Below are 72,089 nucleotides of genomic sequence, written 5' to 3' on the forward strand. Positions count from 1 at the left end.
TTGTGTCTATGTTTGTTTGGATCTATGACTCATGGTTGTTGGAATCGGAATTCGCTTCTGTTGTTTGGTTCCTGTTTTATCATAGTGTTCCCGGGATGATTTTGTTTTACAGGACCATACAGTGTTGTTTGTGTCGTGACAGATTGATTTGTCAGGTTATTGACGCTTTAGTTTATCTGTCCTTGGTGTCTGAAGTCAAATTCCACCTTATGTTAAATGAGTCAAGTTAGTGTTTTTTTTTTCTTTCTTTTTCAACACAAAAAGGGAAGAAGGGAGTTTTGTGAAGTTTATTTTCCGTGATGTGTCCATTTTTCGGACAAGAGAAATATTTGAGTTTTGTTGAGTAATTCTCCTTTGTGTTGAAGTGTTGCAATACCTTTTTTTTTTTACGATACCTTATTTGAGTGGGCACGTTTTGCCCAGCTATTTTTGGATAATAGCAGTCTTGAAAGATGCATATTTTACCCTAGAATTTCTGCTTTTGATTTAGCCCTGAAGATTTAGGAGGTACTAGATTTACCCACTATGCGATACAAAATATCAGTTTTCATGCTTATTTAGACATTTGTTTTTTTTAGATACTTCTGGCTTTTTGCTCCTGTTTTTTAGCAGTGAGAGCGGAAGAAACCTTCTCACTCCGTGACACCGCCTGGGTTGTTGTCCACGTGCTCGAGATATCTTTATTATCTATTGGAATTCTCTTACTTTATAAACTATACAAGCGGCATTCTAATGACCGATTCCGTCAAAATACTAGTGATAAGCAATGTCTACCCTTATCTACAGTGACATCTGTTTCGGAATCTCGCCCTATGATCAACGACACACGAGATTCTACAAAAACTCATTTCTTACGTAATTATCTCACTTATTTGTAGTTTTGCCGCTAGTTGCCTACCAATTTTTTTTTGGATAGAATTTGGATAGAATCCAATTTTTTTTTGGATTTGGTTACGTTTCATCAATTTAAGTAAACTTCTACTGGGATCACAATTATTTTGATTCTGAGTATACCTACCACCCTCAACAATGAAACCTAGCGTACGTACATTTCAAACATACAATTGGTTTATTACATTAATTTTTCTTTCTTCGGTCCCCCTTTTGTGCCCCCGACCCCCCCCATGTTACTGGAATAATCATAATATTATTTTTTTTTTTAGCCGAGTGCTAGGCGGCATAACCTGGCCCCGTTCCTGTTTTTGAGAAGATTAGCTGAAACAGGAAATGGTTTCAGCCTTATGATTATTCTGGTCCCACCCTCATACACCCTCCCTCCCTCCAAGATTGCCTTGTGTTGATTTTGTGTTGTATGGTATTATTTGGTCATTGGGCACCAATTACAAATCATATTAATGCTTAATTTTTGTTTCTTTTTTAATTTTGTCTTGTTCTTCCTCTATTTCTCTTCCCCCGTACGTTTACTTTTCGTTTTTCTACTGTACTAAGATTAGCCTTGCACTTACGTTCCACCTACTTAAAACTTTTTATATTTTTTTTACCGCATCTACATTTTTGTAACCTTTTTTTTACTTTTCCTCCCACATTCTCATTCTACTCAGTCTCAGTTCTCTCTAGTCAATTCTATGCTATTTTAATTTCATACCTAAAACCTGTTTCTTTCTCCCTCCCATGCCTTCATTAAGCAGCGAATGAAGAAGAGGTTGCCGTCCATCGTAGACCTTCAAGAGGCCACCGCCCCCCCCCCCCCAGGAATGCTACATCGAGTACATATGGATTGATTGTGGATCACTGTTTTACTTTTCCAGCAAGATGCAGCGCTTTTTTTGTATTAATAAAAGCTTCGGATGGACCGTTACAAGGATAGCGTCTACCGACGCCATATTGGATTTTCATCAGAAACTCATCTGTGTGCCTGTGTTTTCTACCCGTAATCTTCTATTATTCACCTTTTTTCCTCCCTTTTACCTTTGGAGATTATAACTCTATTTTCTATATCACACAATTCTGCCGTGAAACCCTGTCACACTTCAGTAGTTACATGACCCCTCCCTTCCCTCCTTAATTCACATTGTTTATTTTTTTCCTCCCCGTTCTAACTAACCCATAGCTTATTTTCTCAACCCTTTTCATAACTACTTTACCTTATTTATTCTACCTAGAGTTCCTCTTCGATACTCATCAGTTGAATTTTTTTTTTCTTGAATACGAACTAATACAAATAATTATAATACCCGTCTTCGTTCCGTTACACTGCATCATTCTACGATCTGTGCTTCGTATCTGTTCAGACTACAGCGCCGTCCTAGTGGAAGCTTTTTGAACTACGGCCAGCCAGGCCATCTTCTTGGAAGTGCTATCGTCAAAGACTACTGACCGATATATTTTCAAGGGCTCCGAGTCAGCAAATTTTTCTTAAGGTCTTACGTAGTTATAAACAATTCCACGTGCTTTTGTGTTTACATGGACATGTGCTTCAATGAACGCTTCTTTATACGTCAAGTGAACGTTTATTGTGTTTACAAATATATATATGGATATGTGTGCTTTTGTCCCTTTTTTTTAACGCAAAAGACAAAGAAAGAAAAGTGCAGTAATATGAAGAAGACTGGAACTTCTAACCTAAATATCGAATTATTAACATTTTTTTTCTGTGTTGTTTTCATTTTATTTTGGTGTTTTTTTTCTTCGGTGATAAGTATATATACACATGATTATCAATTTAGTGGTGCATATTATTCAATGAACGATGATATAAAATAAACTTGTTTTTTTATATATATCTTCAGTTCCAGACGGGGGAGTGTAAAGGAATCAATGTGTCTTTGCTTGAATTCACAAAGACTGTTATTAATAATGCATTGAGTTATGCAGACAATGATGTTGGTGACAGGTTTCTATTAATTTTATTTGTGTTTTGTGGAGTTTCTGTGTAGAGTGCTTGCGTCCTGAACTGTCAACAGTCAACTGGTTGTTGTTTTGCTACATCAGCAATTTATGAATGTTATGTATTTATTGTAATAAAGTTACGAGAGACACCTTCCTGACTCCTCCCAACACCTACAACCACACCTCCTATGACGTCTGGGACTCGCTTTCGATATCAACCAGAATAGTCACCGAGCCTGGGGGCCCTCCTTAAATAGCCCCGGTTACTTCCGTCTCGAGGAGTAGCGATATAGATTTGAAGCCGGGAGTAACGGTGCGGAGTGGAAGCTAATCTCGGACTTCTCCTACGATCTGGCGGATGCCCGCGATATCCCGCCAATAGTCCAGGACCAGATCCATAGCAAGATACCAGGAGACCAGAGAGGGAACAACGCACGCCCGGACGTCATGAAGGTACACCTTCCCTAACCGATAAACCTAACCCTAACCCTGTCTCTCTTCTTTCATAGAATTTCTTCGTTATTAACTCTAATATCCCAATGATCTTTTACTTTAAAGGACAGCCGTCCGAATCCAGTGCCTGTGAACTGAGCTAAATTCCCCACTTTAGTTCTTCTGACGGCTTGTGTGTAGGTGGAGTTTCCTTTCGTTTTTCCTCCCCCACACACCCTTTATAGTACTTATCGTAGCTATATTGTATACTAGAAATATGGTAACTTAGCAGTATTACTATTTCTTTATATGAGCTCAAATAGAAGTTCTAATTTTTAGCCATTATGAAATAGTCAACCTTTTACATACACGTAATAACAACATTAGATTACAAGTAGCAAATATTTGCTTCCAAAAAAACTTAAAATTACGATCCCTTTGCCTTTTCTTTTGCATTTGTTAAGGTAAGTGTACGAAACATTTTTCACAAACAACTCTGCTGTGCTCAGAACACACATTTGACTTGCATTTGGTACAGAAGGTTCTTGTCTTGCGATCCCGTTTTAATGGGCAGATCACGCATCGAGCTTTCTTTTTGGATGACTCTTTTTCCGTGAGCTGATCTGTTTCTGTGTGTGTTCTCTTCTGTGCAAAGTCTTCTCCAATATGGGAAAATTGTTTGCCGAGGGAAATCAGGAAGTTACGGCATTTCAATCTCTGCCTCTTGTCTTTTTTCTGTAGTGACAAGAATATAAGCTTTGAGTGCGCTTATATCAATCATGTTGAAGAATACTATCAGAGGTCATCTCCTTGTTATTCGTGCTGTAACAGCGGGTCATCTGGTCCATAGTGTCCACGCCAGACTTTGTTTTGTTATAGTGAAGGATTAATTCTGCGTTTTTCTCTGCTGTAGAAGTGTCAACTTCAGGATAGTTATGCATTGTACTCAGAAGAGTAACAGTTTTGTACTTTTTTAGACAGTACGAAACTATCATGGCATCCTGTTGGAATCCAAACAAACTGCTTCCATCAGCCCTACTTTTATCCGCTTTGGTAAATGAAGTTGGGAGTTCTGGCTTACTTTTCCGTATAGTTCCGACGTAAATGAGTTTCCGTTCCTTCAATTTACGTGCGAGAGAAAGTCTTTTAAAAAGTTATCCCCAGTAATATTTCTACCACTTCTAGCAATTTCTTCTGTCAGTTGAAGAACGACTATTTACCCTTGATTGACTTCTATTCCCTGTTCTGGACTTTTTGTGCTATATAGTTGCATCTTCCACAGCAGTTTCTGGTGCTATCACAAATAATCCAGAACTTTATTCCATATTTACCCGGTTTACTTGGTACGTATTGCCGAAAGGGACAACGTCCACGAAAAGTCACAAGTTGTTCGTCCATGTTATCTCCGGGAATATAAGCGTCCTGTAGAGTTTTAACCCAGTCTTCAAACACTGCGCAAATTGAGAATAGTTTATCATCAAGTCTTCTTTGGCGCCTGAGGTCTGCATCATCAAAACATAGAGCGGAATTGATTTGTTGAAAACGATTCCTGCTCATAATGAAATTGAAGATTGGTCGAACGTTTTTCTTACTCCAGAACTGCCTAGTTTCTTCATTCTTTGATTTGTATACCTCAATAAATATGAGCACGCCGATATATTTCTGAAGTTCCTCAACACTAACAGGTTTCCACTCACGAGGAAATTTTATGCTACCTTCCTTGGTAGTCCACTTGCAAATTGTTTCCAGAATGTTCCTACGAAAAAATAGACAAAAAGCAGATTTCTCACCATCAACTTCCCTGTTAGCATACCGTGTAGGACCACGGTCCTTTCTAGTTACATTGGCAGCACCAGCACCAGCACGCCCGCGACTGGTAGTGAAGAGTACTAAATTCCAATGTTTTAGACACTTCTAGAGCGGAAAATTGCTTCATCTTGCACATCGCTATCATTATCATCAGAAATATCACTCTCACTTGCAGATAACAAATAATTCACAGTCCACTTCTGCCAACAGACATTGGCATAGGTAGTTATCGAAAAGTCTGCCAGGTACCATTACCCTCACACACTAAATCCAATGACTGAAGTGAAACGTGCAGTGGCTGGTTTAGAAGATATTATAGGTAGAAATTTATAATATGCTCCTGAGAAGTATTGTCAGGGAGAAAATACCATAAACTAGTAAACATTACGTGCAAAAGGAATAATTAGTTAGGAATACTTACTAAAACTGCATTAAGCTCCTTTATAAGTAAAACATAATACTGATAACAAAGAATAAAGAATAAGACATTTCTCATTTTGAGGTTTAAAAATAATAATATAGAAGTACACAGTTAACAGATCAACTCTAAGTTTCTAGAACAATATAGCAGAGTGAAAACATTTTTAAATAGAACTAACAACACGTTTGTAGGTAACGCGGACGAATTTAGAAAAGTGAAAACAAAAACAATTCCAGTTCCGTGAAATGAAAGTATTATAAAAACCGTAGACAATTCAGTCTAGGTGTGCAGAAGAATCTATCAACCTCCTAGTTACCACTCTTGCTTCGTAGAAAAGTGACATTGGGAAGGAGTAGTTCTGTTACTGATAGCAATGGACGTAAAGACACCGTAAGTACGCTCACAAAGAGCTCTGTTAGTGACTCTGGTGAAAAATACACATAGACAGTCCTGACATGTAAAACGAGAATGTGAACCCTTCAATTATCTTGTAAATATCATTCATTTAATAAGCTCTTTTGGTAATGGTTTATCTTATATGCTCTTTGTTATATATTGTTGTAATAAATTAGTTTTCTTCATGTAATGCCTATAAAAGTGAATTTCTAATTCTATACTACCTGCCCTATGGCATTCAATCAATCATATTTTTTAAATATTTGTTATGGCTCCCCCCGAGGAATTTAAGCTCTCGTTGTTAAGACTGTCTTGTGTACATTTCACATACTTGTAAGGCAAGACTTTTATTTTCATATTTCATTATACTTATATTTTCTGTTATGATATGCCTATAACTCGTAGACAAGCATCTTTCATACCTCTCACCATGAATTCCACTTCAGACAACAATATCAATAATACTTCTGTTACAGTTTCTATCATTCCCGACATATATGATCCAAGTACGCACCCATCCGCGGAATTATTTTTAAAGAATTTTCTCAAAATCACATTAGTGAATAATTGGTCAGACTCAAAATGTGTGCAAATTTTTGAGAAATCCTTAGCTGGACCCGCTCATTTCTGGTTTTCCACCCAGACCCTTTCATCCCAACCTTGGGCAACCATCCAATCAAAATTCTTACGTCAGTTTGGTAAAGATCACGTCCCCCGTTCCCGTATTCACCAATACCGCTCACGCGTTCAGCTCCCCAACGAACCCCTCTCTCATTATGTCTTTTCCAAAAAGCATTTAGCAGACCAAGCTTATACCCAGCTAGACTTTCAGGAATTTTTGTTAGAATGTGTTTCTAATATGTTACCTGAATATATTCGTTGGTTTGGAACGCGCACAATTTCAGATTATCCCACCCTCTTAGATGAAGTAACCTTGCTGGAATGGACCAACCACCTTGTTCACAAACGGGAAACCGAAACAAAGACACATTCCACAACCGCGACCGATACTACAGCGCAGGCTATTTCCGAACTAACAGATCAAATATCTCAACTCCGTCTCCATGTTAATACTCTTTCAAATTACCAATCCGCTTCTGTCCATTTTGCTCCCTCCTGTTCCCGTTCTCCAAGTCCTCATAACCGCTTCTACTCCTCCAAACCATCTCGACCTTCTTCCCCGAACCCAACTCACTCACCTTCCTCTTCCTTCCTCCCACATTCCCATTCCACCAATTCTCTCACAACCTATCAACACCATTCTTCGCCACCTTTTCATTCCACTGCTTCCACCTCTACCTCATGTGCACCTTGCACTACGCACTCCGCTCCCCTCCCACATTCCCATCCCACCAATTCTCTCACAACCTCCTATCAACACTGCTTTTCACCGACTCCTCCACATTTTCATTCCACTGCTTCCACCTCTACCTCATGTGCAGCTTGCGCTATGCACTCCATTTCCCTCCCACATTCCCATACCACCAATCCCAGTACACCCTCCTGCACTAACTGTATCACACAGCAACATCAATGTTGCCATCACGTTTCTTCAACCCCTTCCCATCCTTCTCATAACTTCACAAACGAACCTTCATCTACAAACAATACCAAACGAAAGAACTCCAAGAAACAGTGGCGTTCCAGTCAGAACAAACAACCTCCATCCCAGAATGTTTTTTCCACACAATCTACCCAAATACCTATTCCTCCCTAACCATTTTATTATCCTTTTTTCCAGTATCCCCCACCTCCGTTCCCTCCTTCTGCCCCTGGGACCACACTAAACACACCTAAGAATTCAAAAAACGGCCAAAATTAGCGCGGGAGTCACCTCACCGCGCGTTAACCACCCAATCTTCGCTCCCCCCTTCCTCTTCATCTCCCACAGCGACTAGCCAGGACTACCATACCCTTCCCTTGCAATTTAAAGGAAATTCTCCGTATATACAGGGCACGTACGCAAACAAAAAATTACTTTTCTGCCTCGATAGTGGTGCAGACGTAGGATTATTTCCATTTGAATTATTGGAACCGAATGCGCATACTTTCCATCTTCCGTCCCTTCTTCACGGTTTGTCAGACAAACCCGTCCAATTAAATCGCGCTACCATTCTCAAAATTAACTTTAATGGTCGTAATTACTCCATTCTTTTTCGGTTAGTTCCCTTCAAAAATTTCCCACCCCTTCTTTCATCACGTTTTTTGCAAGATCACCAATCAATTTTGGATTACTCACAAGGCACTTTGTCCTTGAAACATTTTGGAAAAATGCCACATACTGTAAAGGATAAAAACCCAGTTAGTATTAACATCTCGCATTTCTTTCAAAAACACTCCAAACCTCAGGTTGTATTTTTTGCGCGGCGCACTACCGTTATTCCCCCTCATTCTGTTAGATTCATACCACTGGCTACTAATGGTTATTTCCCTGATGCACAGTTTCGCCTACATACACCGATTTCTCGGAATTTAAGTAAATGTTATATGGCACATACTGTAGTCTCCACACAAAACCTTGTTCTCCCGTTAGCTAATCTCACAAACAAAAAGCAAACGATTCAGGCTCATAATCCGGTAGTTATAGGTTCTCTCTTTTCCCAACAAGACAATGACCACAATATCCTGACTGTTAGGCAAATATATTTTCCTACAGACGAAGATGCGGCACGCAACAAAGAAAAGCGTCTTAAAGAAATTGGTCATCTCATAGATATTAGTAAATTTAAGCTGTCTCCAGACATGAATGAGGAACAACAAGCTCAAATGCGGGAATTACTCTCCGAATATGCCTTTTTGTTTCAATGGGCAAGTGACCATTTTACCAAGATAGATTCTTTTGTGGCAACATTAGATTTAGAAGACAAAACTCCATTTCAGTGTAACTCTTTTGTCATTCCGCACAAATTACGTCCCAAAGCGAGAGTTAGTTATACAACTTTTGAACCAAGGGATTTTTGAAAAGTCGGATTCCCCCTATAAAAACAACATCCTATTTGTTTTAAAACCGAATTCTGAATCTCTTAGAGCCGTATTTGATTTGAGGGTTTTTTAAATGGGAAATGCCGGACTTTAGCTTCTCCATTAGAGGACACACAGGACGTTATAGATTCGCTTAGTGATTCCAACTTTTTCTCGAGTTTCGATCTCCATTCCTCTTTTCATCAGTTATCCTTTCATCCTGATGATCGCCCTGCAACAGCCTTTAGTTTAAAGGGCCTCTCTTTGCCCTTCAATCATATGCAACTCACTTCAATTCCACAGGGTTTCAAAAATTCATCTATTTTATTACAACAGGTACTGCAAACTATCTTTCGGGATTTATATACCAATAACATCACTTCGTTCGTAGATGACATGTATATTCATGCTGATTCTTTTGATCACATGATGACAGTTTTACGCGCATTTTTTCATACAGCTGCAAAACATTCTTTGCTGTTCAATATCAACAAATCAGTATTTGGCGCTAGACGGATTAAATGCTTAGGTCATATTGTGGAAAATCATACAGTCAAACCTGATCCCGAGAAAACCGCTGTCCTCGCCAATGCACCCAAACCGACCGCCATCAAAGGGTTAAAAAGTTGGTTGGCTTCGGCTAATTACTTTAGGATATTTTTCCATCACATTTCTCTCATATTAGCCCCACTTTATGAAGCTATTTCGAATGGAAATCGCAAATTGATATGGACACCTGAAAGAGACCGTGCCTTCGACCAGATGAAGCACCTCCTCACTTCCCCACCAGTGCTTGCTTTGTACTCAACAAAGAACACAGAGCATATTTTAATGTGCGATTCCTCAGCCCTAGGCGTTGGCGCCGTATTGTTACAAAAACACCTTAGCTCTAATGTCATTCAGCCCGTCTGTTATGTTTCTTCCAGGCATCCAAAAACTGTCAACCCACTCCCGATTTTTCATCAGGAATTATATGCAATTTTCTTTTCGCTTAAGAAATTAGAAAAATTCCTTCTGGGAAAACATTTTACTTTGATCACTGATAACATTTCCCTTCTCGCTATTAGGAAAACTGTTATTCCAAACGCAAAAATTCTCCGGTGGATCACTTATATCAACACTTTCACTTTTACAATCAAACACGTAAAAAGTCAGTCAAACGCAGTTGCCGACCTACTTAGCCGTTTTCCTCTGGACGTCTCACCAGACGCCATTGCCTTAGAACAGGATGACACTCCTGATGCCGTCCTCTTTACTAATACGACCGATACTGACCAGACCCACCCATCCTTGGAGGACACTAGTCCTACTGTTCTAACTACAATAGGTGACAACACTGACCTACCAAATCTCCAGCTTCAGGACCGTTTTTTTGGCAAAATTATTATGACTCTAAATACCAAAAATGAATCAGACCCGGCCTTTCAACGTCTCATGAAACAGTACGTTCTTAAGAACAACATCTTGTACAGAAAAATGTATCGTGCCTCGCAAACCCGTTTGCTTGTCTGTATTCCGGACGCGCTAAAACCTGCTTTATTTCAGGAATACCACGGTGAACTTACTCATGTAGGCTTTAACAAACTTTACTGGATGATACGTTATAAATATTACGTACCACGCTTGAAATCTTGGTTAGCGAGTGAACTCACATCTTGCAAACAGTGTGCAATTTTCAAACGCAATTATTTGCCAACAACCCAAACATACAACGTTTTCCCCAAGCTCCCCTATTTTCGGTTTATAGCTTGGACTTAGCAGGGAAATTCATAGCCAGGGACCCAGAGAAATACCAATATTTCTATGCCGCAACCGAACATTGCACAGGCTTTACCATTACACAACCCATCACTACCCCAAATACAGACAATTTCATTTCCTTCCTTACCAATCAAATAATCATTCCCTTTGGCGTTCCTTCTTGTATTTATACTGACCGTCAGTCAAGCCACACTTCCACTTTATCCCTGAGCTTTCTCAAATCACTCAACATTACAGTTAAATATGGATTACCATATCAGCATTTCACACTAGGAAAAGTTGAACAACGTCTGGGCACATTGCAAACCAGACTTAAATTTCTGTCAATCTAACCAAAAACTCTGGCCAAAATATTTGCCTCACGCCACTTCCGCACTTAACAAGACTCCATTAACATCTTTAGGTGTCTCATCTCATGAATTGTTATATGGAGTACCTCCTCGCCTACCCATAGATAACTTGCTGCATGTTGAGAAAGAACATCTAGATTTACAGGACCGCCTTTTGGCACTAAGAGACATGAGGGATTTAGTTGAATATAGGAAGCACCAAGCATTTCTTGACTTCAAGAAAAAAGTCGAATCAAGCAAACCGCCCACAGAGTTCCTACCGGACTCTCAAGTTATGATTTTGGACATATCTTCTCAGCCTGGTACTTGTAAACCACTGTCCAGTATTTATAAAGGACCTTATAGGCTCATATCAACTGTTTCTCCAAACGAAGTCCTCGTTGACATAGAGGGTAAACCCACCCTTATAGGTGTTTGAAACATTACGTACCACCAACAACACCTAATTCAGAGTTCGAAATGAAATATAAGCGTTTTTTGAAATCACCTAATTAAAGTTTAAGCTGGCAAAACTTCCGACTTTGTCTCTCGTTCTGCCATGACTCATATTTCAAAAGGAACTTTATTTTCAAATTCCCTGTTAGGTAGGCAACACACTTCACACAAATCTTTCTCCCGTGCAATCATTTTCGGCCATACAATGCATTCATATCTCACCTCCCAAATCCTGATTTCATATTGAGGCATTGGTTCACTGCCCGACATACCACCTTAACCTCTTATCCCTTTTCCCCTTCCTTCCCTTCACGTACGTAACACGCCACTTAAACAATAGCGACACTGAATGTTCTAAACACACCCTTTCCTAAGCATGCAAGGAAAAGTACTTGTTTATATTCACGTATTTCCCTCCTGTATCTTAATCTTGAACAGCTGGTTCTGTTCAAAAACTTGAGCGCTCTAAGGATACATGAACGAAATCTGTTGAATACTTCATACAACTCACGCTCAATAGACATTGTTTATATCAGAATAGACACACCCACCCTTTACCATTTTCATAACATCTTAATACAAAGCGACTAAAATCCGTTTCAAATATACGGTTACGTCGTGACCCACCCCCACGAAATACTACTCCGCCACTATGTCCTTTCCTTTCCTACGACCCCTTTGCCTTCGATACATCTGATCACTCACTAATTCAGCGTAACATACTGTTTATCTTTAAACTTAGGTGTTTACTTTATTTCCACAACAACAACAACAAAATAAATAAATAAAAATAAAAAGAGAATTTCTAGGTAATACGTACCAAATTTCTTCTTCCGGACGGTCATAATAACATCCTGTTTATGTCCTACTCACATAAACATTAAACTTTCACCCTTGAACCTTCCTTCTACTCGCACACAATTACGGTACAAATCACCAAGAAAACACTTTCGCACAGGTCATTTACCCTGAATTCTCTATGATGCAGTATGACCTACTTATGCTAGTGGACAAAACCGCCTCTCCATACCGTTACTCTTCTACCAAAATATTTTGTTTCTGTTGAGGACCACAACAAAAGAACTACACCAGATTATAGGGACTACCATAATAATAATAATAATAATAATAATAATAATAATAATAATAATAATAATAATAATAATAATAATAATAATAATTCACTCCTACTTCCATCCCTTTTCCTCCTTGCAGTTTATTGTGTTGTCCCTCGTTCCACAAATTCCTGCCTTCGACTCCCGATTAGCTCCAATACTTGCAATAATTATTGCCTCCTACAAACATCTTGCACTATTTTCTGTCTGTCGCCGATTACATTTTTTTTTCACCCGTGACCTTTGTCAACAGTAATTTTGTGGTGCATACATGGTATCAGACATGTCTTCTCATTATTTTTCTTTTCACCTTTCTTTCCATTTTTTCTCTTCTTTTCATATACTGAAATTTGATTATAAACAGACTTGCCTACAACCTAACAGAGATACTCGTACACAGGCGTACTTTCATTTTTTTGATCCACGTACTTTTTTTGAGTTCCTTTCATTCACGTAATATTTCCTGGACCCGTGCTCCACCCGCCCTGGGACAGCCATTTCCAGAACCCAGAGGGATGCAGCCAGCAATGTCTCCAGAGATTTCCTGTTCCTGAGAGATGAAAACAGCCCTGTTCCTGAGAAATGCAGCCAGCAATGTCTCCAGAGATTTCCTGTTCCTGAGAGATGCAAACAGTCTTGTTCCTGAGAAATGCAGCCAGCAATGTCTCCAGAGATTTCCTGTTCCTGAGAGATGCAAACAGCCCTGTTCCTGAGAAATGCAGCCAGCAATGTCTCCAGAGAATTCCTGTTCCTGAGAGATCCAAACAGCCTTGTCTCCAGAGACTTCTAGCTCCAGAGCGACGCAGCCAGCCCTGCTCCCATTGCTCCGGTACGATATGCAACCAGCACTTCTCCACGGCATTCCAGTTTGCAGCCTTCTGCATTTTCACATGGACCTTCTTCGCATGTCAGTGTTTTTTTTTTTCATCCCATGTGTTCACACCCTTTAGTGTTTTATTTTGAGGTTTAAAAGTCACTAGTTCATAAGAACAGATGACAGACATTTTTTTTGAGCCGAGGATTAAGACATTCCTGATTTTGAGGTTTAAAAATAATAATATAGAAGTACACAGTTAACAGATCAACTCTAAGTTTCTAAAACAATATAGCAGAGTGAAAACATTTTTAAATAGAACTAACAACACGTTTGTAGGTAACGCGGACGAATTTAGAAAAGTGAAAACAAATACAATTCCAGTTCCGTGAAATGAAAGTATTATAAAAACCGTAGACAATTCAGTCTAGGTGTGCAGAAGAATCTATCAACCTCCTAGTTACCACTCTTGCTTCGTAGAAAAGTGACATTGGGAAGGAGTAGTTCTGTTACTGATGGCAATGGACGTAAAGACACCGTAAGTACGCTCGCAAAGAGCTCTGTTAGTGACTCTGGTGAAAAATACACATAGACAGTCCTGACATGTAAAACGAGAATGTGAACCCTTCAATTATCTTGTAAATATCATTCATTTAATAAGCTCTTTTGGTAATGGTTTATCTTATATGCTCTTTGTTATATATTGTTGTAATAAATTAGTTTTCTTCATGTAATGCCTATAAAAGTGAATTTCTAATTCTATACTACCTGCCCTATGGCATTCAATCAATCATATTTTTTTAAGATTTGTTAAGAACATGCTGACGTTAATTCTGCCACCTATGATCCACAATGTAAATCAAAACCAAAGCTAAACCAGTATTCCTATTTAAAGTATACAGTGGGTCCACTGGACCCACCTGGTACACAATGCTATAATTTTAATATATACCACCTGACTTAAAGGAACAAAGTATTTCTGAGAGAACATGAGAGAGGATAACCATAAAGAAAAAGTCACAGAATATTAGCGACCACTCACGAAAACTTACTTTGTAATTAATAAACAAAAAGTCATACGGGTCCAATGGACTCGTTTGGGACTCCCAGGGTTAATTCTGTTTCTTTACGCGAAATTTCTGTACATATTAGAAATCTGTTCTAGACCTAGTTGTAATTCTGTTGATTCAGTTTCTATGGATATAATTACGCAAAATTTTCTGTACATATTACAAATCTGTTGTAGACCTATTTGTTATTCTGTTTATTTATTAATTTTTTTTAGAGGACTTCAATGAATTCTATTATACAAACCTAAATACTAGCATTATTCATCACCACACTTCCCAATCTCCCATCTCATCACACAAAACTGCAAACTTTTTGTCTAATAAAAAAATCGAATAAATTACTTACTGTCTGTATTCACTTGATTTATTACCTAATGATTTCTTTATGTTTTCGCACATGATGAATAAGATTCGTAGTGAGAGATTTGTGTCCCATAAACCAACTGTTGATGCATCTCAAACAAGCGGTTTCTCAGGTAGCAACCTCAGACTGGAAAATATGGTTTCAAAATTAGTTTGAATGTATGAAAAAGTGCATCGATCTTAAAAATGTATCGATGTTCTTATACAGAACAATAAAATCATTTCCAGACCTTCACATGTGTTTTTTATATTAATTATAGAAACGTTTTCAGTAATTCTTCTGTGTTTGTGCAGTAAGAATTGTGTTTTGTGATTTCAATATCCTTAACTTTACATGATTATTATATATTTTCATATCTATTTCAATACTCCTGGAGCCAGAACCCCATTTATAGCATTTGATGATCGATTAGTATACGGGAAATGGTTCTATTATATTAGTCATGTAAGGTTTTTCGTACGGAGCAATTCAGAGGCTGACTTTTTTTAAACAGGATACAGAATGACGCTCCAGTGGTTAGCTAACATCAAGGTTATTTAACGGAAGCAAAAATAAGTAACTACATGAATTACCATAGTTAAGAAGAATAAAAGTGAGGCATTCACAAGCGAAACCGATTAACTCCATTTTTTTTGTTTGTTTTTTAGTTTTACACATTTTTGATTTGGAAAAGATATATTTTTTTTTTCCAGAGGCAAAATCGAATAACTCCATAGTGTAATAATTTGCCTCTAGAATACGTAAACGTTCTGATCACTCTCATGTAAATACATTGTATGTAAGTTAGGAAGATGTTCACTCTCGTTTCATGGAGTTAATCGGTTTGGTATCTGAACGGTTCAAATAGTCTCTTAAAAGTAAATTTATTTCTGCACTCATGAAAAAATTAAAACGTTGTGCATAATTTTATACAATTTTAAATAGTACGAAACATTTAAGACAGATTTTTGTTCACATCTGATAAAGTATCTCGGGTAAGTTAATTAATGGTTATATTTATTGCCTACTATTCAACAAACTTTTATATAAGTTTTGAATATTTTGATAATTAATTCCACACAGGGTAAGCAAGAATTTAAATCTATCAATAAATAAAAGACTGATTTTATTCATGATTTTATAAAAGCATACTAAATGATATTTTTCAGTATAAAGAAACTAGTTACTTTCATCAGGCGTGTACTCTGCTTCAAGCTCATTATTCTAACTTATTGTTTAAAGCTGAAATAGATCAAGTCTATACAATGTAATTTCACAGAAAGAAAAACGTATCTTTTATTTAAAATGGAATAGTACGTATTTTTCTTGAAACATATTGGTTATGTGATATTTCTTTTCAGATCTCTGAACTAACTTTATTATATATTTGCGGTTGAAGCGAATTATTAAACGATAACATAGTTTTACGATCCTTTAAAAGTTTCATAATATTTCTTATGTAATTACCTTTGTTATTCCAAAAGAAGGCTAAATTGCTTCGTAGAAATTGTTCCGAAATTTTTTTTTTTTTTTTTTTGATGAAGCACTACGTATGTTTAATTTCATACTTAATATTTATCTGCATTGCTTGTGGTTGAAAGCAATCTGGAGTGTGAGAGAGTGGTTTTCTCTTCAACTTTGAAAGATCCTATAGTATCATATGCCTTCATTGTGTTTGCATTGCTAATGTTAATAATGTTGTGTATTTATGTGGCATTGCATAAAAGAAAATATTTCACATACGTTTTGACACGGTGAATGTTTGCAGAAAATATAATTAGTAGGGCCCAAAATTTGAGGAAAATCTTTTTTTTTTTTTCGAGTGACGGAAGACAAGGCTTAATATACTTTCATTTCGGATCATTGTAGTCCAGAAAATGGCGGATTTTATTTATCCTGTTTAGCTTTTTCGGCGTTTTGTTGTTTATTGCTCTTTTTTAAGCTTCTCAAAGGTCTTAACGTCTTCCTTTGCACTTTGTCTTTCGATATTAAATTTATTGGCCATTAACTCAAATCACCACCACCTCTTAAACATCGTTTCTATAGTAAAGAAAATTCAAAAGATAAGACATTCTTCAATGACTGGACTGATAAAACCATATCTGCAACAATCACAAGTCAGATAAAGAAGCGTAACAATGTCCTTCAGCAGGGTGAGGTAAGAGCGGGGTAGTTTTCTTATTTTAGTTTGTACTTCAGTTTGTGGAAAAAGGACAGACAGTAAACATACCAGAAGCTTGTATTTCTTGAGCATTATATTCTTTAAATATGTCATTCTAATTAAATTAGGTCTTATTTCTACGTCCTTTTTTCCAGTTTTAGGTACCTTTTTTAACGATATTTTTAAGTCTTTTTATAGGTCTTTTTGGTACTGTAATTTTGAGGTCATTTTGTGGGTCCTTTCTGATTTTTAGATCTTCAACTTCCAAGCCCTAGTAATTAGCAAGAGAAAATTTTACAGAACGCTTAAAAGAAAAGTGAATTTATTTCTTGACTGCAAGCAATTCAATTTCACATTTTTTTTATGAACTTCCATTACAACTTTTATCTTGTAGGCAACCCAAATTTCCAGACTAAACTATCATGTCAACCATCAATTTCAAGCTTCAAACCTCAAACAAGAATTAAAATTCAAGCTGGAAGCTGTCTTTCTTATGCTTCTACTTGAGAATTGTAATCATGTCTAACCCAAGATTGCTACTTCTTGGCAAAAATAAATCGCATCACACCTACCAAGCTTGTGTACATCATTCATATTATTACACCCAAATTTGAATCTAAAACAATTTGTTAAGAATAATAGATAGAACTGCATATATTTGTGAATGAAGATTGCAATGAAAGTTTCAACGAGAAACAGATACCTCGTATTGTCAGCGTGTAAGTGGTTAGTTGAACGAAAGCAATGAAATATCGAAACACTACAAACATGAATAAAATCACGCACTGTGCTTTCATTGCTTAGAGCCCAAAATAAAAATGAGCTATAAATTTATATCGACATTTAGATAGTAATAGACACATATTGTGAGTAGAAATTTAAAAATATCAGTATCATAGTAGATGTTTTGAATAATTTGGCTTTCCATCATATAATTCGTTCCTCCTAGACATAAATCGAGAAGATCGAAGGTATCTGAAAATTCAGAACGGTTCACCTAACTCCGACAGATGGTGTTAATAGTCCAAAAAATGGATGATGAGATTAATGCTTAGCATACTCATGTTCTCAAAGTCGGTTCCTCTCCCCTTGTATCACATCATCATATAGTAATAAAATTCAGCAAATAAACATTTATTCAATGGAAAAAATCCAATTTATAACATATAATACAAGTTACTATATTATTATACAATTACAATGTTCTTTGAAAGTAAAATACAATTTTATAAGATCTAAAGATTTTGTATCTTGACTTCAAAATAAGATACATTTTTCTAAATTTATTGACGTTAACGATAAACTATAAATAGCAATGTAAGTTCATTTAAAAAAACAGATAAACTGCTCTGCAAAGTGGATGAGTAGTGTGGTAATCTTGTAACTTACGGACTAAACGGCCAATCGTAGACATGCAGTGGGCGTGCAGAGTTGTCTGTGGGGAAGATTATAGGTAATATACTTTGTATAGTGCACAATGTATAAAATGTATCTTTAGTTACATGCTACGTATTACAAAAAACTTAGTACGAGCTGGGATCGAACTAAACACCCCACATACTCTTACTACCACTTACCTATTTTCTTACTTTCATTTGGAAAAGCGTTAACAAGCTGCTATTGCATCACATTTCATATATTCAGTACACGGAATTTGTAAAAATAAGCCAAATATTTTCGTTCTAGATTAACAGATAATAGATGAGAAGCATTTATAGGGAAGGCAATATTTCTGTTTCCGCACAGACAGTCTTCATTATTTAATACAGTGTTTAACCAGTTAAAAATGTTATAGTGTTATTTTTCATCATCGGATAAAATCGATATTGTGGGGGAAATTTCATAATTTCAATGAAACGTATTAGCCTGCAGGCGAAAAATGACATCATGTTTTCTAATGAGCCCAAATAGAAGCAAAGTGAGTACAGAGGATGAGCCTATGTTCTATCTATGAGGTTAACTACAATAACGATATACATTGCCGGAAGGGCATGGATACGTTGTAACTCTACCTGTGCAGGAACTAGATCATTTACGATCGCTTGCCATATACTAAAAACATTAGTAAAAAAAGCGATACATATTATTAATGTTGCGCCAGAAAAAAATATCAGTTCTGTTGAGTATTGAAAAAGACTATACTACAAGGGAGTGCGCATAAGAGTCTGGTAAACAGTTTGATATTTTGACATTGGGTACGTTCGGAGGTAGGAACGTTAGACCAACCTTGAACGTGGTGTTGGATATACTTAGGAGTTTGTTTGAAGTATGTCTTATTTGGGAAGTTGAGAGCAAGGACTAATGGAGTCCAGCAAAAAAGCCATCAATGTGTAAGTGTGATATTATCCCGATATTACTTCTAATTATTCCTTAAAAGAAGTCAGTACATTTAGCTCTGACTGAGATCAACTTTGGTCTCCCGAAAAGTAAGAATATCACGGTAGACACGAAAATAGTACCCAACCCAGATACACCAATCTATTATGGAATTAATTTTCCGGACATACAAATCGGATACAGGCTAGGACATCATATTATATTTTTGCACATGAACAAGTATTTACATACCAAATACGTTTCATTGAGTTTGCCCGGTTTTTAAGTGAGACTAGACATACACAAATTATTAATTTAAGAAATCGCAAATAAGTGTATAGATTTTGATAAGAAAAAACATACCTAAGATTTTCAATTGATTCAAATTGACAGAAAGGGAGGGATATTACACTCATTTACCACTCATGAAAAGGTAATACTTTTGCTTTATGGAAAAGAAAAAGTTCCACATTTGTGGTACATAATTATTCAACTTGGACAGAAATATGGTTAAATTATTGGATGGTAATACAACTAATCGGTTGCACATACGGAGATAGTTTAAATAATAGAAACATTAACAAGGAACAAACTTCTCTCACCTCTTTCTGAAAGGAAACCTGCTCAGTAAAAACCACCTGACGCATAGCCGAACAGTAGTTATGCTATATACTTATCATTGTTAGCAAATGGAGAAAGCTTTGCGGAAAGATACACACGAGCAATACAGCAAATATAAATTCATTGGATAGGTACTTTAAAAGTCAATGAATAAAAGATGTATAGGATTTTTAGTAAAGAAAATGTACTCCCCAATAGCGCATATCTTAGCGAGAGGATAATAAATACTCTTCTGTTTATAAAGAGTCATCTGACAAATACGAATTTTTTCACTTGAAATGAAGATTCTAAACACCCATTTGTAACGAAAATTGAATTTTGTATCTTCATTAGTGAGTATTTGGTTATTTAATTTCCGCGAAGTCCTCCCAAACGTTGCTGAGACACCTGAACCATGTGTACACGTTCAGAGAACAGCAGCTTGATTACTGATGAGTACATGGCAAAAGTGAATATCTCTGACTGGTGATATTTCTGCCACTGTCAGATGTCCCGTCTAAGTGACTGCGCATATTGGCGATTTCAAATGTGAACTGAAAATCCTGTCTGTGATGTATTCATACGTGATTAAGGTTTAATGACACAAACATGTGCTGGAATATCGTTAGAGCATAAATGTTGAGAAAGTACCAACTAGTCTGCAAACTAGTTGAAATCACCGGCAAGAATAATCTTATTCAGAACATTTGGAAATAGCGAGAGAATCTCTTCACTGTAAAATTGATTCCGGGAATTTCTATTATTAAAGCCACATAGATATTAATGAGTGTAATGTCGTCACATGTTATGCTGATACCTCTGCCAGAAAGTAAATAAACAATATTTGTCACTTAAATGTCTATTTTACACAAAATTCTTATATGTTTTTTGGTCTGAGCCACGTTCACATATACTTTATATGGCTGCAAGAAATCAAATTTAGTAAACGTCACTTCCTGAAGGAAGATAAATGCACAGTTTGTTTCATTCATAAAGCACTTAACAGCTGACAGTTTGTGTCAATCGCAATATTGACGGATATTGAAGGATATGTACAATCTAGCAGTTACTATTAGAATTGCTGTCATCGGCACTATGTTTGTAAATATTGATAAAGGATACTGAGCTAAGATATTTCTCTGATGGACCAGTTTGAGAAGAGACCATAGCAAATGAAAACTGATATACAATATGCGTAAATAAGTTATTTCAGTTGACAGTACAAAAAGTGGCTCATGTGGTTGCGATTCTACGTTAATCAGTAGGTCCACGTCTCAGATAGCATCCTTGCTGAACGGAACGTTAAAATCAACTTAAATCAGTACAAAATGTGCACGAGTTTACCTCAAAATATGAGGAAATAAACCCCTGTAAAAGCATGTTACATAACAGTGGCCTTTATGTAACACTTGATATTTTTCTGTATCTATCTGCGCTTTTAAAAAGAAATTCTTACTAAGTAAACAGTAGTATTATGATTATGCTCCCACATTTTAGGGGCATTCACACACAATATTAGATGACCACACGTTTACGTCCACTGGGAACCGTGGGAGCAGTACTTCGAGGCGGAAGACAGTTGTCATTGAACAATAGAGGTAGGTAGGCCCCGGAATGATCAAGCTCCTCCGATTAGCCTGTGACTCCTGGAAATGAGTTGGACTCTGCCTGGTTGTGATCAAATCGTGAGATTCGGTAGCGTGTGCATGCAGTTGAGGTTATGAGCTTGATTTATATCGCTCGGGTCCAGTGCCTGTAAACTGGCACCGAGGCTGACTTGACCAATAGGATAACTGGTAAGCCTAGGAGTTGATTCGACAGCAGATCGGCCGTATCCCACTCACTGATCAATTGGGGTTACTCGCTCTAAGCGAACACCAAGGTTGAGGGACAAACTTTGAAGATGGACTAAGTGCACAAATACAGGAGTCCAATGACCGAGGAAACATAGGTCAGGTGGTTATCAGTAATGGCCCATTAAGAAAGTCCATAAGCTGCAGCTTGTCATAGGAGGCAAGTGAATATGTGGTAGTAGAACAAACCATCTCTTAAATGTCTAATCATGTTTCCTCATTCTCTATCAATCTGTTCGTAAATTACAATTTTTGTATAATTCTTTCATATCCATTCCCTCAGTATACGTTTCGAACATATTTTTCTCTGTGCAGTTAATACAAAAAATGAATATCATAATGGATGGAACATTCTAAAAACGACTAGAATAATAATAAACAAAATAACGATTGTATAATTTACGTATGATAAGCCTATGTTGGTTATAACGAAGAGCACAGAAAATAATCTCCACGTATCACCAACACATAAGTATGTGGTGGAATAAGTAGAAGAAATGGATATTTTTTATTAGTTTAGCATCTCACAATTATGCACCGAGACAAAGACAGACGGAGATGATGAAATGAAATGTAATGAGTAGGATGAAACGGGAAAGTCCTGAGAAAACCAACGCACACGGTGTTTGTCCAGCAAAAAGTTCACTTGGCACGGGTTGGGATCGAACCAGAGACAGCACGTTCTAGAGGAGAGCGCTCCACCACTGAGCCACTGCAGCTTCTCAAGAAAGATTAAAACGAAAAACATTGAGAGAAAAGGAAGTGTATGTGTAATTTGAATGCTAGAATAATAGTAACCTTAGTAGTAGGAAATACTTTGTCAACCAAGACGTGGAAATTCCCATAGCGATCAACAAAAGTGTTAATAGTTTGTATCACACCATTTCAAATTAATTTGAGGATAAAGGATCTCTTAGGGACAGACGTCCCTAATGACAACTCAGATTATGGATGGGTAGATAGAGTGGGCGGTATTCAGAGAGAATTCATTAATCGGTGGTTAGTCACAGACTAGTTAGTGTCATACTAGCTCCTTACTAAGTAAGGTGCATTTTTTTGGTATTCAGAGTCTAATTTGAGTACAACTAAAACATTGATTTGGGTATGGTTAACTAATATAAACCCAATGCATCGGTTGAGAAAAATAAATGTGACAACTACAGAAAGTTAGATGAGCGCATGCGTAGTCTGTAAAAATGAAAATACATGAAATACGAACTGTTGTGTCTCACGCTAAACCGTAGGTAAATGATTAGCCTCTACTCTAGATTAATTAGTCACATGTGATTAACTTTGTCAAATACTACGTCCTAATCAGAGTCTCTGAATACAATTTTGATACCAATTCATTAGTTAATCCCGTAGTATGGCGTTAATCAGACGTCAAAAGGACTCTGCATAAGGCCCAGTATGTTTAAAGTTGTAACCAAGAATAAAATAATAATAGAAAATATGGTAAAATAATAAAAGATGGAGAATGAGAAAATATTCATTTTGAAATTTCCAAAAATTCATTACATTCAAAATAAATTCTTGCAGTGATAAATGAGCGCTAAGAGGAACTTTGCTTATGTAAATCTGCAGATGAAACCTATGATATTAGGATCAGGAAAGAGTTGATAGACCATAAGTTACGGAAAACAATATTGCAGATGATGAAGCAAACAATGGTATGAGAACAGGGTAGTACCGAGAGAAAGATATTGAAAAAAAATAAAATAGGTCAAATAAATGGAGAAAATTAGCCAAGTAAATTATGGACATAAATGTAAAGAGATAGAAAGATACGAAAAAAAAGGAGAACACGAACAAAATTATCGAATAAATGGATCACTGAAAAGAATGTTAGAAAATACCTATTTAAAGTGGCCTGAGTGTGCAATCTAGATACATTCTTTTCTTGAGTAAGATAACACGTTCACGTAGGATCAGGGGTTAAAGTGGGTCTGGAAAGATAGAGGGACGCATGACGTCACACTATCTCACTTGCCTATCTTTGCCCATTGTATTTTTTTAGAAAGTGGGGGAAGCCAGAAATATCTTATATGAGTGGGGGAAGACGTCCCCTGGCGTTTCCCCACACATTTACCCCTGCGTGGGATCAATCGTTTCTAATTTCCAAATTACTACTTTGCTTACTAGAGATATGTCACCTGCGTATTTTTCAAAGATATTATTATTATTTCGCAAAATATTATCCTATGGCCATTTAAATTTTAGTTTTCATATTGTCCAATTGCAACTTGTTTATAATAGAAGTCAATGAGTGTAAAAGTATAATATCCTTAGCTACTAATAAACAATAGATAGGGTTGCAGAATTTTCAGAGAGAAAAAGAATATGATTTTAACAGGGGAAAAGTAAATGATAAAATTTTACTAACATACCTGGTTCCTACCACATACTGGGGGCCGCGGTCGCTCAGTAGTAGAGGTTTCACCTCTGGTGGATGGGATCCCTGGTTCAATCCCAGCTCGCGCCAAGTTGACTTTGTGGTGGACAAACATCGTGTGCGTAGGTTTTCTCGGGTTCTCTTGTTTACTCCCACTTAGAGATGAAAGGGCTCGGAAAAAAACGGCTTTTTTGAAAAAAAACTCGGTTTTTTCTGCTTCACTCTTTTGCTTTGGAAATTTTGGACTTTTTTCAAAATTCTGCTTTAAATTGATAAAGCAGACTTTGTTTCACTTCTCTATAACACAAAAGTCATTTAATTAATGGTTGATGCTGATAATAATATATAACCTCGAAAATGAACTATGAATTTCGAAAAGATATTTCAAACAGATTTTCTTCAACATATTTACATTATGAATTCCATAGGATTAACCAATGTATATAATAAGAATTTTTTAACCTCCTATATACAAAAGTAAGCAGAGTTGGCAAGAACCATGGTTGTTTTGGAAAATGGCAAAAACACGTTTTTTGGGGGATGTTTAAACCAGGCTTTTTTGGTTTAAACCAGGCTTTTTTGATTTAGATGTTTTGCTTTATGTATTTATATTACATATTCACAGAAATAAGTTTGTTTCGCCTTGGTGTTATTATGCAACAGCGGGGTTATGCCGGAAGAACTCCCATAAGCTTAAAGAAGTCCAGTCAGTAAATTTCTTAAATTGAGAATCTCTCGCCCTAGCCATCCAGAAAATCCCGTCATTACTTGAAATGTAAGACAATAACGGGAAAATCCTGTTATTGCTTTGCATGTAAAATTTAAAGGTCAACGTATCATAATCAGTACGCTAAAACTGAGGTATTAAATTACAAATTTAGTACGTATTAATAGATATCATTGAAAGTCCAATCCAAGCTAATGTTGGAAGCTATGTAGGCAATCGATAAACTTTGCCAATGTCTATCAATATATTTAAGTAATCTTGGTTTCTTTATAAAACAACAGGCATTTAGGCCTGCAGAAATATACAATTTGGTTTCGTTTCGTATGTTTAGGCTTAACATCCTTACGAAATACCGAGGTGTTCAAGGAGATGACTTTCGCTTAAACTGACATCCGAACCGCTACTTGGTTTACGCATGAAAGAAGGGTTGTGGTTCGACCGAGAATTGAACATGGGACACCTAGATTAATAGGTGAAAGGGAAATAAAATTAATGCAGGTGGTTTGATATCTGGAAACGTCACCATGAAGTTCACACGATTCCCATTTTTCATTCCTTTTATTTATTTATTTATTTATTTATTTATTTATTTATTTTTGGTTTAAACCAGTTATTAAAAAAAAGTTGGTGTAAACCAGCCAACCCTAAAAGTAAACACTTCTTTTAAAAAAATATACAAATAACTAGCAGAATAGTATGTAGTATTTTTACGTCAAAATATTCCATACCCTCTTTTTGAAACAAAATTAAAATAAAACATAAGAGAAATACTTAGATTGATATGATACACTTGAAGGCTGCACATCTAGAGCTTTTGATTCTGTATATTCTTGAAATTCTACAATTAAGTTTTATATAACCATCATCACGGTTTACCCAATCTTCAAGTTTTCTGAATTTTTAACAAGAGGGATTCAACATATCATTACGGAACTCCCCCCCCCCCAAAAAAAAAAACTACGGAATATATTTAAGTTAAGCTAAATACATCTGCGCAACAAACATGACTGAGTCAGTAGCTTTTGCGCTTCTATCGAGAAGTCCAGGATTCAACCAGCATTCGACCATTCTGACAAAGCTTTTCTTCATTTCATTATAAATGTAGAAATAGTGCGTGTACTGTGAGTTGGCCGACTTCCTTTCTTATTGTTTTTAAATCGTTATTATTACTAATTACCAGCAGTGACGATTTTGCGAAGGTTAGGGGGCCAGTCTTTCGGACTGAAGCCCGTTCCCCAAAGTTATGGAATGTCTGCAACAAACGAAATATCTATTAGTTATGCCTTTACTCATAAACTTTAAGCTCCCGTCAAATAAAAATTACGAATGTTTAGAAAAACTAAACATTAGTAAGAAAAAAAACTTCCCAAAATACTTTTGTAAATCCGCCACTGATTCTCAGTATAAAGTGATTTTTAAGGTTGTATCAGGAAGATTATTGCTAAATATATAAACGAAACGAAATATTAGTTATGCCTGTACTCATAAACTGCAAGCACCTCCCAAATAAAATTAGGACTTTTTAGGAAACGAAACAATTAGAAAAACCCTTCCTAAAGTACTTTTCTAAATCCGCTACTGATTATTTGTGTAAATTGGTATTCAAGGTTGTGTCCGGAAAATTATTGCTAAATCACTTCACAGCTACAGTATAACAGAAATGTGGCAGTACGGTTTAACGGATATATTAAAAAACGTAAGCTTTGACGGATAAATAGAAAAACGGGCAAGTTTAATTTTTGCGCTAGAAACCTAGAGTACTAAAAGCTCTTAGAAATGAAACACGGATGACAAACTAAAATGATCTAGAGAAGAAAAAAGATGTCGATAACTCAAAAGTTAAAATAAAGTTAAATAGCCTCTAAAATTGCCCTCAAATGCTACATTCTTCATGTTAGCTTTAACTCGTAAAATATGTGCTCCATCCATCTTGATGGTGAATTTCAGAGCGAAATATCGCATTTAGGTCATGGAATTCTTATCAAACTATAGAATATACTATAAGAAAGCTACTTAGATAGAAAAATCATGAAAATGAAAAAAGCTAAAATTTCCAAAATTCTCGTTTTTTTTCCCAAAAAAAGCCGGCTTTTTATGTGAAAAAAAAACGATTCAAAAAAGCCGTTTTTTTTGCATCTCTACTCCCACTTCATTCATTTCACCAATCCATTCTTTTCTCATCATCAACGACGCCTTTAGTCTAGCCGGCATACTCGTGGGACGCAAAACTGAAAGATTTCATTTCATTTTTTTACCTTCTACATACTAACGCAGAATAATTTTATTTGAAAATTTGTGCTAATTCATTGAAAATAATTGGACCATGTAAAACAGAAAAGGCAAATTTCAGTCCCCGGTGCGAACTCATGTGGTTGAACTCACACTAAATTAGTGGATTCTCAACCTATTTTGATTGGTTACACACTTTGCCCAACGCCTATAATATCACGACACATTTATTTGATTTTTAATTTTTAATAACAATTCAAATTATAACATTGTAAGAATATACGTTTCTATAAAGTAGTGGATGGAACATTGTTGCTGCTGCTGAGGGTATTGACTAGTAGAGTCTGCCTCAAAATTGATTTTAATTAATTATTTAAATGTTTCAAAATCTTTAAATTAGAAAATTTCCATGGAACTGCACGATACACCAGTGTATCGCGAAACACTGCTTGAGAAACACGGTGTAAAACTATAGGTCCTTATTTCATATAGATTCAGTGCTGAAAAAGAAGATAACGCGAAAGCAAACCGAGTACATTACTCAAATTCCTTTTAATTGTATGTTAATGGAGACTTCACATATCTTAATAGTCCCTCGTCCTTTATTATTATTATTATTATTATTATTATTATTATTATTATTATTATTATTATTATTATTATTATTATTATTATTATTATTATTAAGTATTCTGCCTTTTGGCAGGTCCTGGGACTAATGAGTTCTTTTTTTTTTCTTCATAATTTTCAGTTTTGGCCCGGAAATTTTTCTTAGATGTTTCTCGATTTTCAGCTTCCTCTTTTAGCTCCCAATATTTTCTTCTATTTTTCAAATCATCGGTCACTTATGTTCTTCTTCCTATTCCTCGCTTTCCTTCCATCTTTCCTTCTATGGTGGTACGAAGGACACAATTTCTTCGCAAGATGTGTCCAATCCAATTGTTATTTCTACGAAGGATGGTGGCTAGAAGCGTCCTCTTCTCTCCTATCCGTTTTAAAGACGTCTTACTCTTTCTGTCCATTTTACCTGCATCTCTATCTTAGGTCGAAAATTTGATCTAATCAAAACAATATTGCGAGAGGAAATAATGAAATTATTCCTAAACCTAAGAAAGAGGTGCCGGTTAGATAGGAAATAAAAGAGAAACGTAAGGTGTAATTCTTCATTAATTACTAAGATACAATTAGATTGGGTTGTTCGAAATATGTGTGACAAAACTACTTCTTGTGATTATTGATTTCACACACTAACTTATCAAAATATTTTAAAACTGTGTATAAAGTTAACCAAGAAAGTATTGTAGCTTTTTCACCCACCACCTTCGAACATCGATATGTCAGCTTAAACGTACCTGGAAGACCAAAAATAGTCTCATCAGTATCGATGACCTTCTTCCAACGTTCTGTAAGGCCATAGATTCCATCGAGGTAGAACTTGGTGAGCCGTGCAGCAAAGAAGATATCAAGTGCATTTTGCACTTCTACTACGAATTTGAACTAGCATCCTCTAAGGTGATTGTCCATGTAGTCACAACAACCTCAGCAAAGCACTGGCATATCTTTCGTCCTGCTGCAGTTGTGTTTGACCCCAGTTTGAATTTCTATAGCATACACGTCCTTATGACGCTCTGTGGAGGTCCCATGTTAACTCTGTCCTTACGCAAGTTCACGGTGTAATTGAACAGCCACAACCAGGTAGTATGTTGGATATACTCACACCAACAACTGACCTTCGCCTTATCTACGTTCGCATTCAACTCACGATGTGAGGGCCAATTGGACACAGATCTCCTTTAAAAAAAAAAAAGCGACAATACGTTCTTGGCTACTTAATAGGACTATGGTTTATTTATTAAAAGTACTTAAGAAAAATTACGTGATCGAAAAATGTCAAAAAGACGTAAAGCTTTCGGAGGATAAACGTATGATATGACAATTCTAATCAAAGTGTAGTTTATAGGATAGTGACGGTATATACTCTAATTACGTATATCTTAAGGATTAGTAGATGGGGCTTTGTATTGCACATTGTTTTCTTTTCTACAATTTCTCGCTGACTTACCTCTGTACAAATTACTATTACTTTTTCTTTCTACAAATTATTTGCCACCACAATACTAGACACAACAGAAGTATACATTCAATATATTTTACTATTGTGCATTTCTACTATGAAGTTAGTGATACTTTTAACGGAAGCAGTAATGTTAAATTGAGTTGACGACCTTCTCATTGACATCTCGAAGAAGAAAATTGCAGTGTTATTTACAGCAAACAATTTTTAATGAGGCACATTATGGTATATCAGTGCCTTAAATACACTCCTGAACATAAAAAATATAATATCGTCAGTGCGGGCTTAAGTTTAATCTCACATTTACAAAATTAAAGGACATTACAAAATAAAAAAAAACATTAAACATATTAACATTGTAACTGCGGAAAATGTTATGCTCACCCGTATGATTACCGGAAACGATGACTGAATCCGGCGAGAGCTCATGTGGTTCGGATTCCACGTTAATCAATTGGTCTACGTCTCATATAGCTTCGCTGCTGAACGCGACGTTAAACCCAAAATCAACTCAACTCAACAACTCAGACTGACAGTAATATCTTTGTCTGATTTGTTGAAATTATTTCAAATTATAAGGTATCAACACTGTGTTGCCATCTATTTACAAAAGTTAATAAGGAATGGATCATTTCTCACAACTACTTTCTTCATTCCACTATGTGACAATTTGTTACGGTATAAACAGGGTGTTTCAAAAGAATACCGGCAACGTTTGGGAGGGAATTCCTGACACCAAGATAAGACAAAAAGTGTAACATTCTGGGTGCACAAACAGTTATATCCAGCCGAAAACATGAAAAATAAGTTTTAAACCTACCTTAAAACTATGGAACTATGGAATCTACCGTAGTCGAAACCAGACCTCACTTAGAAACTAGTATGTGCCCTATCCAAGTATCCAAGTTTTACAATCCAGTTGCAACAATTACTGCAACAATTTTTGTAAAGGTACTTGGTGAGTACATCAAATTATATGCCTGTACCCAAACCGCCTCTATAAAAATTGTTGTATGAGTACCTTAGGATTCTGAAACATCTATTTTTGGATAGCGCACATATTAGTTCCTCAGTGAAGTGTTGATCCGGCTACGGTAGGTTCCATAGTTTTGGAGCTATAGAACTTTGAATTTTATCTTTTCATGTTTTCAGCAGCTAATAACTCCGAAAGGAAGCATTTGTGCACCCAGCTTGGTCAATAATTTTTGTCTTATCTTGGTGTCAAGAATCGCCCCTGAAACGTTGTCGGTGTTATTTTGAAATACTCTATATAGTTCTAGTTCAAATTAAATTAGCGATTACGATATGCTCTTCGTTGATAATGTGTTTCCGGACGATCAATAGGTTAGCGGTTGAATGGGCTCAAAAAAATACAAGCAGCATATTTACGCTTTTGATTCAGAAAAAAATATGGTATATTCTAACTGCGGATTACCTTAAGCTCAACATTTTTCTCATCTTTCATTAAGTGCTGTCAGATTGCATGCATGTACGTTTTTGCCTACGTTTCTCACTCTAAAACTCCCATAGCCGAAATTCTAAAAATGGTCTTTGCATAAGATTAGATGTGGTGAAGATCTATTTATATTCAACTTCTAGCTGACTGCTGTGCATGTGAAAATCTGTCCACATGTTAGGACACAGAGATATATTAATTTATTATTATTGAAGATAAAGATTAAGGTTATAAGTACTTTCTCTCATAAATTAGTCATTTCGTTACAAACAATAAATTCATGAAATTTTATTTCTTGAATTCCTTTAACGAAAACTGGGATATTTTGGCAACCGTTATTTTAACGCTATTAATTATCCTTTTTTTCATTATCTTTCTGTAATGTATCAGCTTCAAAATGGTGGAAATTTTGTTGGTGTATGGAAGGCCTTGCGTTGTTTTCATCACATAATAAGCTGTTAATTCAGGCAAATTCTCGTTGCTAAAGACAGCCGTTACCAACTAACCAATCAAATGTGTTCAACAGACTATATACGAAGTAGAATATTAAATATAACATATTTTCTTTTTGGAAAAGTTAATAAATCAAATCCTTGATAGCTCTGTTAGTTTTAATTAATTAAAATTGGTAATTAAATTATTTTACCTAGCAAGAATTTTATACGGTAATTAATTTCTTAATATGTTTACTCTCATTTCAGGCACTTATATTAGATATCGGTCCTAGAACGAATGTGCTACCAGCGACGGAAATGGTGACACTTATATTATTAGTGATGCTTCTAATACTGTTTTATTTATACATCACAAGGCATTTTAAGTATTGGAAAAAGAAAGGTGTCCATTATTTAAAACCACTTCCGATATTCGGTAATTTCCTCAACTTGGTAATGTTAAAAATGAGTTTGGGACAACAATTTGCTGACATTCATGCTAAATTAAATGGATATCGGTATGGTGGATTCTTCCTTGGTTCTCGGCCATGTCTTTTAGTGCGAGATCCTGAATTAATCAAACATATTTTGGTGAAAGATTTCGAACATTTTATAGATTGGAGTTATCGTCCGGATAGCCTAGCAGATCCTATAGTCTCAAACACACTTTTCTGGATGCAAGGAAACAGATGGAGATTTTACAGGAACTATTTCACTACATGTTTTACTCTGGCTAGAATTAAAGATTCATTTTCCTCAATTTGTGAATGTGCTGAAGTCACGATGGATGATATAATGAATAACAGAAATTCTAACAATCAAGTTGAAGTAAAAGCACTTTGTGAGAACTGTGCGATATATTCAATTTTAACATTTGCTTTTGCACTTAATGTCAAAACGTTGAAAGATTCTGATATTAAATTGTGCAAATGTGCAACAAGGCCAACTTGGAGGAGGATTTTGAATACTTTATGCATGTTTTTTAAGCCACAAATTTTACGACTATTTAGAATTACGATAGCTGAAGCATATTTATACAATGCGTTCACTATGGTGTTGAATAGTATTTTGAATATGAGAGAAAATAATAAGAAATTTCGTAAAGATGTTGCTGCTATGATCAATAAGTTAAAACAGGAAAGAGGAAATAAACACAATGATTACAGGAAAATTACTTATGAATCTCAAGAAATAGATGTTGAAGTTGGTACGTTGATGTGTATTTTTATTTCTTAAAATTTGGAAAAATAATTAATATAATATTATTCTTAAGAACAAGAAGAATGTGAAGCAGGTAACAGCCCTACACTGGTGGTAACACGGATCGTCCAGAAAACAGAAATAGACTAATTAAATCCAACGTTTGTTTAAGTTTGCTATGACATGTAGTTTCTGTTCAACGTTTCGCGATCTCAGTGTAGTGTAGGGGCTAGGCGATTAGTATCAAATAACTGTAGATGTTAAAACTAGAAATGTTAATCGTAATTATAAACGATATAATATCCAATAACCCAATTTAACAACATTTACAATCTCTCTTTTCCTTCTCTTCATACATAGTATCTGTCTTATCAGAAAGATACACGACCGAACTACTAGTAATTTACAAAAATACTGTACCACTGAAAACAGTGAAACTACACCCATATAGCAAGATCTTGACCCACATCATCCAACTCAATGCTAAATCTAAAATGACGCTAACTGATAGTAATTAGTTTTCCCTTTAACCTATACAGTTGTGACTATGCTATAATTATCTTTCTTGCACAATATACATTTAAGCTTTGTACTATTTAATACTTCTGTTACATTAGTATTCAATAAACTTTTCAATTATTTGTTGAGACCAATTTAATATACATTGATAATTATTTCCCTAATATCAATTTTGATGATCAAACCATATTTAGATATCCTGGAAAATGCCTTTTCATATAATAAAAGAAATAACTTCCTTTAACTTAGTGTTAGACATGCTATGTAGGTGAGTTTTGTTTAGTGTATACAATAGCTGTAGCAACCATTACACTATTTCTTTTTTTTCTCTCTTTCTTTTCTTATATTTTTATTTCTTTCTTTTTTCTTTTTTTGTTTTTCAACTACTCACCCATGATAATAATTTGTGTAAAATTAATTCCAGTGTGTTTCTTAGGAATAAAGTAGATATGACGTAAGAGTTAATATTTTATGAGTTAAATTTTTTCAATTTTGAAAAGAAAAATAAATTGTTAATGTATACGTATACGCTAAAGGGAAACGGGAAACTTACAGTTTGATACAACAGTCATGAATTTCACAAAAGTATTTTCGTGAAATGAGCGCTGATTGCATTAAATGCAACAATTATAACAAATAAAAGTTCCTTTTGTTTCTTTCCAAATTTTATTTAAGATTTGTCGGACCCAGTTCTATTAGGATTTGGACTTGGAATACTCCTAGCTGGATTCGAAACAACTGGAAATGCTTTGGCTTTTACTTGTTATCAACTAACAAAAAATGAGAAGATTCAGGAAATCCTACGAAAAGAAATAGACACCTACCTAGAAGAATGTGATGGTAGTATTACATACGAAGGAGTACACAATCTTCCTGAGTTGGAGAAAGTCATATCAGGTACACATTTTATTGGGATTTTTGTACATACAATATACATTCAGTACATAATTTCTTGAATGCTACAGCAATGGATACATTTAGCAATGGATATATACTTTCCTGTCGTTATCCAATTAGCAATTGTCAAAATCAATAAAGGACCAATTTCTTCCCAAGTAAAGAAACTTACTAGAACTAATTTATTAAGCACAATTTCTATATAAAAAAAATTGCAACCAATAAATTTGGAAATTATGCGTAGGCATAATAGTGTTTCCTTTAGTTATAAATAAATAATTATCTTCTTCAACTCTACACCTGAAGACCTATAATTGAGCAGATTATACGTAGTTTGTGAGGGTACTTTGATGACTAGTACCTTCAAAATCATGCAACACTATGTGCCAACGCAGGTGAGTGAGATATCTCTAAGTCATTCACTACCAGCTTGATTTTGCCTTTGTTCCTGAATCAAGCTGTTGTAGTAGTGCTGTGGAAGAAAACTGATTGGGGGAAATGTATGATTAATGCGAGATTAATAATATGTAATAACTCTTCCCAAACCAAGTATTAAATATATAGATTATTAATATGAATTTATTAACGAATATAAAGATTGTCCCCAAACACACTGATAGAGTATACACAGAATTTACTAATTTGCAGATAAAGAGAAAGAGAGAAAAAGGAACTAGAGTAAATATGACTTCAATAGACTTCCAATTTTATATCAACTATATACAGGGTGTCCCATTAGGAAGGGGCAATACTTCGGAAAATGGTAGTATGGGTGGTTCCAAGCATAAAGTTCTTATGAACATGGATCCCAAACTCAACGGTTTGAGAGCTACAGATTGTGAACCATTTTTGACTGTATATTGCATATTGCTCACCATGCAGTTATTCTACAGAGCTAAGACATAGCGGATTTGAAAGATGATGATATGGTCTTTCGAATGGTATGCAATATGTGTCAATGGTGTCTTTGGAAGAGAAGTTATTGATGTATATTTGGAAATCAGTGTTGCCATCCAATTTCCTTAAATAGCCTTAACTTTCCCAAATTACCATCAATAGCTCCCATTACAAAGATATTAGTGCCTCATGTTGCATATCGTTCGAAAAGTGATTCCATCACTTTTCAAATTCACTATGTCTTATTTCTGTAGAGTTAATACAGGGTGATCAATACGCAACATAAAGTCAAAAATGGTTCACAATCTGTAGCTCTCAAACCGTTGAGATTAGGACCTATATTCATATGAACTTTTTCCTTATAATCACCCATACTACCATCTCAAAAATATTATCCCTTCCTCCTGGGACACCCTGTATATATTGTGCGGTTTGTAGAAAGAAAATGTTATGTCGTATTTTGTAACTTGTAAGTAAACTGGAAAAGAAAGTTCAACATGACGCATTCCAAACAATCTTCCCCTCCCTCTGCAGGTAGTTTTCTGAAATTAAACTACCTACTTCTTTTCTGTCGTCCAATTTTAAGGAAAGTGCCATTTTAACGAAAGTGTCTTTCTACGAGTTTGATATATACACTACTCGTGATATTTCAGATTTCTATTATATTTTCTATGCCTTAAAAGTAAGAGGCGGGAAACGAAAATGCACATACAAACGTGATTGTTATTATAATGTAATGTAATATAAGCTGGATTCATATTTGAAAAATATTTATGCTACTTTGTGTTCTCGATATTCATTCTTGCTTGGATTTATGACAAACCTCATTGTGATTATTATATGTCAAAAATTATTGTGAAGCAATAAATTTACCACACAAAAATCTAGTTTTACAGCCAGGCACAAACGCTTTCTTTAACAACGTCATGGAGTTAATCTAACGGTCTTTGCCCAGCATGAGTCATGGGAAATATATGCAATATTACCTATGATGTGATTTAACGTGGACATGTGAAAAAAAGAGAGCGTATTCTTGTTACTTAGTCTGAGTGAAGAGATGAGTATTAAGTTTTATAGACAAGTACATTTAACATAAAAATTTAATCTAATGATCGTGTTGTATTAATCATGTCGGTCCCGGCGTCCCCAACAGGAGATACAATATATGACGATATTATTCTTTATTTACAACTTTAAAATCAGACTGGCAACATTGAAAACTGTATACAAGGCATTACTCATTTATGGTCATCCCCTGTAAACAGTTTTCACTGTTGCCAGTCTGATTTTAAAGTTGTAAAGAGATAATAATATCGTCATATTTTATGTCCTCTGTGGGGGACGCCAGGACCGACATGTTTAATGTTGAAATATATAATGGTTTTGCTAATTTTGTTTCAATATCGTAGTTTCTTATGCACAGCAGAAAATCAGAGTGCCTTGTATGTTTTCTGCTTCTTCTTCTTGTTTGCACTTAGCTCCATACACTCTATTGGGCGTTTTTAATTTGAAATCACCATGGGGCATTAGCCAATCTTACCTGTGACGTATCACATTCGTCATAAGATAAAGTAGCTCATATGAGCAAAATATAGAACTTGTTAAAGAAGTTACTAAATAGCTTATTTTCTGTTAAACTGTTCACAAATGAACAGAATAGTAGAGCCGTGTAGAGTCAAGTTTTTATCTTACTGCCATTATAATATAGTCGTACCGGACGGTTGTTGATGTAAACGTTTATGATACACTTGATACGATACTCTTTAACTTTTCTTTACATGCTCTTTGAGTTTTAGAATATTTAAGATAAATAACTGAATTTAGGTCTCAGAGACGAAAGATTATAATAAATGCATTTAGAGTAACACAAGCGCGCACCCAGAAACTTTTGTTTTGAGAGGTCCAAGCTTTGTGGGGAGATCCAATACTGCACGCCACTATGTCTATGTAGTGCTGATCGGGAATGATTCTTTATCCGAAAAGACCATAAGTAGTTGTAAAATACTTCCACTTATATATATATATATATATATATATATATATATATATATATATATATATATATAATTATAGAAGTAGATTGCTTTCATAAAAGAAAGACGAAAGATAAAGTGTAAGGTCAAATTTTCATTCTACATTACCATTTCCTAGTTACACAAATATAGTTTTATTGAGAAAATGTACAAATTCATATTGAGTTAGGAAATTTGGGAGTTCCGGCCCAGTGAACCCCAAGCGTTGGTGCGCCTCTGGAGTAACGTAAAATAACCTTTAGGTGAAGAGAAGTTATAACAGTAGAATCTGTAGTTCTATTTAGGAAACCACAACTATTCTTATTTATTTAAAAAATAAAGAATGGCAATTGTCATCAAAAAGTCAAAGGGTATTTTAGTTTAGCATAATTTCATAACAAAGGATTTGGCTTCGTATAATACTTACATTCATTTGCTTTGTATTTAGTTTGTTGTATTGAAGTTTGTTGTATTTAGTGCATTTGAAAATTCATAGCTGACTACATACGATCTGTTTTCTTTTCATCGACGCAATATATTAGTTTAACACGATCTTGACGCTTTTTTAGTGTTTACAAAAAAGTTTAATAAAGATGTTACAAAATTGTATAGAATCTGAAAGATCCCGTTTAAAGTAAAAACTAATTCTTATTCGTGGACAGTTTTACGATTTGATTTGAGAAAGTCTGAGCTTCTAAGACATGCTACGCATGTTATGATCTACCGAAGAGGTCCACCAGTGCAAGAGAACCTGCATAAGTCGATCGGAGACGGTTTAATAGACGTCTGGAATTACTCGAAACGGGCAGTCGATCATCACAAAATCGAAAACCAAATCTTAATACCTGCTCTCCAGTCATACCATATAGTGAATCTGCGTGTCCTATACTTGCGTGAACCTGCTACGGCATCCGCTTGATCTGTAAAGGAAGGTATCTCCAGAAATCTAGATGTTGTGTGGTCTGCCGAAGAGACGAATCATATTTCGTTACACGCTCCATTTGGAAAGCGGTATAAAGTTAATGGTGGAATAAATTGTTGATTGGAGGTTCTATGAAACGAATGTAGTACATTCCCCAGAGTCAGGCTTTTTTGCTAAGTTTTTATTTTGAGAATTGAATTTTTAATATATATATATATATATATATATATATATATATATAGGGTGGGACATAAGTACCTTACCACCCCTTGTAAAATCCGTGTTCTTGGAAAATAGTGAACAACAACCATGTAGTAACATAGTAGGCCGAAGGGAAAGTCGGATTGTGATGGTGACCAAGATTGTGGCCATCTTGAATTAACGTCAAGATTGTTAAATGGGAAGATGGTCATGCGGTACATCATTTTAGGCTAGAATTTAAAGACAAACACAATGGTGAAATCCGTTTGTTGATATCTTAATTTGTTCAAAAGTTACAGGCATTTCAAGTTGCTAATTTTACCTGTCACGCATGGCGCAGCACGTGCTGTACGAGGCCCCATCCCAAGTTATACATAAGTTAAGTCGTTCAACCCAATTGTCCATAACCCTCAAAGAGTTTCTGGTGAAATATCTGCACAGGCTGCAAATATGTGTACTTCCACGTGTTCAAGATCCCGGATCTTTTCGGCGTATACCTTTGCCTTCAGATGACCCCACAGATAAAAATCCAAGGGCGTAAGATCTGGCGATCGTGCTGGCCATTCAATGGGACCACGGCGCACAATCGAACGTCGAGGAAATTGTTCATCCAGATAAGTACGGACCTGTAATCCGTGATGCGGAAGGACACCATCCTGCTGGAAAAAGAGTGGGCATGTGCCATTCTCGGACAATATGAAAGGGAGGATGAGATCCCGCAATATATCCAAATACCGTTCAGCAGTACCAGTAATGATGAATGGATCAATTAATTTGGTGCCCCATAGACCACACCACACCATTAATTTGCCTCTACCTACATTTTGCAAGGGTCAACTCACTGAAGATTTGTCGGGGACCAATAGCGACAGTTTTTCTTATTCACTTCCCCAGTAACATAAAAATTGACCTCATCGGAAAATAAAATTTGTTTGTGGAATGTGGGATCCGTTTGTAAGTGTCAAGGGCCCAGTCACAAAATGCCACACGAAGATCAGGGTCGTCTTCAGATAGATGATGTTGAAGTAGCAATTGTACGGATGCCACTTGCTTTTCTGTAAGATACGTCTGATGAATGTACGGCTGACACCACATTTCATGGACACACGACAGGTACTGGGGTGTGGTGATGTAGCAACTGATGCCAGCACTGCTACTTATGTGGCTTCATCTCTTTCGGTCGTGGGTCTTCCACACCTGGGTTTATCTGCTATGGAACCAGTATCCATGAACTTCTGGAAGAGTTGGGTGATACTAACATGGGACATAGCATGTCAATCTGGGTGCCTGGTATTGAATTCAGCTGCTACAGTCCTTGCACTCCTTCATCCCCATGCCCTGATCAACTCCTTCCTCTCTGCTGTCGTTAGCGGCATAATTATTCACCTGTAACAACAGAAACAGTACGGTAAAATTAGCAGTTTGAAATGAGTGTAACTTTTGGAACACATTAAGATATCAACAAACCGATTTCACCATTGTGTTTGCCTTTAAATTCTAGCCTAAAATGATGTGTCGCATGACCATGTTCCCATTTTAAAGTCTTGACATGATTTCAAGATGACGGCTTTCAAGATGGCCACCACCTTGGTTACCACCACAATCCGACTTCCCCCTCGGCCTACTATGTTACTACATGGTTGTTGTTCACTATTTTCCAGGAACACGTATTTTACAAGGGGTGGTAAGGGACTTATTGCCCAATATGTATAACATTCTTAAATACAAAAGTATAGTCAATGGCGTTTGGTCTGCTTGTAATTTGATGATAAATACACGTACATTTCCAAATAATGGAATCATCAATTGCACGATTTTTTAAACATATTTTATCAAGTGCTTTCTTTTCAGAGATTCTTCGAATATATCCACCTGTAAACTTTATAGCACGAACTTGCAATAAAGAGTATATAATTCCCGGAGAAAACGTAACTGTTGAAAAGGGATCACAAGTATATATTGCAATACATGGCATTCACAGAGACCCGGAATACTACCCAGAACCAGATAAGTTTGATCCTGAACGATTTGCTGAAGGTAATAAGAAAGATAAGCAGAATTTTACATATTTGCCTTTCGGAGCAGGACCAAGGATGTGTATTGGTAAGTACGAGATAGAAATTACAATTAGAACAAACGTCTACTAGCTTTAAGTAAATACTACGTAAAAACTTACAATATAATATTTTTTGTCTATTACCTAGGTTTAGGGGGTTGAGTACAACAAGCCAGGAAACATGAATCTATGTATGAATCGATTCAACTTAACAAAACAAATCAATCAATACTGATTTCGGCTACTTCCGGTTATCCACTTCTGGTTTAGATATATAGCCTTATTTAGTTAATGGCTCTGAAATATGATTAGCAATGAATCATATACAATCTATATATCAATCGATTCAGCTTGAAAAAACAAATCGATCGGTACCAATTTTATCTCCTTGAGGTTACCCACCCTCAGATTACAGAGCCTAAATAAGTTACTGCGAGAGGAGTATAATTAGCAACAAAACATATAAAATCTATATATTTAGCTTGACAAATCGATCGATAACACTTTATCTACTCCCAGATACCCACTTCCGATTTTAAGATGAATATTTTAGTGGCCGAGGGAGTAGGATAATACTCTACATACCACTCGATTCAGCTTGACAAAACAAATAGATCGATAACGATTTCACGTATTTCCGGTTACTCATTCCCGGTTTACAAAGTAATTTAGTTACCGGGTGTAGGGTATAATAAACAACAAAATATATTCAATCTCTGTAACAATCGATTCAGTTTAACAAACCAAATCGATCGATTCCAATTTTAGATATTAACTAGATGGAAAGGTAACCAAGAAAGTTCTGTGGCTGTGTGTGAAGTTCTGTGTTCGCACTCACACCATGAGTTGACTGCGAATGATGATAAGGCGAAGGTCAGTTACTGGTGTATCCAACACACTACCTGGTTTTGCCACCACAGTTACACGGTGAAATTGCGTAGGTACAGAGTGAACATGGGACCTCAACAGAGCGTCACAAGAGCATGTATGCTGTACGAGTTCAAACTAGAGTCAAAGTGCGGTGTAAGTCAGGCCTTGGCTGAGGGTGTCGTGACTACGCGGACAGTGCAGAGGTGGTTTAAAAAGTTTAAGGACGGTGACGAGATACTCAAAAAGCCAGAACGCGCCGGGAGAACGTGCGGATATCTACGGCGCTGTCATTTCAGTATCTCATGAGACGGTTTTAGAACAGCCGAAACCAGAACTGCACCAGAAGAAGGTTCTCCTTTGTGTTTGGTGGACTGCTCGCGGCATTGTGCATCGGGAACTGCTACCAGCTGGTCAGAGCATCAATGTAACTCTGTACTGTCAGTAGTTGAGCCTTGTTCAAGAAAAACCCTAAAGTAACGAACTAGCACTTCTGAGTCGCAATGTAGTTGTCCTGTTATAGGACAAAGTAAGCCCCACTTGGTTAGGGTGACGAGGGATACCATACTACGCCTTGAATAGGCAACACTATTGCATCCGCCATATTACCCGGACATTGCACCGTCCGATTATTGCTTGTTCCGTACCTTGGACAATCACCTTTGAGGACGCCAGTTTAAATATCTAGTAGAGGTGCAAAATGCACTTGATACTTTCTTCGCTTCACGGCCTACCAAGTTCTACCACGGTGGAATCCATGGTCCCCCAGAACTTTGGTAGAAAGTTGTCGATGCTGATGGAGACTATTTTTGATCTTCCAAGTACGTCTTATCGTTGTTCGAAGGTGGTGGGTGAAAAAGCGAAATAACTTTCTTGGTTACTCACTTCCAGTTTAAAGTGTCTAATAAAGTTACCGGAGGTAGCATATAATCAGCAACAAATAATATATAATCTATATATCAATCGATTTAGCTTGATAAGGGCAAATCGATCAAGGCCAACTTTAACTAGTTTCGGCTTACAGAGCCTAATCTAGTCACCTGGATGGTCTATAATCAGCAATAACACATACAGATTCTACTAGTAAATTATAGATTAAGTTAGTAGTAGATTAAGTTTGACAAAAATCGATCGATACTCATTTTAACTACTTCCGAATACTCACTTCAATTTAAGGGAGCCTAATTTATTTACCGAGAGTGGGGTATAATTAGCAACAAACGTATCAAATGTATACGGTTCAAATATGTATCAAACGTATCAAATATATGTCAAACGATTTAAGACAGAAACATAATTTATCGATATCAATTTTATAATAGCTCCGGTTACGTACTTCCGGTTTTCAGGTAGATATTTTAATTACTGAGAGGGGCGGGGGTAAAATTAGCAATAAAACACATTCAATCTAAATGTTAATCGATTCAGCTTGACGAAAGATATCGATAGACACAGATTTTAACTACGTCCTGTTACCCACTTCCAGGCTACATACCCTTTTTAATTACTGGAGGCGGTGGATAATCAACAGCAAAACAGACAATCTATATATCGATTGAGTTAGGTTGACTGGACAAATCGATAAATACCAATTTCAACTACTTTCAGTTAGCCCACTTTTCGTTCACCTAGTATAATATAGGTACTGGTGTTGGGATATAATTAGCAATGGGACATAAATATGCAATGTGTATATGTCAATCGATTAATCTTGACAAGCAAATCGATTGATACTGATTTTTAACTGCTTGTTGTTAGGCAATTCCGGTTTACAGATCCTAATGTAGCTACAAGGGGTGATCAATAGCCAGCAACAACACATAGACAATCTATATATCAATACGTCCAATTTGACAGAAAAAACATCAATATTGATTTCAACTATCTACAGTTACCCACTTCGGATTTACTGAGTAATTATTTACCGGAGGTGGTGTATATTTATCAACAAACCATACCTATAAAATCTGTATTTCAATCGATTTAGCTTGGCAAAAGAAATCGATCAATAGCGATTTTATCTACTTCCGGTTACCCACTTCTAGTTTACAGAAAAATATCTAAGTGATCGTGGGTGGGATATAATCAACCATAAAACATAGATAATCTATATATCAATCAATTCACCTTGAGGAAACAAGTCGATCAATACCAATTTTAACTAATTCCGGCTACTCACTCCCAGTTTAAAGAGCCTAATTTAGTTACCACGCTTGTGGGTTATAATCAGCAACAAAATATATTCAATCTATATATCAGTCGATTCAGCTTGAAAAAAACAAATCGATTGATGGCGATTTTAACTACTTCCTGGTCCTCTCTTTCACTTTACAGAGCCAAATTTAGTTACGAGGGATGGAATATATTTAGCAACGAAACCTATACAGTCTCTATATAATCGACTCAGCTTGACAATATTAATCGATCGATACCAATTTTAACTACTTCCGGTTTACAGATCCTGATTTAGTTACCAAGGATGATTTATAATCAGCAACAACGCATATACAATCTATATATTGTACCGTATTGACGTTACGATTTTTTTTTCTCATTTCTATTGAGTGGTTTATGCAAGCAGATAGGCGATTTTAAAGCGCCATATCTGGCAATATTGGGAACTACTTGTTCTGGCTCTATCCCTCTGGGTGACGTTAAGGTCATTCAGACTGAAATGAACAAAGTGGAGTGTTTGATTCCAGAAGTTGGGAAAGGGTTTAAATCGTTTGCTAAAGTTAGATGGGCAGATTTAAAAAGCAAAATAGAATTGCATTTGGAATATATAGAAAAGAAGTTATTCTTGGATTTGAAGTGAACGGCAGTTTCTTATTCATTAAATGTATTATATTTCATATTGCTATAACCGCGAAAAATTATATTTTTCAATATTAGCAAGTGGTCTTCAAATTAAAGCGTATATGATTGCACATATTACAATCTCCTTGGTGTAACATGATCAAGGTTTGTTTTTGAATTACACGTATGTATCGAAGAAATCAGCTTTACTGACAAAAAGGGTTAATAAAAAAATATTAAGTGAATTATATTGGACTATTGTGGCATTTAAGACGTTAGTGTTCGTTTATGAAGCATGCCAGTTGCTTGTTTAAATGGAACAGAGTACAGTTCTTGTTAAATGTGTGTAAAGAGAGGCTTTTCGTATCTTCTTTTTGGAATATATTTTGAGGAAGTTTATAAAGTTGTTAGTCAAGAGGACTTAAATATCTTATTATTTCAAAAATATACTTTCGCCTAAATTTATCCTTGCCCTGTGTTTGTTGAAAAACTTTACATACTTTTCTGGAGTCGTCTTACTATTGATGATTATTACAAAAGGTACGTATATAAACAAATTTAATTCTCACGTAAATCGTGTCCTACACTATATTAAAATAGCTAGAGACTCCAAGAACGAGCTTTGCTTTTATAACGAGAGCACGTTACAATATCAATAGATTCAGCTTGACAGAAAATCGATCGACAGCATTTCAACTATTTCAACTGGTTTAGAGAGTCTAATTTAGTTTCCAAGGTGAGTTATAATTAGCAACAAAACATATAAAATATATATTTCAATCGATTTAACTTGACAAAACAAAACGACAGATACCGATTTTGTATACTTCCGATTTCCCAGTTTCGGTTGACAGAGAAATATTTTAGTGAGCGTGGGTGGTATATAATCAGAAACAAAACATGAAGAATCTGTATATCAATCGATCCAACTTGACAAAACAAATCCATCAACACCGATTGGAACTACTTCCGGTTACTCAGTTCCGGTTTAGAGAGTCTAGTTTAATTACAAGGCGTGGGGTATAGTCATCAACAAAATGTTTAATCTATATATAAATCCTTTCAGCTTGATAAAACAAATCGATCAATACCGATATTAACTACTTCTTGTTACCCACTTCCAGTAACAGAGCCTAATTTGATTACCGGGAGTGGGGTATAATTAGGAACAAAACATACACAATCTGCATATATATCAATCAATTCAGCTTGACAGGACAAATCAACCAATACCGATTTTAGTTATTTTAGGCTACTCACTCCCTAATTTAATTACACAAGGATACTGTATAATCAGCAACAGAATATAGAAAATCATATATATATATATATATATATATATATATATATATATATATATCGATTCAGCTCGACAAAGAGATGTTCTATACCAATTTTAACTATTTCTGGTTTACGGTGCTTAATTTCGTTGCCGGGTTTGGGGCATAATCAGCAACAAAGCTACGTAAGACTAGCTTACAGAGTAGCTTACAGAGCTACGTAAGAGAGCTACGTTATCTCTACGAGAACGACTTGTATCTCATGACCCACGAGGGTTTCGTTTATTCCTGGGTTGGAGAGAGAAGGACGTCATGTCGCCTGACCGGGACTCCATTACAGTAGGCAGAGTTGCTGCTTCTCTGACAGAGACTGGGAAGTTTGACATGCGTGGTGACATCTTATAGAACTCGAGAACGACCTGTGGGAGTTGGAAAGTAAGGATGGCCACTAAGTTTCGGTTTCGGCGGAATCGGTTCCCCGAGGAACCGGTTCTCGGAAATCCGGTTTTCAGAACCGGTTCCGGAACCGATTCCGGACCTGGATCCGAAAACCCGGTTCCAGAACCTGATCTTAGAACCGGTTCCAGATCTGGATCTGAAAATCCGGTTCCAGGACCGCATCTTAGAAACCGGTTCCAGACCTGGATTCGAAAGCTCCAAAGACCCGTAAAGGAGGCAAAAAGTTCAGCTTCAAAACACTGCAGAGAAGTCCATGCGTTTCTGCCCTCCCCGCCCAGACCCGCTTGTGCCCCCAGAAAAAAAAATTGGTCCACCAGTGTGTGTTTAGCCAAATGAGTTTGCCTGTTTAGCCAATGAGTTTGCCAGTTACCCAGTTTGTTTAGCCAAATGAGACAAGCGGCCGCCGCCTGGGCGCCTGCCTGTCGCTTCCGCCATTTCATCTAGCACACTCTTCACAGCCTTCCAGCAGCTCGGACTTAGCGTAGGGATGGCCACAGAGTTCCGGTTTCAGAGCAACCGGTTCTTGTAGATCCGGTTCTAAACCTGGACCCGAAAACCTGGCTCCAGAACCGGATTTTGGGAACCGGTTCCAGACCTGCATCCGAAGAACCGGTTCCGGAACCGGGTCTTCTGGAACCGGATTCGTTCAGACCCGAAAACCGGTTCTAGAACCGGTTCTGGCCATCCTTAATGAAAAGCCTAAAACGTGAACGGGACTTGTTTCGCTGTCAACGGAAAAAGGGAGAGAACTTCTAGAAGAGGACGCAAAGGGAACTGCTGAAGTTTTACTCTCGCTATTTTTAATGTATTGTCTAATAAAGTAATTGAATGTACTCTGGAAATGATTGTTTGCAAGTCTTCCTTAGAAACATTCGTCGTGGGTGCTGGAGTTTGAGAGGTAAAGCTAGACTAAAGGAACTCAATTGTTTCGCTGCTAACAGTTCAGCCCTTTGGGTCGTGCAAAAACTATGGGTCGTGCAAAAACAATGGGTCGTGCAAAACTCAACCATATATATGGGAAGTAATCCACAATGATATTCAAAAGAACCTCACCTTTGTGGCTAAGCGGTTAACGCATGCACCTTTGGCATGGCAGACTGGGTTCGATTCCCGGCGGGAGCTCATGTGGTCCGGATTCCACTTTAATCAGTAGGTGACGTCTCATATAGCGTCGCTGCTGAAAGGAACGTTAAACTCCAAATCAAATCGAAATAAGCTCAGTAAATGAAAGTTCTCGAAAAAGTTGTTTACTCAAATACTGCTTAGCATAGATGTATGCAAGGGTTCATCTGGAAATTGTACACATACTTTCTACGTATCTGCTATTGGTAACTGAGGGTCTGAATCAGAATACTAGGGAAAAAGGTTTTATTTAAATCCGCCCAACTAAACGTGGTATGCTCGTCCTTGAATTTGTACCAGAAAAGATAAGTATTAGATGTGCAAAGTGGAACATCTGTGCCTTTCCTGACCTGAACAGAACACCCAACTGTTCAACAGATTGAATAAATTTCTCAGTGAAGTCTACGCGACTACTATAGGTTCCATAGTTTTGGAGCTATGGATCTTTAAATTTCAAGTTTTCATATTTTCGGCAGCCTATAACTCCGAAAATAAGCATGTGTGCACCCAGGTTGGTCTATACTTTTTTCTTATCTTGGTGTCACGAATGACCTCCGAAACGTTGTCAATGTCGTTTTCAAACACCCTGTACATGCATTTGATTTTTGCAATCCCTTAACTTTTATTCAGTAGGATCCTTCCAGACTTGGCAGTTTTTTCTCACCTGTGTACAAAATTTTAGTTCGAACGGAAGAATAGTTTTTGCAGCAGTGAAGTGGGTTGCTTATATTCGTCGTTTTCTGACAGGATTTTCTTCGAATCAATAATATAGTTATAGAATGCATTTTTGCTCCCCGTTCGTATAAAATTAAAAACCACAAACGCTGGGAAATGTGTTTATCTTTTATGGGTAGTTAAGATGCCGCGTTGTATGTTTCTAGCAAGGCTTGTTCAGGCGATACTGAAATGTTCGTATAAATATGTAATCCCCACTTTTCCCCTAAGAAGAATTATACATTTTCATAAGTAACACGATAAAAGCTAGTTCAAAATATAGGATAAATATATCCCCCCAAAATTCCTTTCATTCAGTTCAACCGTTTCGCTTATATTATAAACTCAGGGCCATAGGTCAATTCCATTGTGAATAAGATACGAAAGGAATTAAGTTAAATATTTTGTTGGATATATGTACTTTTCAATTCAAAATAGTACAATTTTTCTAACCACACTCAGCGTTGAAGCTCCACAGTATAAGGTGTCCATTGTTAAATGAAAAAGTAACGTTTACAGCTATGCAGGCTGTTTTCCTAATAAACTTAATAGTATACAAAAATAAGACAGTGAATGTGCACATTGTTCTGTTATGGAACTTAGTATACATCAAAATCTATTTCCAACAACTCACTGTGGTATAGTGTAGGTTTACGGGAACAGAGTGCTGCACAGGCATCGTTGCTTTTTCACGTTACGTAGAAACACTTCCAAGTGTGGGGCAAAAACGACTGGTGAGACTTTAAACAATCCACTCTGTTAGATTCAAAACCACTCGGATTCATTTACTACGGCTTCGTATTTGTAATAGGAAAGTTAGGACATATAGCAAGTTTGCATTACCGGACGCTCTGGTGGTTTCGAAATGTTACACTAAGCAGGTGGACTATGCTAACAAGGACATCACCCAAGTGTCCGGTTCCGATGTCAATGAAACTTTATTTTCTGATAGATAACATGTATGCATTATTTGTGATGACGGAAATTTTTGCCATGGTGCATATTTTGTATTTTTAAAATAATTTTTAAGAGTTGTGATGCGGTTATTAGAGATTACTGCAGAAGTTCCTTACTACACTTTGTAAACGGAGTGTTAGTGAAAGAACAACCATGTAGACACATATAAGGGCTAAAGGGAAGTCATATGGTATGTATGACTTTGACGGCAGCCATATTGAAATCCACCATTTTGAATTAAGATCAATATTTTAAATAAGAATAGGGTAATATGATACATAATTTCGGGCTAGAATTTAATCAGGAAAACAATGGTGAAGTTAGTTTTAAGATACGCACATTTGGGGAAAAGTTACAGGCATATAATTTTTTTACACTTAATATATGTGTAAGTCCCTTACCTCCGCTTCTAACCTGCGTATTTATGATAATAAGTAGATAAAAGCTTCGGTAGTACATATTAGGCCTAGAGGGAAGTGGTATGGTAAGGATAACCTTCACGGCAGCCATCTTAAAATCCGCCACTTTGAATTAAAGTGAAGTTTTGAAAAATCAAAACCATAGCATGGGACACCTCATTTTAAAAACAAATTTTCCCCAAAAGCCAGTGGTATGCTTATTTTTGTTCCGTAGTTAACCAGTATGAATTTAGAACTCTTCTAATGTGCACTAAACGTTCACTATTCAATTTTTCAAATTGACAACACTAGTAATTTTCACCGCTTTTTTTAAAAATATTCCAACTTGAATTTTGCAAATATTTTCATGGGTCGTGTTTTCTAAATTTATTGCATTTGTTAAGAGTTGCAATTTTTCTGTTCATGAATTGTGGTGAGATAAGCATCCAGCAATCTTTCTGGATTTTGAAGACTTGCAATGTAATTATTTATTTCAAACTAGAATACATGAGAAGACTATGGACCTATGTGACGTAAAGAAATACAAATGAAATAATAACAAATTGTTGTTATTTGCACACAAAATTATCAGGGTATGTAGAGAACATGTTAAATCTTAAAACATGAAGTGGAAATTAGGAGTGTTGCCAATTTGAAAAGTCGAATAATGGACGTTTGGTGCACTTTAGAATCAGTTCTAAATTCATACTGGTTAACTATAGAACCAAAATAAGCATACTCCTGGCTTTTTGGGAAAATTTGCTTTAAAATGGGGTGTCACATACTATGGTTTTCATTTTTCAAAAAAAAACTTCACTATAATTCAAAATGGCTGTAATTCAAAATTCAAAATGGCTTCACTGTAATTTCTGCCGTGGCTGCCGTGTATGTTACCCTTACCGTACAACATACCTCTAGGTCTAATATGTATTACTGAAGCTTTTGTATATTTGTTATCATTAATACGCGGGTTTAAAGCGGAGGTAAGGGACTTACGCACATAGTAAGTATAAACAATTCACATGCCTGTAACTTTTTACCAAATGTGCGTATCTTAAAACTAACTTCACTATTGTTTCCCTGATTAACTTCTAGCCCGAAATTATATTTCATATTACCCTATTCCTTTTTTTAAAAAAAAATGACCTTAATTCAAAATGGCAGATTTCAAGATGGCTGCCGTCAAGGTCATAGCTACCATACGACTTCCTTCTAGGCCTTACATGTATCCACGTGGTTCTTCTTCACTTTTTCATTAACACTCGTTTACAAAGTGTAGTAAGGAACTTCTGCAGTAATCTCTAATAACCAGATCACAACTCTTAAAAATTATAAATAATAGAAAACATGAACTATAGCAAAAATTTTTGTCATCACAAATAATGAATACATGCCCTCTAAAAAAATCATTGAAATCGGAACCGGACACTTGGGTGATGTCCCTTGTAAGTATGTAGTGGCGTATTTTTAGCTGGTATCATCCAGCTTTCACAAATTCTTAAATCGTTGGTAAGCTGAAGGTAAGAAACAGGACTGTATTAAACTTAGTTCACCTAACAACTTATTTTTATTCGAGCTACTATAACTATATATTGGTCTGGTAACTGAGATTTAATATCCTTGTCTTTTCCGTTGAAGAGATCCCAAAATGATATTACTCCGGGCTAACATTCGGTAGTCGGTCAGGCTCAATTGAATTTCGAAGTTTTACATTTTTATCTAACTTAAGTAGCTCTTCTGTTTGTTAATGATCACTTGTTTCGACCAACAATTTTCCATTTTGTATCTTAAAAATATTTTCGATCTTATAGACTATATATGTAACAACTTCGTTTATTAGCTATACAACGCCATAGGCCATTACTATGACTCGAACAATTAGATTCCACAGCTGAACTTTCCTTGCTATTTCCTGATACCATAAGACACTGTACAACAAGAATCGCGATACTCATTTTTTCACATTATCTATATTCGGGACACATCAGTTTTGGCGTTCTAGGAGAGGGTGAGTCCGAATCTGGAATTAAAGATTATTTACTGATAAAAGTGTTTCAATGTTAAGCATTATAAACGAAAACTACATGAGGTCAAAGCAATACAACAACGACGCGTTCATTAGGAGAAGTAGCGCTCCTTCCCTAGCTATTTTGTGGACCGTTCCTCACCGAAGTTATCAGCGTAGGTCAAGAAGAATAAGAAGTGTACCAAATGCTCATAGTCAACAAAACACACGGTCCTAAAGTGATAATAACTAATAGAAAAAAAACAATAGAAACTCAAATTAAGTAAGCATGACACTTACAGACTCAAAACAAGATACTAATAAAGGGATATTTTATTTTAACACTTTATATTTTTACACACTTTTTTGAGTTTTAAAAATCATATACAAAAATACACAAAACACTGGATTCTCACAAAAGGCAGGGTAAAATTATGCACATCCACATGTGGCAGAGGAAGATTTTTTCTTTTTTTTCTTTCTTTTTCTTTTTTTTTCTTTTTTTGTTCATCCTTTGCATCATGTTTCCCATAACCACTCCATAAGTCCAACGATGGAATTTATAACTGCAAGGCCAAACGAAAGGCAAGTGAAAGGTGATCAAAAAATGGTAGATGAAGCTGCCCTCTCACCCTTTTTAGACATCGACAGTATACCACACTTCCGATGAAAGAACATTCGCTTACTAACCTAAGACATTAGAAACAATTTTTTTAATTTTTTACTTTTCTACTTAATTGCATTCTGATTAAAACTTGTCCAAATTTATGTAAACAGTACTTATTAAAATATATTTTACTATATTTCAGGTCAGCAGCTCGCGCTACTCGAGTTAAAAGTCGGCATCATTTACATATTGAGCCACTTTGAGTTACGGACGTGTGATAAGACTCCGAAGGACGTCGGTCTTCACCCCAAACACCTGTTCGCTACTCCAGACAAACCTCTCTGGTTGACCATTATCCACAGAAAGGGGAATATAAAGCCAAGACCAAAGGAAATTTAAACATTTTTGCACTTCACATTGCATGTTTTGCTTCCTTCCGTTTATTTTTTATTTTTGTTCTTAAGTTTAATGTTTAATGATTATGCACCAAGACTAACACGTGAGAAAGACTGTGATAACGATAATAAATAGAACGGAAGAATGAAGAAGGTAGTACAAAACGAGGGAACCCATTTACACTGAGGTTGTCTACTGCAAAGCTCACTTGTTATGAGCTGTAATCGAACCTGGAACCCTATACAATAGGCGTTTGTGTATCTGGCGCGTGCTTTCATGTTGGTTCTAAAGAGAAGTTAGCATGGGTTGTATAACTTAACATTGTATATCTTAACATTACAAAATTAATTATAACATATTATTAATTATTATTGTAGTATCCACATCATACAACTGCAGTATATCAATTTTAGGTAAGTATTTGTAAAGACGTGTGTATTGTAAAATACATGTTTCACGAATGCTTAATAGGATAGTGTAAAATGGAGCTGAAGTATTGTAATACAAAATTGCCCAAAAGAAATTCTCCATAATATGGCTATATGTTTCTCTTCATCGTAAAATTATTTCATCACATGGGAAAATTGGAAGTTCTAAGATAGGTAAGCCAATAGATATTGAAAAGGATTCTTCATACTGTTTGCGTTTGAATACTTCTTAGAGTAAGTATTTATCAACCTTTCTTTACCTTATCCTTAAAAACTATATCTCACATAAACATTCATAAGTGACATTTAAATTTTGAATTGGGTAACTGAAATCTACTGCACTATTTAACATTCAATCGGAAATAGGTACCATGCCAGTATGCTAAGAAGCTGCATCCTGTTTAAGGCAATTGCTTCCGAAAGTATTTTCCAAAGAAAATACAGGGTTGTAAATTTAAATGAGAAGGTTTCATTTAACAATTATCTTCATAATTTAAAAAACAACAACTGTTTCATGTCACCAGACTTAACATTTCATTATATGGAGCTCGTAAGTGAAATATGTGTAAAGTGCAGTCCATAGTTCTAATTTCCTAAACACAACATACCTGAGACCTATATATAAGCACTATGAGGTCGCAAACAGATCCATGTATGTTTATGATACAGAAAGTTGAAAATATTCACAAATAAAATAGAGAACATATTCCACAGAATCGTAAACACTACTGGAAATACATTTAGGTACTATTAGGTAATGGGAGAGGTGATAATGATGTAGTAGAAACTCGTAATAATACTTGAATAGAAAAGAAAACAAACAAGGTCTGGAAAATTTTATTTTTGCTATATCGTAATTTTTAAAATATGTGATAGGAAAGTTTACTTGTTATGTCAAATTCCTGATATGTAATACTTTTTCCAGATGACCGAACTATTTTCCTACTCTTATTGTGTTAAATATACAACAAAGTAACATTTCTTAAAAATTAGCTTCCCTGCACAAGTAAAATCTGCATGCATCAGTTTGCCTCATATGTTTTGGGATTAAACCTGAAACGTGTATATTAATGACTATGTCAACATGGCACAAGTTGCTACCTAGTGTAAGTTGCTACAGTTGTTTACATAATTAACCTAACAATTAGTTGATTAACATTAAAATTTTATTCTTTTAAATTTTTGTGTGGAGGGAAATTGAATATTAAAAAAAAAAACAGAAACAGAGGTTTTTCAGAAAAAAATAAAAACTTTTCTGGAAGCTATTTGGTACGAAAAGATGTTAACAGACAAGTGAGTGTACAAAGTTACAGAAAACTGAGTCTTACGGCGGAAAGAAGTCACTGGATGTCATTCGGGTAAAAGAAGTGTAAGTTGGAAGGACATGTATTATGTGTAAGATGTTGGCCAATTTCTCGTCAGAACACAGGAAAGTGTGAACGGAGGGAAGATTTAAAGTATGTAATGTGAAAAAAAAAACAAATATTTAATTACTTTAGTAAAATGCTAATGTGGGAGGAGATATCACACACAAGCTAATAATTACGTTAATTATGAATACCCTTCCACTCACAAAGTTCAATGCAAGTGCATTTATGTCAGTCGGTAGAGTCTAAACATTGAAAACAAAATTTTCAAAATATAATTTAGAAAATATGAAACATGAGAATCTTGATTACAAAGTACGCGCGGTTTTAACAACTAACCTGAGTTCGAAAATTACTCACTCACACATGAAACGTGCCCAGCAGATTCACGTTCTCTACACAATCCTGGCATCTGGCCTGAAAAGAAAACATAAGGACTGAAAATTCCAACATATACCTGACGGCAAAGATGGGTGATGAAAAGGGAACACTCTCCAATAATTCTGCTTCAATCCTTTTAATGATGTTGTTGAGAACTCAAAGTGTTATAATACATTCTGACAATTCACTCGCGCGCAGATACGAAAAAGAAAGAAGAAAAATAATAATTTAATAAATTTTGAATTTTGAATAAATCACTGATATTTTAGCGAAGCTCTCGCTTACGATACCGTTCGTGCACGCTATTTCTTCACACTTTCAGTGGTGTCTTCTTTCTTGCAGTGTCCATATATTTGCGTTCTCGATCCTTCTCCTCATCACCGCTGATTCCTGCCAATTCCTACAGTTGACGGGGGGACTCTGGATTCGGTTGCCGGATCATCTCTTTCTCTGGATCCCAGGATGTCTGCATTCCTCGCTTCCTTAGGTGTTTGTTATTCATACCCTCTGTGTTGCATTACACCAGTGGCGGTTGTACTCTCGAGCATAGTGCTATTAATCGGACTTGCACTAGAAAGTCGTGCTCGACTGCAGTAACAATAAATCACATAAATAAAATTTCTATATACACGAAGCACTAAAGAATGAATATTTACACATGGTGACGAAGGAAATAAATATATACAATTTCATATGTAGTAGATTTTAACTTAGTCCCTACATGTACAAGGCTATTTCGTACTCAGTCTCTTGTACGTGGGTACGACGCTGGAGATTCTATTTGTAAATTCACTAAATCGAAGCATTGGTTCACTGTGCATGAAAGTTAACTGACGCACTAAGTTTGTGAGCACCAATGGATCAGTAAATAATCTATAAAATTCACTCTGAATAAAATAACATGCTCATCCTGAGCTTACCCCGCGATCACCATGTTACAAGTTTTCAGACACACTTCATTGGTCAAATAAACACTGTTACTTAATACTCAACTTGTGGCACACGATGTGTGTCCCACCGAATCTATCAATAAACTGCCCCTTAAATATGAACTTGTGGCACACGATGTGTGTACCACCGAAGCTATCAATCCACTGCCCCGAGTCCCATGACCTCTTCGGTTTTATTCAAACGGAAGTTCATTGTTCGTCCGAAACTCGCGTCGGGTGAATCCACTTTCAGAAACTTCAAACAAATAGGTTGGTGGAAGTTCCGCCCTCACAGGGAGGCTACCTGTAACCTATTTATTTTAAGTATCAACAAGTTTGCCTACATTTCACCACTTTATAGCTCACAACAATTAAATTATTTAGTGTCACTATACACATTGCATAGCTCGTTTAATGAGCTTTAATTTGATATATTTCACTATCAAGCACTGTAACGTATTAATTCATAATGTTTAAATAAACACAAAAAAATTAACAATCTCGTCACTTGCTATGCACTCCGACCTGTGTCGTGACAGGTTCTGCCACCAATGACCAATCACCCAAACTCTTGTCCAAATGACGTTTGGGGTAGCATCAATCTACACTGTTTACTTTCAATGTTTCTTTGCTTTAAAATTGTTTATCAAAGTAAATGAGTTAAAATAAACAGAATATACATATTAATTAAGCTGTGGACGGCCTCTCAGGGGCTGTCATTAAGTGACCCCTGAAATCAAGGATTGTGTTTCCTGGCGAGCGTTCCTTTCTTAGCGCTCAGTAGTAGCATATGGGTGGAGGTTTAAAAAAAATTAGGTTTGTGTCTTTCCCATATGTTACCTCCCAAAACCATCAACCAGGCTTCTGTTTTTTTATTAGTACAAGCCATTACTTTACTGATAACATAGTAACAATCTAAAATATATGTAAATAGTTCGGAATCATCCAGAAAGTTTATTTTACAACATATCAAAACATACTCGAGTAGCGGGACATGCTAGGGAAGCAGACGAAAAATTCTTAAACGACAGAGACATCTATCTTGTGTTTCTGACTTACTACATCAAGGACCAGGGTGGACTCTTCCAAATTTCAAAATTTTCAGCTCCTCCAGCCAGGCAGAAGTTCGTTAGCGGAAAGGACGCGTACCCTATCTAGGGCGCCAAAAGAAGGAGGAGTTATCCATATTCACACACTATTGTGTCGTCAATTTGCCATGGACACGTTAAATTTCCGTGTGCTGCAAAGCCATTGTGTTCACCGACTTGGTGTCTATACTGAAACAGTGTGCGCTACTAACATATAGCACACTAGGAACTGTACCTACCTCTTCTTATAAGAAAGTTTGAAGCTCTTGGGTTACTATTCCAAAACAAGATGGATACAATGTATAACTGTACACACCCAAGCTTCACTCATACAAAGCAACAGCATAGAAGCAAGCTTTCTTGAAGTTTTTTTCTGAGGGCTTCTCTGCCTCGACGAAAAGCAAATCCTAGCGTATTTCAAACTCAACTCCTATGTCCTTCTATCTTATCATATGCAAATAGTATCAATATATCGATGTTCCTAGTATCTTGTCCTGTCCTGATGTCCAATACATATGATCAAATCTGCTACACAAACAATATATATACACAAAATACCAACATTAAGTCTGCTTCCTCTGCTACGTATGCAAATTATTTACAACTAATATAAAATTCGTTTTAATTAAAAAATTAATTATTCCTATTATATTGCAAAAATTTGGTATGCAAATTAAATATTAAAACACCTTTAATGTGCTGATTACAAAAGTGACCTTTGTATAGTCCAATGAGAAAGTAGACGTATAATATGTAGCAGAACTTAAGAGAAATATGATCATAACAACACTGATTTGATTGGATAAGCACAGATACGATCCAATAGAAAAGATTTGTAGCTGTGCCAATGAACGTTCAAGTCATAGTTTTAATGAGACCATAATGGAATTCACTTTTAATCACATTTACATACTGATAAATATAATTATCAATGGGTTTGTTAGTTTTTGTCTTAGAAAATTATGACTAATTGTGTTGACTATTTTTTAAGAGTTCTTTAGCTACTTATTATTCTTTAAGTTAAATACCATTTTGTACCAACAAAGAGTGTGAAAAGCACATTATATTATTTAGTAAAAGTTTTCTTTAACTAATAAATGTGCCTAGTTGTAAGTTAAATATTAACAGCAGTAAGAAAAATTTTGTAAAATAAGCTTTAGCATTACTTAATAGACCAGTAGAAGTAAAGATGTCTCATTTACACGAAAGTAACATAAACAAAATTATTAATTTTAAAACAACAAGACAGTCTTTGAGTGCACAAATCATTCAATCATTTAAATAGAGAGTAGGCTTTCAACATAATTAAGAAATATTATACAATATGATTTCAATAAAATGTATTTCATCGTATTATTCTGTTATTTAATTGTAATGGGTTATTAGTCATTCGATATTGCCCTAGTGCTAGTTTTTTTTTTTTTTTTTGTTATTATTAAGTAAATTCCCTACATTCTGCTTACCCTAATCTATTTTTGTAATTAGAAGCTTTGTTTCTTACATATCCCTATGATACTTGTAGGATATATGAGTAGTGTACCAGTATTTATTTTAAGATTTCCTCCGTATGGTTGCAGTGTTGCCAGCTACAAAAATTCCCCATTTTAGGGAAAATTTTGGAAATATTACATTTTTGTCTCTTTATTTCCCTCTTGTTGGCTACATTCCAACAAACGTACTACAGTCCGAAAGCCTACCCTACAAAACGCACAATACAAAGTTTTAGTAGGATAATGGAGGGAAGTACAGTTGAGGTTTATAATAAACCAAGTTGAGAAAAAAGGTAAGAAAATGGTGAATTTCTGAGGAAGAATTAGATTTTTTTTAATTCCATGCTTACTTTGTTAGATATAGCCATGATAGTTGTAGGATATATTAGCGGCGTACCCAGGTTTAGTTTCAGGTAGTTTGCGTCTGTCTGGGGGCAGTGTTTCTAGCCAAAAAATAATTCCCGATTTTAGGTAAAAATTTGGGAAAATTTCTCTTTTTCTCCTCTATTATTACCATCTTGCGGGCTACATTAAAACAAACGTACCAGTATTTGAAAGCCTCTGATTTGACCTACAGAACACACCATAAAAAGTTTCAATAGGGGAATTAGGGAAACCGTAGCCCGGCATATGTGTTAATTTTTGGTTCTGAGGCATAAAAAGTGTCAAAGTTTCATGTATATGATGAGAGAGAATTTTTATTTCTCTCTTTGTATGGCAGCCAGCGACTTCAGGTTTTCATTGTACCTTGTCAACACACTCAAAAAATTTAGGTAACTTGGACACATATGGCAACAGTGGTGTCAGCTACATAAGTTCTTGAAATTCGGTTAGGAATTTTTAGTAAATTTTAACCCCTACATTTCTTTCAATACTTTCCCTCCCGTTAGCAACACTACAATGTAACTTACACCAAAATATAGCCACATAGATCTTATAAAATCAAGACCTTAACCATATCAATCGGGTAAGTAGTTTTTGAACAATAAGTCAGTAACTGAAAATGTAGGAAAACGTCGAAAATGACCTGGGTCCGAAAAGTAATACAGAAGGAAGTTAATCAAACAGCTATGCAGTATTTTATCACAAGAGAAAGAAAATGATCACTAAATTATATTTACGCAAATATTAAAGATTACTTGAGAATTACAAAACTTGTTAGTTACGTTTGCTAATGGAACGTTGGCTATACTTGCATTCTCCTAAATTCTTGTAAAGAGAACATACACTTTGGCTTAAAATTCTACATGCAGTAGTAATATAATGTGGTTCTTTATATTGATTCACTGCTAATAACAAAGAAGAATCAATAGGCATCATTTGATTTATCAAAGCTTATTATTGATATTATTATTATTAGTAGTAGTAGTAATACTAGTAGTAGGAGTATGGAATGAAATGAAATGAAATTTTTAAGTTTTACACTCCCACGGTTATGTTGGTTAGGCTAAAGGAGAAGGTGATGATGAGTAATGAATGAAGTGGTGGAATGAAGAAAGTGGGAGGAAAAGGAAGAACCCCGAGGAAACCCTCGCACACGGTGTTTGTTCACAACAAAGTTCACTTGTCGGGAACAGGGTTTGAACCAGGAACCCCATGTACCAGAAGTAAACGCTCTAGCGCTAAGCCACCTCGACCCGAGTAATAATAATAATGTTAATAATAGTGTTTGTAGATGAAAATAATATTAATATGCCAGAGAAAAATCAAAAAAGATCATAATCCACCGATATTATTCAATAACAACAAATACGATATGTTTCAGAATGTCTCCTTGTTCTTCTTATTACCGGCATCCGTTGATGAGTGGTCTCTAGTATTTGACTCCAGACTACAAAGTGAAGTTTATCCTGGGTTCGAGCTCAATTGAAAAGCACGTGCTTTTTTATTTTTAACTGTTCTCGATGATTCTGGGTGAAATCCTCTTCGTTTACATCATATAAAAAAGTAGAGCAAAGTTTAGTAAAGTCACTGTATTAAAAGAAAATGTGAAATATTTTTTTAAAGAAAATATACAAAACAAAATAAGGCAGGTACATTCAATGCTTCAGATTTACCTTTTTTTAAAAAAAGTAATACAGAAATTAGCTAATCTGCATATTCTCGGCGAACGAGGTTGTAAGTCCAAGTCCCGTGGCTACATTGGAGTGTAGCTTTTCTTTTAGAGGTAAGCGTATGGGTAATGTGGATGTATACACGACTCCAAAAGTGCATTACCACCTGCAATTCTCGTTTTCCTGCAATAGCAGGCAACCCAAAAAGCTCGGCGGTTGGGTTGGTTCCGAATTCGAAAGGCGTTGGACCAAACCTCAATTTTGTTAAAAATATATCAGTGTGGCAAACTGAAAAATAAGGAAATAAAACAAATTGTTAAGAATGACAATTTTATTATCGTGACGGAGTTGGATGACATCAAAAGTTACAAAACGATCTTACTTAAGCAGTTCAAAAAAAGATGAATTTCAAAAGACGCATATCAGAGGAAAACATTTCTCTCCTCACCTCCCAAAAAAAGAATCTCATAAAAAAGAAAAAAGTTACATAAAATTACGTAAGTTTTAATATAAAAGCCCCACTCTATATTGTGAAAGTTGACACCCGAAAGGAAAGAACAACTGAACCAAAGTCAATAAAATTGTGCACAGATATTGTAGACGTAAAAGGATGGAATACGAGTTTCGTATTTTCCTGGAAAAAACGGTTGTATGGGGCACGGACCCCTCCAAACCTTTTATCACGAAATATCAAAACTGCTAGTAACAGTATGTCAGAAGTGTGTAAAAGACATGAATAATTGCAACGGAACATTTTGTATTGAAAATACGCAAAAACTAAAGGAATACGGCCTTTTTAAATTTTCTGCGGAAAAACGGATTTAGGGGCAAAAGCTCCCACCCAAAATTTTGAAACTTGATGTCCTAAAGACAAGAAGTGAACCGAAGTGAACGAAATTAAGCGCAGATATTGCAAACGTAACATGAGGATACGAGTTTCGTATTTTCCTCGAAAAAACGGTTAGGTGGGGCACGGAACGTGGCACGGAAAATCAAATGTGCTGGTAACAGATTGTCAGATGTGTGTAAAGGACATGAAGAATTTAATCAAACTGCGTCTATGGACAATACGCAAAAAATAAAGGAAAACATTTATTTAAATTTTCTGTGAAAAAAAACAGTTTTAAGGGAAAAAAGCTCAAACCCAAAATTTTGAAAGTTGATGCCCGAAAGGCAAAAGGAAGTGAATCGAAGTGAATGAAATTGTGCACAGATATTGTAGATATAAAATGGGGGAATACGGTTTTAGTATTTTTCTGGAAGTAATGGTTCGGTGGGGCACTAACCCCTCCAAACCTTTGATCACGAAATATCAAAAGTGCTAGTAACCGTATCTGAGATGTGTGTAAAGGACATGAAGAATTGCAACGAAACTTTATGTGTGGACAAAAAAATAAATGAATTTTGTTTTTTTTATTTTCCGCGGAAAAACGGTTTTAGAGGGAAAAATTCCCACACAAAATTTTGGAAGTTGACGCCCGAAAGGCAGAAGAAAAAATGAAATCTTTCAGTTTTACGTCTCACGTTTATGCCTGTTAGGCTAAAGGAGACAGACGTTGATGGTGAGTAATGAATGAAATGGTGGAATGAAGAAAGTGGGAGGAAACGGAGAACCCCTAGAAAACCCACGCACACGGTGTTTGTCTACCACAAAGTTCACTTGGCGGGGGCCGGGATCGAACCCAGGACCCCAAGCACCAGAGGTGAATGCTCTACCACTGAGCCACGGCGGCCCCTGAAAAGCAGAAGTAAACAAAAGTGAATAAAAATTTTCACAGATATTGAATACGTAAAATGAGGATACGAATGTCGTATTTCCCTGGAAAAAACGGCCGCGTGGGGCAAGGACCCCTCCAAACATTTGACCGTGAAAAATAAAAGTTCTTGTAACAATATGACAAATGTGTGTATAGGACATGAAGAATTGCAACGAAACTTTGTGTATGAACAATAGGCAAAAAATGAAAGAATACGTTTTCTTAATGTTCTGCAGGAAAACGGTTTTAGGGGGGCAAATGAACCCATCCCAAAAGTTTGAAATTTGACGCCGAAAAAGCAAGAAGAAGTGAACCGAAGTGAATGAAATTTTTCACACATATTGTGAAAATAAAATGTGGGAATTCTAGTTCCGTATTTCCTGAAAAAACTGTTAGGTGGGGCACGGACCACTCCAAACATTTGCTCAAGAAATATCAAAAGTGCTAGTAACAGTATATCAGATTTGTGTAAAGGACATGAAGAATTCCAATGAAACTTTATGTACGGGCAATACGCAAAAAAAAAAAAAAAAGAATGGAGAAGGGTTTTTCTGCGGAAAAACGGTTTTAGGGACAAAAGCTCTCACACAAAATTATGAAAGTTGACGCCGGGAAGGCAAAAAGAAGTGAACCGAAGTGAATCAAATTGTGCACGGATATTGCAGACATAAAATGAGGGAATATGGGTTTGCTATTTTCCTGGAAAAAAAGGAGTGGGTGCGGCACGGACCCTCCCTAACGTTTGATCACAAAATATCAAAATGTCAAATGTGTGTCAAGGACATGAAAAATTGCAACATAACTTTGTGTATGGACAATACGCAAAAAGTAAACGAATACGGGTTTTTCTAAGTTCTGCGGGAAAACGGTTTTAGGGGGCAAAAGCTCCCACCCTAAATTTTGAAAGTTGAACTCGAAAGGCAAACAGAAGTGAATCGAAAAAAAATGAAATGAAATCTTTAAGTTTTATGTGCCACGGTTATGCCGGTTAGGCTAAAGGAGACGGTGATGATGAGTAATGAATGAAATGGTGGAATGAAGAAAGTGGGAGGAAACAGGAGAACCCCGAGAAAACCCACGCACACGGTGTTTGTCCACCACAAAGTTCACTGGCGGGGGCTGGGATCGAACCCGGGACCCCAAGCACCAGAGGTGAACGCTCTGCCACTGAGCCACCGCGGCCCCAAGAAGTGAATCGAAGTGAGTGCAAATGTGAACATATATTGTAGACATAAAATAAGGATACGGGTTTCATATTTTCCTGGAGAAAATAGTCGTGTGGAGCACGGACCCCTCCAAACCTTAGATCACAAAAAATTAAAATGCTAATAACAGTATGTAGAAAGTGCATAAGGGACATGAAGAATTGCAATGAAACTTTTTGTATGGATAATACGCCAGAAATAAAGCAATACGGGTTCTTTTATGTTCTGTTGAAAAATGGTATTAGGGGGCAAAAGCTCCCACATAAAATTTTGAAAATTGACGCCCGAAAGGCAAAAAGAAGTGAACCGAAGTGAATGAATTTCTACACAGATATTGTAGACGTAAAATGAGGGAATACGGTTTTCTATTTTCCTGGAAAACAGGGTTGGGTGCTGCATGGACCCCTCCAAACCTGTGATCACGAAATATTAAAAGTGCTACCAACAGTATGTCAGATGTGTGCAAACAACTTGAAGAATTCCAACATAACTTTGTGTATTAACAATACGCAGAAAAATGAATACTTTTTTTTTTTGTTCTGCGGTAAAACGGTTTCAGGGGCAAAAGCCACAACCCGAAATTTTGAAAGTTGACGTCCGAAAGGCAAGAAGAAGTGAGCCGAAGTGAATGAAATTGTGCACAGATATTGCAGACGTGAAATGAGGGTACGAGTTTCGTACTTTCCTGGGAAAAACAGTAGGGTGGTGCACAGACCCCTCCAAACCTTTGATCCCGAAAAATCAAAAGTAATAATAACAGTATGTCAGATGTGTGTAAAGGAAATAAAGAATTGCAACATAACTTTGTGTATGGACAATACGCAGAAAGTAAATGAATACGGGTTTTGTTATGTTCTGCGGGAAAACGGTTTTTTGGGGGCAAAACCTCCCAAACAAAATTTTGAATTTTGACTCCCGAAAGGCAAAAAGAAGTGAACCGAAGGGAGTGAATTTGTGCACAGATATTGTAGACATAAAGTGAGTGAATACGGGTTTCGTATTTTCCTTTAGAAATCGGTTGGGTGGGGCACCGACCCCTCCAAAGCTTTGATTACAAAAAATGAAAAATGCTAGTAACAATATGTTAGATGTGTGTAAAAGACATGAAGAATTGCAACAAAACTTTCTGTGGAAAAAAAATAAAGAATATGTTTTTCTTTTTTGCGGAAAGACGGTTTTAGGGGCAAAAGAACCCAAAACCAAAGTTTTGAAAGTTGACGCGCGAAAGGTAAGAAGAAGTGAACTGAAGTGAATGAAATATGGACAGATATTGTAGACACAAAATTAGGGAATAAGTTTCCTTATTTTTCTGGAAAAAACGGCCAGGTGGAGCATGGATCTCTCCAAACCCTTCAGCACGAAATATCAAAATATCTAGTAACAGTATATGAGATGCGTGTAACGGACATGAAGAATTGCATCAAACTGCGTGTATGGGTTGAGTTGAGTTGATTTTAGTTTAGCGTCGCTTTCAGCAGGCTTTAAGAGACGTGGACCTACTGATTAACGTGGAATCCGAACCACATGAGCTCCCGCCGGGAATCGAACCCGGGTCTCCCACGCCAAAGGCGCGTACGCTAACCGCTTAGCCACGGAGGAGCTCTGCGAGTATGGGCAATACGCAAAAAATAAACGAATACATTTTTTTAATTTTGGTTAAAAACGGTTTTGGTTGGCAAAAGCCCCCGTCTACAATTTTGGAATTTGACCCCAAAAGACAAGAAGAAGTGGACCGAAGTGAATGAAATGTCCACTAATATTGTAGAGGTAAGGTGAGGGAATACGTGTTTCGTATTTTCCTGAAAGAAAAAAAAATGTGAGTGAACAAGGCGTTGAGTCGCAGGAGAAGTAGACCGAAGCGAAAGCAATTGTATGTAGATATTGGATATGTAAAATATGGCCTCTCGTGTTTCACAAGTGTCGTGTCTCCATCCGATTTCTTCAAATTTGGCAGATCAAGTAACAGCAAACACAAACAGTATAGCGTATTTTATAGTATTTCAGGAGGCACCTTTATAGTATTTCAGGAGGCACCTTTATAGTATTTCAGGAGGCTTGCAATGTTTTTTCAGCATAAAGAAAAACACGTGTCGATTTATTTCCAGTTTGCTATTTGTATGCCAAATTTGAAGCAAAACGGATAGGAACACTTGAGAAACACGAGAGCCCTTATTTTACATATAATGTCTACACACAATTTGATTTGCTTGGGTCCACTCCTTTCTGAGCTATTACGGTAATATTTCCTTTTTTTGGGGGATGGGACCTAGGCCCCAACACTGTTTTTCCACAAAAATTAAAACACGTTTCATATATTGTTTTGCAAATAGTCCCTTTACGAAGTTTCGTTCCAATTCTCCATATTCTTTAGGAACTTTTGCGTATGCTTATTTGCACTTTTGATATTCCGTAATCAACGGTTTAGAAGGTCCGTGCCTCACTCAACCGCTTTTCCCAGGAAAATACGAAACCCAATTATCTCGTTTTTCGTCTACAATATCTGCGCACAATTTCATTTAATTCAGTGCACTTCTTCTTGCATTTTGGGCCTCAAATTTCAAAATTTGTGATGGGGGCTTTTGCCCCCTAAAACCGTTTTTCCGCAGAAAATAAAAGAAAAACCGTATTCGTTTATTTTTTGCGTATTGTCCCTACACAATGTGTCGTTCCAATTCGTCATGTCCTTCAAACACTTCTGTTATTAGCAGTTTTAATATTTCATGATCAATGATCAAAGTTCTGGTGGTGTGTGTGTCCCACCTAAACGGTTTTCTTTTTTTTTTCTCAGGAAAATGAGAAAAACGTATTCCCTCATTTTATGTCGACAATATCTGTGCACAATTTCATTCAGTTCGGTTCAATTCCTCTGGCCTTCCGGGCCTTAACTTTCAAAATTTTGGGTGATAGCTTTTGCCCCCTGAAATTGTTTCTCAGCACAAAATAAAAAACCGTGAGCCTTTATTTTTTGGTATGTTGTTCATACACAAAGTTTCGTTGCAATTCTTTGTGTCCTTTACACACATTTGTCATATTGCTATTATCATTTTCGATATTTCGTGATGAAAGTTTTGGAAAGATCCGGTCCCCACCTAACCGTTTTTTCCAGGAAAATACGAAACACGTGTTCCCTCATTTTATATCTGCAATATGTGTGTAAAATTTCGTTTACTTCGGTTTCCTTGGTTTTTGCTTTTGGGACGTCAACTTTCAAAATTGTGGGTGGGGTCTCTTGCCCCTTAAAACCCTTTTCTCCGCATAAAATAAGAAACACGTATTCGTTTATTTCATGTATAGTATCTACCTTCCAAATTTTATCAAGATCGGTATGTTACACTTCAGAAGTGTTGCTTGTTAATAATAATATTTCTCTAAAATTTTATGAACAAATAGAGGGAATTAAAGCGAAAAATTGGGATCAATTGGAACTTCGGCTCCTACCAACATTGAAAGAAATGACAGCACAAGTATTTAGATGCAAGGTAGACATAAAATTTAGAACTGAGATTTAACTATATTTCTGTCATGATTTTAATGCAGACTTCGAAGTTCTTAAATGCTAATTAAGTCAGGATTTCACATCCAAATTAAGTTGCAACATAATAATTCTTGTTAGAAAACTCGAATCGGCAATGCGAATTTAAGATTAGCCGATACTTTAGATAGCATGGGAAAAAGGTGAAGAGTGTAACCTAAGTGTGCTGCCAAGTGAGTTGCGAGGCGGTTTAATAAATTGGATGTCTTCTACTCGGCAGAGTCCACTTCAACCGTTTAATTTTGTTTTAAAACAAAACATTTTTGTCATGAGTTACATTTAGGGATGCGCACGAGACGAATCGAGACAGGATTTTCCTGACAAAATTCGAGTCGAGACATGGCGCTTCCAATAGAGAAATATACATTTTTCGAGTCGAGACATCACTTTTACAGCACATTTTCGAGACGAGACAGCCACAAATCTTGTCTCGTGCGCATCCCTAGTTATATTAGCACACACTACATGAGTGACAATTTATATTATGATAGAATATACTATGAGCTTTAATAGAAAAAGTGTAGACACTCGATAATTATTTTATGTAGTAAGATTTCAATAGATTCAGTGCTTGATCGTGCCGTGTATGAAGTTATGAAATATGAATTGGTTTCAACAGGCGCGGATCCAAGAGGAATTTTATAGGGGATAGGGATACAGCCCCCCCCATGACGCTCAGGTGTACACTGGATAGAGTGGGTTTCAATCCTACTTTATTTACACTGGGTAAAGTTGGAAACTATGGTTTAGTCCAGCGTTTCCCAACCTTTTTCAACTTGCGGCAAACTTCAGGGTAACTTGAATTCTCGCGGCACATATATTATTATTATTATTATTATTATTATTATTATTATTATTATTTGAAAATATAAAATACTGTAGTATTTTTTTCTGATTACTGACATCCTTCTCACAGAGAAGAAAGCTAGACCACTGTTTTTTCCCGTGGTAAATCATTATGCTTATTTTTCATTTTAATTTAAAAATAGAAAACAATTACAATCAGATATAGGGCTCAAGTTGTTAAAAATACACTTTTTTTTCGAAAACTGTATCCAACCTTTCATTAAGAAGGAGGATCACTAAATAACGAACGAACAAACGAATCTCTTTTACTTTTAAAACACAAATATAGGTAATTCGTATGCATGTTTACTTTGCCGGAAGGATTGAATAATATTTTAAAATTTCAAGTTACGAAATAGTCTGCAACAATAAAGAAGCAATAATGGTCATAACAATGATAACAAATACTTTTTTTTTTCAAAATTAGAAATGTACAGAAAAATGTTCTACAGAAAAGTAACACAGTATGAAACTTTAAATTTTAGATTCATAGTAGTAATTTGAAATACAAATGTACCTTTTTCTGTATGTCTTGCAACTTGATTGCTATAGAATAATAATTTTGTTCCGATTTCCTCGCGGCACACCAGCGACCCATTCGCGGCACACCACTGTGCCGCGGCACACCGGTTGGGAAACGCTGGTTTAGTCCATCCCTTGATCATATTCTGGTTCTGCGGTGTTAATATCTGGTCAGAACTTGCTGTTCTAGAAGCCTTAAGTTCATACGCGATAAAATAGTATTTCCGCATTATGCACCTTTTTAAACTATTTTCAATATTTGTATGTATCTTCAGATAAACCCTCCGTGAAAAGTTTTATTTATTGGATACTGTATTTCTGACGATGCTTCCATTATCAAATAGTGTATGTAGTTTTATTTAACATAGAATTGCATACGACAAAACAGTAAAAAACATTCTCATTGTTTTAACTTTTCTTGAGTTGATTTTGAACTTAAAGTCCCTTTCAGCAGCGAAGCTATATAAAACGTGGACCTACTAATTAACGTCGAATCCGAATCACATGAACTCCCACCGGGAATCGAACCTGGGTCTTCCATGCGTTAACTTTACTTGAATTTGGACTCGAACGCTCTGCAGCAGATTTAAAACGGTGGACTTGCCACCCCTGAGTTTTTCAATGAATGTATTTCTTAGTAATTATTTTAATTTTTCTTTTGAAAAGGTGTAAGCATTTTGCTTTAAAAAAAACCTTGAATTATACGTAGTCAGTGTTGAATATAGGTTTCATTTTTGTACGTGGCAATAGTAACTTCCATGGTCCCCTCTCTTCTACCTCTAAACACAGAAATTTTGTTTTTAATAACGCCAAATTATGATTTTTATCAATAAAGAGTGGCTGTCCTACTAACTCTTGTATCGATTTCCTGCTAAGCAAAGATAAAGTGAATCTGAAAAGGTAGGGGAACGGTAGGTAGCGGCATGACATCACGCCGTCCCCCATGCCTATCTTTGCCCATTATAATTTCTTAGGAACTGGGGGACGCCGTACACATTTTTTGGAGGTGGGGGACGGCGTCCCCTGCATTCCCAAGCACTTTTACCTCTGCTGCTAAGTATTAATTGCTGTAAGGACTAACGGAAAATATTATGTGGTAATTCTACTACTACTACTACTAATAATAATAATAATAATAAATGATCTGAATGATAAAGATATTTTTTTAACTTTCTAATACAATCTCTGTGGGCTTTCGCGAATCTGGATATATTGTTTTTATGAGGAATAAAGAGGCTTCAAACAACGACGATTTGTATAAAAGTCTTATCAGGTGTCTGACAGCTGACCTTGTGTTTTTTTTAAACACAATGTTACAAGGCACAGAAGCGTGCGGGCATTTTGCTTTTTTTTTGCCTGAGTGTAGTTTAAGTACTAAAATCAAGACTTTCGTTCTGTCGTTGGCACGTGTCCAAGCAGCTTGTTTGATGTGCGATGTTTTGCCTTCAGGCGATCGACTAGATCGAAGAGTCAAGAAAGAAAGAAATAAACAAAACGATATGCTTGTTTGATGGAGATATGCTTGCTTCTTGGCATTAGTGTTTGAAAACCAAAACTGTTCTGAGTATCCATTTTGTTATGTCCATAATAAGTATAAAGGGAAATGTTAATTCTCATATATAGTAGGGGTAAAACTGAGGGGGAACGCGAGGGTAACGTTATATATATTAGGGATGGCCGGATCCGGATCTGGTCGGATTCGAAGATCCGGATCTGGGTCCGGATCTCGCATCTGGATCCGGATCTCGGATCTGGGTCCGCATCTCGAATCTCGAATCTGGATCCGGATCTGGACTCGAAATTCGGATCTGGGTTCGAAATTCGGATCTCAGATCTTGATTCTTATCCAAACCCACATCCCACCCAAATTGTGATAAACTTGAATATCAAAAATATGCCGAAAGAAATTTCACGAAGTCCTGACAGTGAAGAAGAAAACAGAAAATTAAGAAGAATACTGGCATGAAAAAGGCCCGTCGATCTAGAAACTGATTGAGGGAAAAAAGAATCTGCAACAAATGTGATGCACGGAATAAGTCGTGAGTGGGAACCCTTCACCCCTGGTGGGGATGTTCATGAAGCTATCAGCTTATGTCTAATTATATTGGAATATAATATCCATTTCTTAATTTCGAACATACTAGGTTCGATCGAAACGAGAAAACTTTTTATCGGACTTCTAAAGAAAATAAAATAAAATAAATAAATACATGACCGTGTTTATTACATATAGAATTCCCAGTCACGACCCCCTTTTCAGTTTTATTAAAAATAGAAGAAGATGAAGAAAGGGAAAGGAAGATAGAAGAGGAAAGAGGTAAAGTAAGAAGGTGATAAAGAGGAAACTGTTACTGGATATTTTGAGAAATATGGTAAAGGAAAGTGAATAATTATCGAATTGGGATCATTTCCAATAGCTATTGGGTGAATGTTTGGTATTAAGGTGATCAAAGGTAGACACATGTTAACCCATACATCCCCGACCTAGATCCATTTAACCCCAACTACCGAATTATCCCAATCTAGCTCTGAGATAGATGAGAAAGTTTAATTTTACCGTTTATTCAATATTTCCAGAAGTTCTAGACTAATATCCAATATTTGAAAAATGAACGACGAAGTTGATGGCATGTTAGAATCGACCACAGAGGAAAAAAGAAAAAAAATCAGAGTATCACATATTTGTCGAAGATTTTGACTTTCACAGTTCTCCCATGCTGATCATTCGTTCAGGCTACTTCAGTCCTTTTTACTTCCTTCATAGAGCCAACTTAAATTAAGTTAGTATTAACATTCAATGACTTTAATTGCTAGCTACCATTAATTATAATAAGTCACACATATATGTCAAAATAATGGATGCACTTAATACTAAACCTACATTTCACTCACACACACATTCATACAGGACAATGTATACTTCGGGTTGTATTTAGTTGAATTAAACTAACCTAACTACATTTCTATAGACATTTATTACATTTCAATAAAAGAAAACTTAGTTTGACATAACAGGAAAAAATTTAATACATGAAAAGAATGTTTCATAAGCATGCACAGAAATCTGCTACTTTCAACAAGATCAAATAACACATTTCTCTTTCTAGATATATTAAAAGTTGGATTACATAAAAAAAAATTCGACAAAAGACGAAAGACAAAAATAAAGAAAAAAAATTCAAAGGTCAATATATTTAAGATTCAGTGCAATGAATACATATCATTGCGGGCAAAAGAAAGAAAAAAAATATAATTGGTTAATCATTCTTTAAAAAAAACACTTTAGTAGCATTTTATTGAGTCTCTGTCCCAAGAGGAGACATTTTCGACAATTTTATGAGTCTTTGTTCTCACGTCGATAATAACTCCTTTTTCAACTCTCTTTACGCACTGTGATTTGTGTCCATGAGAGTATGTAATCGTTTTTGTTTTAACTATAGACAAATAGTTGCTTCATATCACATATATATTTATATTTCTCATTTCGTCACTTGACGCACTTGATATAAAATTTCAAAGTTTATCGAGATTTAAAGAAAAATTATCGAATCCAGTCACAGACATTGGGAACATATTTCCATATTCCTGTATTCACATTAAATTATTAACCAAATTTCAGTTCATTGAATTTAAGATCACTATTTTATTTTATTTTTTTTTCTAGTATAGATTGTGTAGTCAAAAGATTCTAGTCACTGAATAGTTAGGTTTCCGATCGTAGGGGAAGGATTTGTTTCATAGTTTACTGATAGAAGATTCGTTGGTGGGGCGCACTCTTTCGTAGCTTACTGATTTCACTATGATCTCGCAAATAAATTTGGATAAGGATTAGGGTTATTTTTACTTTTCTTACGACCTGCTACTTGTTTTATTTACATGCATTATTTAACATGATATTCAACTTTAATAGTCACAAACATCAATAACAACTCAACAAAATGTCATTTATTACAATTTACGCGGTAATACTATATATCACAAATAGTTGGTAAATGTCGGGTGTCAAAAATCTATGGCAACCTAAAACAACCAGGGTAAATACCGAGCCCTTTACATACATACTCGCATATATATATATATTCATATTAGTCAATATAATAAATTTCATTTTAATATCCATCATAGTATTTCGTCGACATTTAATATCTACATAACCCTTTTATATTCGATAAGTATTCATATTTTATTGGCTCAAAAACAAAACAAAAACCCTGACTATCAAAATTCACTTTTTTCCATCATAAGGTTGCAACATTGTACTTTATATGTAAACCCGATAATCAATAATCATTCTCAATTTACTAAAGATCCGCGTATAAAAAATTAGTTGGTATTATTTAATAAGTTGACATAAGAGGTGGAAATACAACAAATAGAGCAGGCACGTAACTTTTCAAACTATGTAAGTACATATATATAGATGTATATACAGAAAAAAATCAACGTTATTCGAAACTAGTGGGCCCAAACTATTAATACATACACACTATATGACCAATCAATAGAAATAAAACCAGAAATCAGTCGTCAATGGGTATAATTTGTACGATCAATGAATAACAAATGTTTCTAGGAATCTGAAAGCATAGTGTACCTTCTCGTCAATTTCTCCCGTGGTGGATTAAATATCGCGGAAATGGTCCTGAGATGTGCTGCAATACCTCCACGAATTGCATCCCTCGATGTCTCAGTTAGTATATACGATCGAAATAAGTGATATGAATATTGTATGTTTTTATGAGTTTCAGAAACCGGGGGGGGGGTTGAAAAAAATTTGAAAAAAAAATCTCGAAGTAATGAAGACAGAGAGAGAGATAGAGAAGAAGGAAGACGAAGAATAGGGGCGCCAAAGACTTAAGTGGGAAATAACTAAGGCTACAAAGATAAAAGTCGAATTTCGCTCTCAACAAAATCCATAGCCAAAATATTCTTAACATGCCAAAAGGGTGGTCTACTCAAATACGTAGACTCAAGAGGCGCCCTGCTGCCAAGGATGCAAGTTCTGTGTCCATCAGATCCCAATCCCACAAGAGTTTGCTTGTAAGATTGAAATCCGATCCCCGTATCCGGCCCAGACCAGCAGGATAAAAGGAGAGGGGGAAAGGGACCAGGTAACTGCGTCCCCAATTTTAAAATCTCTAAGTAAAAAAAATATTCGACCCCTTAGAAAAACTAAGAAGGTTCGA

At 36.0% G+C, this 72,089-nt stretch overlaps 1 protein-coding gene across 1 annotated transcript; it reads left to right on the top strand.

Moving 5' to 3' along the window:
• Positions 1–8,395: 8,395 nt before the first annotated feature.
• LOC145667798 (cytochrome P450 6l1-like) lies at positions 8,396–51,537 on the top strand. Its single transcript, XM_081735232.1, has 5 exons — positions 8,396–8,716; positions 31,267–32,206; positions 33,394–33,615; positions 39,499–39,750; positions 51,111–51,537. The coding sequence occupies exons 1-5, from the start codon at positions 8,396–8,398 to the stop codon at positions 51,305–51,307; spliced, it is 1,932 nt and encodes a 643-aa protein (XP_081591358.1). The 3' UTR covers positions 51,308–51,537.
• The last annotated feature ends 20,552 nt before the right edge of the window (positions 51,538–72,089 follow it).

This window comes from Thermobia domestica, chromosome 13, assembly GCF_964235325.1.
Source record: "Thermobia domestica chromosome 13, izTheDome1.hap1.1, whole genome shotgun sequence".
Lineage (NCBI taxonomy): Eukaryota > Metazoa > Arthropoda > Insecta > Zygentoma > Lepismatidae > Thermobia > Thermobia domestica.

Coding starts and splice junctions, on each gene's coding strand:
- LOC145667798 (XM_081735232.1), top strand. CDS start 8,396: ATGGCACATACTGTAGTCTCCACACAAAACCTTGTTCTCCCGTTAGCT. Junction 32,207..33,393: donor AGAAATAGATGTTGAAGTTG/GTACGTTGATGT, acceptor ATTTTATTTAAG/ATTTGTCGGACCCAGTTCTA. Junction 39,751..51,110: donor AGGACCAAGGATGTGTATTG/GTAAGTACGAGA, acceptor ACTATATTTCAG/GTCAGCAGCTCGCGCTACTC.